At 29.6% G+C, this 72,089-nt stretch overlaps 1 protein-coding gene and 1 non-coding gene across 2 annotated transcripts; one reads left to right on the forward strand and one right to left on the reverse strand.

The window, feature by feature from the left end:
- Positions 1–31,387: 31,387 nt before the first annotated feature.
- Positions 31,388–31,459, forward strand: TRNAC-GCA (transfer RNA cysteine (anticodon GCA)). The gene has a single exon. It is a non-coding gene; the product is annotated as a tRNA-Cys (tRNA).
- A 5,823-nt stretch (positions 31,460–37,282) lies between these two features.
- Positions 37,283–53,425, reverse strand: LOC135951727 (uncharacterized). Its single transcript, XM_065501425.1, has 3 exons — positions 53,296–53,425; positions 38,156–38,797; positions 37,283–38,084 (listed from the first exon to the last, which is right to left on the reverse strand). Exons 1-3 carry the CDS (start codon positions 53,360–53,362, stop codon positions 37,876–37,878), a joined length of 918 nt encoding a protein of 305 aa, XP_065357497.1. The 5' UTR covers positions 53,363–53,425; the 3' UTR covers positions 37,283–37,875.
- Between the last annotated feature and the right edge of the window lie 18,664 nt (positions 53,426–72,089).

The raw sequence follows: 72,089 nt of genomic DNA on the forward strand, positions 1-72,089 counted from the left end.
AAGATTATAAAGGGTAATTTTTATTTTAGGCAATTTAATAAGATATTAAAAAAATCACCTTATTTTTTAAACATTTTGTGGAAGTGATAAAAATCTTTAGATTGGTCATCTTCATGATTCAGATTTTCTTCATTATGACACTCACATTTTGAAATTTCAATTATTTTACATTTCGAAAATCCAGTGATTATATTCCCATATTACAGTTTTGTATTTTGTTGATAATTTTAGCATTTTCTCATAACATAAGTAGTAACCCACCAAATATATTACATTTGTTGAATAGTTACATCCTGTCTGAAACTGTAAATATATATTTTACGTTTGTGACTCATTATTACTTAGCAATTTGTTATTGTTTTATTAATAAAATAATAAATTTGTTATAAATTATAAAGATATTGCAATTGACATTTATATCATTCACAGAATTTCGATATGTATTCAATTAATGCCTTTGAGTGCTTTCTATTGGCAGATACTAAAATATAAAGTATCTTTTAGGTTAAATAGAACAAAAAAAACCCCAAATACATATTGCAACAACTTCCTATACGCAAAAGGAAATTAATGTAATTAAGATAAGTACGAAAAGTTTACTATAGAAAACTGATCTATTAAAAAGATAAAAAAAAATTGGACAATTAAAACGTTTTCCATAGACATCTGATTGGTGATTTTCTCAAAAAAAGTATTGATTTAAATATTTTCCAATGAACTTTTTTCAGAAAAAACAGATCGATGAAAAAGTTTTCTATAAAAAATAATTGATTTTAAGGTTTTCAGATGAAAACTGATCACGTTACAATCTTTTTAAATCTTTTTTCATAGGAAACTGATCGGTTTAAAAGTATTGTTTTACAGAAAACTGAACAATTTGACAGTTTTCTATAGAAAAATTATCGATCGATGATCGAAAACCGATCAATTTAAAAAGATTTTTATAGAAAACTGGTGGATTACAAAGTTTTATATACAAAACTGTTCGACTAGAATGTTTTCTATTGGAAACTGATCGATTAGAAAGTTTTCAATTGAAAACTAATCGTTTAGAAAGTTTTTTTTATGGAAAACTCATTGCTTAAAAAATGTTATATAGAAAACTGATCGTTTTAGAAGTTTTCTATAGAAATCTGATCGATTAGAAAGTTTTCTATAGAATACTGATCGATTAAAATATTTCTGTAGAAAACTGATCGTTTGAAAAGTTTTCCGCAGAAAACTGATCGATTAGAAACTTTTCGATACAAACTGATCCATTCCAATATTTTCCATAGCAAACTGATCGTTTGAAAAGTTTTTTATAGAAAACTGATCATTTGAAAAGTTTTCCACAGAAAACTGATCGATTAGAAAGTTTTCTACAGAAAACTGATCTTTTGAAAAGTTTTCTATAGAAAACTGTTCGTTTGAAAAGTTTTTTATAGCAAACTGATCGTTTGAATAGTTTTCCACAGAAAACTGATCGATTGGAATGTTTTCGACAGAAAACTGACCGATTAGAAAGTTTTCGATACAAACTGATCCATTCAAATATTTTCCACAGAAAACTGATCGATTGGAAAGTTTTCTACAAAAAACTGATCGTTTGAAAAGTTTTCTATAGAAAACTGATCGTTTGAAAAGCTTTTCTACAGAAAACTGATCGATTGAAAAGTTTTCGACAAAAAACTGACCGATTAGAAAGTTTTCTATAGAAAACAGATCAATTTAAAAGTTGTTGATAGAAAAACGATTGATTTGAAAGTTTTTGATAGAAAAACGATTGAAAAGTTTTCTACAAAAATCTGATCCATTGGAAAACTGATCGATTAGATAGTTTTCTATAGAATACTGATCGATTTGAAAGTTTTCGATACAAACTGATCCATTCAAATATTTTCCATAGAAAACTGAACGATCATAAAGTTTTCCATACAAAACTGATTCATTTTCTATAGAAATCTGATCATTTGAAAAGTTTTCTATAGAAAACTGATCGTTTGCAAAGTTTTTTATAGAAAACTCATCGTTTGAAAAGTTTTCTATAGAAAGCTGATCGTTTGAAAAGTTTTCCACAGAAAACTGATCGTTTGAAAAGTTTTCCACAGAAAACTGACCGATTAGAAAGTTTTCGATACAAGCTGATCCATTCAAATATTTTCCATAGAAAACTGAACGATTGAAAAGTTTTCTATAGAAAACTGATCATTTGAAAAATTTTCCATAGAAAACTGATCGTTTGAAAAGTTTTCCACAGATAATTGATCGATTGAAAAGTTTTCTACAGAAAACTGATCGTTTGAAAAGTTTTCTATAGAAAACTGATCGTTTGAAAAGTTTTCTATAGAAAAATGATCATTAGAAAATTTTTCTATAGAAAACTGAACATTTGAAATGTTTTCTATAGAAAAACGATTGATTTAAAAGTTTTTGATAGAAAAACGGTTGAAAAGTACAAAAATCTGATCCATTGGAAAACTGATCGATTAGATAGTTTTCTATAGAACTTATCCATTCAAATATTTTCCATATAAAACTGAACGATCATAAAGTTTTCCATAAAAAACTGATCCATTCAAATGTTTTCCATAAAAAAATGATCGAATATAAATGTATCCATAGAAAACTGATCGTTTGAAATGTTTTCTATAGAAAACTGATAATTTGAAAAGTTTTCTATAGAAAACTGATCGTTTGAAAAGTTTTTTATAGAAAACTCATCGTTTGAAAAGTTTTCTATAGAAAGCTGATCGTTTGAAAAGTTTTCCACAGAAAACTGATCGTTTGAAAAGTTTTCCACAGAAAACTGATCGATTGGAAAGTTTTCGACAGAAAACTGATCGTTTGAAAAGTTTTCCACAGAAAACTGATCGTTTGAAAAGTTTTCTGCAGAAAACTGATCGTTTGAAAAGTTTTCCACAGATAATTGATCGATTGGAAAGTTTTCGACAGAAAACTGACCGATTAGAAAGTTTTCGATACAAGCTGATCAATTCAAATATTTTCCATAGAAAACTGAACGATTGAAAAGTTTTCTATAGAAAACTGACCATTTGAAAAATTTTCCATAGAAAATTGATCGATTGGAAAGTTTTCTACAGAAAACTGATCGTTTGAAAAGTTTTCTATAGAAAACTGATCGTTTGAAAAGTTTTCGATAGAAAACTGATCGTTTGAAAAGTTTTCTATAGAAAACTGATCGTTTGAAAAGTTTTCTATAGAAAAATGATCGTTTGAAAAGTTCGTTTTAAAAGTTTTCTATAAAAACTGATCGTTTGAAAATTTTTCCACAAAAAACTGATCGATTGTAAAGTTTGAAAAGTTTTCTATAGAAAATTGATCGATTTAAGAGTTTTTGATAGAAAGATGATTGAAAAGTTTTCCACAAAATCTGATCCATTGAAAAACTGATCGTTTGAAAAGTTTTCCACAGAAAACTGACCTATTAGAATATTCAAATATTTGCCATAGAAAACTGAACGACTGAAAAGTTTTCTACAGAAAACTGATCGTTTCAAAAGGTTTCTATAGAAAACTGATCGTTTTAAAAGTTTTCTAAAAAAACTAATCGATTGAAAAGTTTTCCACAAAAGACTGATCGATTGTAAAGTTTTCCATAGAAATCTGATCGATTAGAAAAATGTCTGTAAAAAACTGATCGTTTTAAAAGTTTTCCATAGAAAATCATAAAGTTTTTCATAAAAACATTTCTATAGAAAATTGATCGTTTTAAAAGTTTTCTAAAACTAATTGTTTGAAAAGTTTTTTTTTATAGAAAACTGATAGAGAATGATTTAACTTTTTTGGATGAACAAAATTGTTTATTAAAGACCCTATTTTTGGTTTTTGGGTTACAGCTCGGCCATTTATGAATCGATTTGGCTGTTTTTTTTTCTGCAAAGTGCCTCCAGAATTTAATTTATTTTCATGCTAGTCGGTACCATACCCTATAGATTAATTCATCATTTGTGTACATAGGTTGTTTGGGAGTTTGATGGCACAGACGGACACCGATATGAATGAAAATTCTCTTATAAAAAGGGGAAAAAAATTCCTCTAACTGGCAAACGACAATAAGTCGATTATTTTCTTGCAATCGATATAGCCCTAGTGGCCTTACGCATTTACCCTGGCTACTTGATAAGTATCACACTTAAACGTACAAATTTAGATGGATGGGTATTATCGTAACCAAAATTATCTCATGTTATTAATTCACAACTCTTTGGTAAGTACATATGCTTTTGTTGTTGTTTTTATTAGTATAAGGTGAATGTTTTGAAATGTGAGCAGAAGTCAGGTGTTAAAAAGGTATTTAGTTAACAGTTTGTCTTGTTTTTTGCTGTTTTTGTGTGTTTGAAATGATAAGAAACATCGAGATACTAAAATATATTATTGTATTTCATTTAAGTCATATGCATAAATATTTTATGTGTTTTTTTGCTAAATGCTGCTGTTATTGTTGTTATCAAAATCTGTTAACAATATTCGAAATTCAATTATTGAATATTTAGCGATACAACAAAATATGTTTGTTTGAACGTTGCTATATTATAATTGAGAGCACAAACAATATTAAAACTGATAAGTTTTAGAATTAGAATGGAAACAAAAATGTTCGTGCTGTATCTAGCTGCTATCTGCTGTGAGTGGTAGTGGGTCGTCTGGTCATTATTTAGTATTGTTTGATTTGCCATTCAATTTATTTGCTAAAATTTATGTTTAATTGTTTGCATTGCTAGTTATGGTCATAAAATTAGAAATAAAAATAATTTTTAAAGACTGAAAAGTTAAATAACAAATGCAATTTATAGAAGTTTATATTTTTCAAATGTTTTAAAACCTGTTTATATTTCAGTTATATCTATTCTTTAAAGATGTTTGTTCGGTCTGTGATGGGCCCTAGGTGCCATATAAGGCCTAGCCCCTAAATTCGCACATTTTATTAGATACAAATTTTAATCTTTGCTGTCCGTCCGTCCGTATGTATGCCAATGACGTGAAATCGTCCACTTAATTAAGTAATTGAGAATAAATATTGTTTGTATTAAATAAATATCAAATAATATTTATTCTCATTACATATCATGCTTTATTATTGACATAGGCCAATTATTTTTTATTGAAACTAAAAGGCCGTAAATGTTTATAATACATAGTACATTAATAGTTCACTACTGATTAAAGGTGTTGGAAACAGATTTATTTCAAAACAAAAAATTTGGAAAAAATAACTGAGTTGTTTGAGACTTATTATAATGTAGTGCTGATAGAGTTTGAATCAACTGCCGATGTATTGAAACTACATGTGTAGCGTATCTGAGAGTTTCGGAAAAAGCTCTCGAGACTATAGACTCGATTAAAATTTTTTTTATTGGCGCGTCATGTTTCGTTTTGGCGATTTGCAATGACTAGTAAGATCGACCTATTCTTTATCTTCCCACTTATATATTTGTGGTTTTTTCAAGCTTTCCGAAATAAGTAAAGTTATTTTCTATGTTAATTTCAACTTTATGCCAAATTTTCTCTAATCATATAGCTGCTTTAAAATGTTTTTTTTTAAATATTTTGCAAAGGCTATTTATAGCCCGGACCTTGTTACCATAAATAGAGTAAAAATCTCAAAAATATAATTTTTGGGATTTTTTAAAAGTTACTAGGTTCTTAATAACATATGTATCTGAATTACTTAGATACACTTAAGTGATATGTAATTGACATTACGCTAGCCTATTAACTAGTATCTGCACTACAAAGAGCACAAATTAGCCAAAATATATATTGAAGTCAGCCAAGTGATCAGACATGAGCGACAATTATTATCTATAAGTGATACGTTGACTACTTGTAATACTGCTGGGAATTCATGTAAAGTGAACAAACTTTTAAACCGATGTCTTCTGATCAATATGAAATTTGCACCAAGGTTAGTCCTATTGTATAGTAATTTAGACACAATTTAAAAAGATCGGACAGTTGTTTTTTCTCATTCATGTAACTTATTGCCTACACGCAGAGAAAAAATATAATTGGGCATGGTTACTGTAACCATTTAAATAGTGTTACAAGATTTTTAACAATATTATAGTCACAGTAATTATTTACATGATTGTGGTAACCATAATATGGTTAATTTATGATTCACATGATTGTATCAACCATATAAGTGGCAACCATATTTATGATGAATATATTTATCATAATATGTTGTTCTCAGATTATGATAAGCCTTAAGCCGAGAGCAACATAATATGATAAGTCCTTCATCATATGAATGGTTGTCACAAACATATATTTGTTTACTGTAACCATATATATGGTTGATACAATCATGTGAATCGTAAGTTAACCATATTATGGTTACCACAATCATGTAAATAGTTACTGTGACTATAATATAGTTAAAAAACTTGTAACAATATTGAAATGGTTACAGTAACCATGCCCAACTATATTTTTTCTCTGCGTGTATTTTTCTTTCGAAAAAAAATATAAAATTTCCGATTTTGACCCATTCTAGCAAAGGACTTAATGACTTAGAAATCCATATATATATCAAAAATAGGCCAAAAATCGAGGTTGTCCTGCTTTTTTCCTTATATTTCAGCCATTTGTCGGCCTATTTCAAATAGCTGCGGAAAGAGAATTTCAACATACAGACGGACATGGCTATATTGATTCAGCTATCTATAACGTTCCAGAATACATATACATTTTGGGTCGCAAATGTAGAAATTATAAACGGAATGACAAACTTATATTTACTAGGGTATTCATTCGACTAATGATCGTTCGATTGATCGAATAATTATTCGAACAATTTAAAAATGGCCATTTTCGAATAACGAATAATTCGAACAATTTTATGTAGAAAAATCGAATAAAACGAATAAATGTTCATATATAAAATTATTAAATTGCTTAAAATTTTTCATAATTTCAAATTTAAATAAATAATAATGACTCACAAAAATTTTATTGTTTCTGAAATTCGACAAATAACTAAAGACAAAGGGGCTTTCGATCACTGTATATGAGTGTTCCGATAGCTCCTTCTATAAATATATAAATATTACTGCAAGAAGTTACAATTCTAAAAACCAAATCTTTCAAAATTTTTAACTTAGGACTTGAACCAATGAAAATAAAAGGTACTGAATAAAATATTTGTTATTTAGCTGGCGAAATATTAGAAGAGTCGCAATTAATAATCAAAATTTTAACTTAGATTAAGGTGGAGTTGAATGTGATTTTGAAATGGTCGTCGAAAGTGATATTGAGGATGACATTTATAATGATTACATTGAAATAGATGAAGGCCATGATCTTAAAATATACTTATATAAGTGATGTTATTAACCGCGTACGTAAGTGTTGCAAAATATTTAATAAATCGAATGACAAACACAAATATTGCAAACTAACGTTTTGTTGCAAGAAAAGCATGGGGTTCGTCTTATACATGATTTTGAACATGGTTGAACATCTTTGTCTAACATGGTAATAAACATTTTTCGTATTTGTAAATGCGTCAATCATGCACTGACTGACTTCAAAATAACCAAGTTCTTAATACGTTTATATTGTATTTGAATTCAGGATCATGTCCAACTAGCTCAAATGTTGTAAAGCATATCTCCAATACGGAAACTAAAGGGTTTGCTAGTCAATTGTTTTGTAGATTGTTCGCGAGTTAATCTGATCAGAATATTTTTGTTGAAAATTTAATAATGGACTTTGTTTTTGAATGTTTTTTACCATTATCAATACTTGAATTGTTAACTTAACGTTATTTTTTGATTTTCTTTAACAATGAAATATTAAAAAACCGAAATCAAAACTTCATTCTTTACTTTTTTAAAAAAATTAAAATTATTCGAATAATTCGATTAATTTTAAACTTGTGATCGAATTATTCGAACAAATTAAAATCTCTTATTCGAATTATTCGTTTTATTCGAACAAGAGAAAAATCGAATAATTCGAATACCCTAATATTTACCCTTGCCACTCGTGGAGAAGGGTATAAAAATGTCCTTAAATTTTTAGTTGAGAGCATTTTGACGCAAATCAGTGATTTGTTATTTACGATTTTTTTTTTTTAAATAATGTTTAGTATTTCAATGAATGCTTTACACCCGTATTCATAAAAAGAAAATTAAATTTAAGCAACGTTTTAAAGCAAAATTTTCATACAACATTTGATTTTAAAACGTTGTTGAAATTTAAAAAATTTGTGTGAATAAGGCCATAGTTTATGAATAACATAGAGACGAGATGTAATTGTCAAAAACCTATGTCTGTATTCATAATTCTTTATGAATAAGGCCTTTAATGTTGTTGATCTTCTTTTTTGTTTAACAAAACAAAATATTTTCAAGCTTTCATTTCTGTTCATTGCCGCCTAGAAAAATATAAATTAGTTTAAATTGGCTACAGCGGCAACGGTAGCCAAATAATATGAACGTGTGCATTTCAATGTTGACAGATTGCAGTCGGTAGCCTGCTGTGGTCTATGTGTTTAAAGCATAAAGGATTAATATTCCATCAATTATATGAATCTTTGAAATTATATTAACAACATTTTAAGTCTTCCTTGTTTGATCGAGTGACAACAAAAATAATCGCCACAAAAAAAAATTACTTTTTGCGATAACTATATTTTTATTGCTTTAATTATAAGCAATGGTAATAACAAATTTATAAATATCAATTTTTAATTTATGTATTTTCCTTAATTTGACACAAAATACTATATATTGCACAATATATGGCTATAAATAGTCTAGAAATATATAAATTAACTATGAGGGAGGTCGTGAAAGTCAGTTGAAATTGGATTCATTTATAACGAAAACTTTCGTTCGGCTTATTATTTGAAATCTAAATCAGCATTCTTTCGCCATTCGCCACCATCAAAAAAGATGGGGGCTATATTGATTTTGTCATTCCGGAGCTGTCTAAAATTGTCTACAATTACTCTCTGTTAATAAGGTTTGGTTGGTATTGGGCAATGTTGGTCCCCCCGGAATACTGTTTGAACAGTTATAAATTGATGTTGATTATGCGGTAATCCTGATAAAATTTTGGACAAATTTCTAATATAGGGGTTATATGGGGATCAATTATGGACCAATCCTCACAAAAGTAGGTAGCAAGATTTCGGTTCATATAGAACTTCTTTATGTCCAATTTCATATCGATATTAATTATTATAAGACAATTATGAATTTTGAAGCCATTTCCTGAGGGGAACCTTGTTTGGGCACTAGGTACAAATGTTGGCCAATTTTCGCAACACTTTACAGTACTTAGAACTAATTTGTGCAAAATTATGTCCAAATGGCGAATTGTCGCCCTTTCACTCTATTACATACGATTCATTCGATGTCGAAACTGGCCGTAATGTATAATCGTATTTAACCCTCCGTTACTCGCAACTGATCTGGTTGATACAGGCAAACATTTTTTTATTGTAAAACAAATATTTTTACTGCAATTATTTTTGTATTACTCTTTTAAATAAATTGCATTTAATATTTTTATTTATTTATTTAAATCGCCAATGAAATTACAATTTCTTACAGGCTAGCATAATTCTTAAATCTTAATTAAAATGTATTTACTATAGTATAATTTAAAAAATACAAATTTTAAATGTCATCAGTTTAATAAATGAATACTCCGTTTGATGACGTTAGGATCAGTTGAATAGTCAATAAGATGATAGAAGTTATTGAATTGAGCACTAACTCTACGCATTGGATCAAAGTTTGCATAATTTGAACGGAAATATTGGATCTTAAGTGGGATATAATTCCTTGTTGGTCGATTTGGAACTATGAATTCGATTTTACGAAGTAGGAATTCCGAATTAGTTGTTCCATTCAGTAAATTAACCATGAATGAGATATTCATATATATTCTTCTACTTTTTAGAGTAGGGAGTTTTATGAGTGCTAATCGACTTTCATATGATGGTAAATTAATGTTTGAATTCCATGGGAGTTTGCGAAGGCAAAATAAAAGAAATTGTTTTTGGACGGATTCAATTTTCCTTATATAGGTATCGTACTGCGGATCCCAGACAACACTAGCATATTCTAAAATTGGTCTCACAAGTGACGTAAACAATTGCTTTGTGACATAAGGATCATCAAACTCTTTTCCCCAGCGTTTGATGAAACCTAATACCCCTTTGGCTTTGTTAATAGTTTGTGAAATGTGAGAATTAAAACATAATTTATTATCAAGTAATACGCCAAGATCAAGGAATATCTCAACTTTATCAAGTTGATGATCATTGATCGAGTATCTACAGATTACTGGACTTCGTCTGTAGAATGTCATTTGTTTACATTTTTTCAAATTCAGATTCATTAAATTCTTATTATACCATTGGTTAAAATTATCCAGATCAGCTTGAAGTAAGGAACATTGGTTAGATTGATTTAAGCTAAGGAAGAGCTTAACGTCATCGGCATACATTAACATTTTGGAATTCTTAATACAGGATGGTAGATCATTAATGAATATTAGAAATAATACTGGACCCAAATGACTACCTTGAGGAACACCAGATATAACTGGAATATTTTTTGATTTATAGTCTCTGAACAATACACATTGATGTCTGGTTTTCAAATATGTGGAAATCCATTTGAGAAATACAGGTGAAAGTCCAAGTTTGTCTAATTTATACAGAAGAAGATCATGATTCACTTTATCGAATGCCTTACTGAAATCCGTATAGATAGTGTCAGTTTGTAAGCCGGAATAAAAAGATGTTATCACTGAAGTTGTAAATTCCAATAAATTAGTGGTAGCTGAACAACCTTTTCTAAATCCGTGCTGGAATGGAGATAGAAATGATGCAACTTGATGTGAATGAATGTTGAATGTTTCAGTTACTATTTTCTCAAAAAGTTTGGGAATAACACTCAATTTAGCTATACCTCTATAATTAGAAATATTGGATCTGCATCCGGATTTTAACAAAGGAATAAGTAATATATGATTTTTCCAGAAATCAGGAAAATAACCATTGGAAAGTGATGCGTTAAATAAGTATGTTAAGGGCAATACAAACGGATATAAACACTTCATAAGAACACAACTCGGGACACCATCGGGACCATATTTATCTGAAAATTTCCGTATAGCTGTCATAACAGTTTATTGTTTTTATATTTTCGAAATAAAAAGTGAAGAGATTATTTTTGAAACGCGCCTTTTTTTATTGATATCATTTTGATACATTTCGACTAGTCTCGATTGTATATGTATATTTTTGTAATAGTCCATTATAATTGTTGTCTTATTCAGACGGTCTTTTTTAGAGCTTTCAAAATGCAGGTCCACTTTTTTTATATTTTCTCTGCTTTCTTTAGAGCTATTTTGATAAGATTTATTGGAGACAGTAAATTGCCCCAATCAGCAACTTTTTTATTTGCTGGTTATCTACCGAACTAAGTTTTATTTATTTTAATACAAAATTTGTTGATTCCCCGCATATATTAAGATAGATTCGATTTATAGAGTTAATGTTTTTTTTATTGGTGCTAAAAAGGTTCTATATCAAATTTCTACATAATTTTGCACGGAAATGTTATAGACAAATTGAAATATGAAAGGAAACAATTAAACTATTTAAGCTGCAGGTTGAGGTACTTGTAAAATGAAAATAAACCAAATTAGTGGGAAAAATGATTACAATGGATTTGGTCGTGTGACACTAGCAATGCACAGTGGAGCCATTTGAGTTTTTTCGTTGCAAAAATCATAACTTTTGAACCAAATGAAGATAATCAAAAAAATTTGAAAGTAAATTTTAATTAGGCTTAAGTTCATTTTTATTATAATTTATTTGTAATAATTCAAAGAATATCACTGAATACTAAAATTTTTAGACAATTGGCAAATTGGCATTTTCTACCCTGCCAATTGTCTAAAAATTTTAGTATTCAGTGATATTCTTTGAATTATTACAAATAAATTATAATAAAAATGAACTTAAGCCTAATTAAAATTTACTTTCAAATTATATATAAAAAAAAAGTTCGAATAATTACCAAAAATCTATAAATAAAAAAAAAAAAAAATAATCCAAAAAATTTAAAAGGCATATGATAGATAATTGATCAGCCTATGCAATGAGTGTTTGGGAAGGGTTCTACGCTTTTTAGGTGCCTACTTATGGGTTAGCAAAGTTGAAATTTGTGGAAAAATCAATTTTATGGGAAGTAAAATAAAATATTTTTTAAAATTTTGGATTTTTTATATTTCTTTGTATGATTGTATGAATTGTTCCAGAAAAGATTTAAAATTTATTTTTTTTTATTTTAGCAACGAATTTTGTATACCCTTTACCTAAGTGTAGGCGCGGATTCAAGTCAACCATTTGGGGGGGAAAATTAAAATTTGTTCTACATTTTTCTTTTTATTCCTTTTTCGGTTTTGGTGGTAAATTTCCTATTTCACCCCTTCTGGATCCGCCTTAGTGAATCTATTCATTTTTTTATGAGAGTTCAAATCGAAATGTATAAAATAGAAACTTTTAATATTTATTTGGTGGTGTAACAATATACAACAAAACAAATTTAAATTATCTAGTACTGGAAAGAAGTATAGCTGGTGTAATTTTTAACTGCAATATTTATAGAAAGTGCAGCGAAAATTTAAAAAATTGGTGTTTTAAAATGTTCATTGTTCTAAAGATACGATTGTAAGTAGATTAATTGAAATTGTAACCTGATTGATATTGAAAATGATTTAGCTACCTGTTAAGGAAGTTAATAAACTAATTATAGAATTATGATTAATTGTCTTGTATTAACCTTCGCTTTACCAAAGGTTTTTTATGTACGTGGTTTACCAATACCCACCCGGGTGATACTGCACTTCTATACATATATCCGACGAACAAAATTTTAAAAAATCGAAAAAACCTTATAAAAAGTTTAAAATGTTTTTATTAAATAATATAGAACTCTAAAATTTGTTCATTGAGTCTAAATTTTATTTAAATCGAAACAAAATGAAAAAAATTATTAAGTTAACAAAAACCGAGTGGTCACCCGGGTGGGTATTGGTAAAGCGAAGGTTAATGGCAAATAAAAACCAAGTTGCTAAATTTCTTTATATTTTTTCAAATTTCGATGTGTAATTTTTTATTATAATAAAGTATTAATCGATTTATTTTTAAGTCTTTGATATTGTGTCTTTGACTTTATTTATTAAACAAAATAACGGTATATGCACAGAGAATACAGATTCGTGATAGCAACCGAATTTGTTGCCAATCGAATGATTCGGTTGTACACATAGAATTTTTCGATTCTATCAAGAGAAAGCCAGTTGACAAAGAAGAATTTCGATTAAAGCAACCAAACTTTTGTTACCCCTTTTAAAATTCTATAGCCACAACTGTAAAACTCGGTCACTAAGGTAGAATCATTCGATTGGCAACAAATTCGGTTGCTATCACGAATCTGTTTTCTCTGTGTGTGATATATTGCTTTTAAAATCTTTCAAATTAATTCTAATGTTTTATCTCTTTAACGAAATCTCTCGGAAATTAGTCTTAACTCATAATGTAATTTCAAACCTCTTATCAAATCTTTGAGAATATTTGAGAAAAAGCTCTCCAAATTGTTGAGAAAGCCATTATTTTCAAATAATATGAAACCATTCTCAAACGTTTTAATAGAAATGCTTTGATTTCAAATCTTTTTAAAAAACAAGTAAGAGAGTTATTTTCGTTTAAATTTTTTCAGGTAAACAAAATTTAAAAATATTTTATGGCAAAACTTTTTTTTTAATTTTTTTTTTCAAAATTTATTTTCAACAAGTTTTTTTTTAATTAAAAAACAAAAAATTTAATTTACAAATTTCTGAAATAAAATTGTGAAAAAAAATGTTGGTAAAAAAAAAATCAAGCTAAAAAATATTTTTACCGATTTTGACCCATTGTATGCCAGACTTACTTTGGCCTTATATACGTCATTGTAAAGATCATTGAAATATCTATTATTTGATATTCATATTGTCTATATTATTGACTTAGTAATCCAGATGTAGATTAAAAATAGGTCAAAAATCGAGGTTGTTTGATTATCTAGATTGTAAATAGTAGGGTATTCGACTAATGATCGTTCGATTAATCGAATAATTTCTTACGAATAATTATTCGAACAGTTTAAAAATGGCCATTTTCGAATAACGAATAATTCGAACAATTTTATTTAGAATAATCGAATAAAACGAATAAATGTTTATATATATTTAAATTTATTAAATTGCTTAAAATTTTTCGTAATTTCAAATTTAAATAAGTAATAATGACTCACAAAAATTGTATTGTTTCTGAAATTCGACAAATAACTAAAGACAAAGGGACTTTCGATCACTGTAGATGAGTGTTCCGATAGCTCCTTCTATAAATATATAAATATTACTGCAAGAAGTTACAATTCTAAAAACAAATCTTTCAAAATTTTTAACTTAGGACTTGAACCAATGAAAATAAAAGGTACGGAATAAAATAATTGTTATTTAGCTGGCGAAATATTAGAAGAATCGCTATTTATAATCAAAATTTTAACTTGGAAATGCGTCAATCATGCAAAGCCTGACTTCAAATCAAACTTTCGACAGATTCCCTTTATTGTGTAATTCCCCAAGACCACTTAATTAAGCAAAGATTCGGCAACGTTGATAGAGCTTGATGCATAATACAATTTGTTATAAATAATTTAGAAATAGTGAATAATTAATTTACTAAAGAATTAGTTACTCAACACCCGAATTAATGAACAACATAAAAAAGTTCTTAATACGTTTATATTGTATTTGAATTAAGGCTCAAATTGTTTAAAGCATATCTCCAATACGGAAACTAAAGGGTTTGCTAGTCAATTGTTTTGTAGATTGTTCGGGAGTTAATCTGATCAGAATATTTATGTTGAAAATTTAATGATGGACTTTGTTTTCGAATGTTTTGTTTAACATTATCAATACTTGAATTGTTAACTTTAACATTAGTTTTTGTTTTTCTTTAACAATAAAATATGAAAAAACCGAAATCAAAACTTCATTCTTTACTTTTTTTAAAAAATTTAAATTATTCGAATAATTCGATTAATTTTAAACGTGTGATCGAATTATTCGAACAAGTTAAAATCTCTTATTTGAATTATTCGTTTTTATTCGAACAAGAGAAAAATCGAATAATTCGAATACCCTAGTAAATATCAACCGATCCGGGAGAATACCCGATATATTGATATGTGTAAGTTTTTTTGGAGGCTACGATTAGCACTGAAAAATCGGTGTATACTTTACGAGAAAGTGAGTCTATCTGACTCTACTCGTCGACATGCTACTCAATTGGGAATCTCCAGAAAATCGCTGCGGCGTATTCTAAAGTTGATCTTAGAATGTTTCTATAAATTCAATTTGCTCAAGAATTACTGCCTAGGGATGTATCACAGTGGCTACAATATGCCAATAGAGTAGAAAATTATAACTTTTTGAACAATTATTTAAACTTTATGTCAACATTTAAACTTTATGTCAACAGCAGAACTGCTTTACGCATGTCAACAGCAACACACCTGGGTATGTGCATACGTTTTGTATGGTGAATGGAATGCCGTTAGCATAAAAATGCTAATATCTAACTCGTTTGTTTGAATATCTGTATTTTTTTTTTATTTTCTTAGAAATAGACAAAAGGTTCAAAAATTTTATGATAACCAGTTTTACCCTTACATTTAGTCATTGTTTTTTAAAAAAAGTGTTTGTGTAGGTATGTCAAAAAATGCTTTTTATTGAGTTTTTGGAAAGATACAATTTTTTTAAATTAAAATTAATTTGTTATTTATTTTTAATGAAATTTTACAGTTATATAGATAGACCTTTCTATTAGATATAGAAAAATAAAAAAAAGTTTTGAAAAACCCCAAAAATGCGATTTTTTTGCTATAATATCCACACTAGGAGCGGGGATATCGACACCCATTACAAAATAATTAAGAACATATTTGGCCATCTAAAATATGTTACCTTATTTTGATATCAACTACGCCATTTGAGAATTTTTTGCCCAAAAGTTAAATTCTACATCAAAAATAGGCGTTATTTGAATGGACCTGGTCCCCTCCGTATCAATAATTTTTAAATTTATTTTCATTCAAATTATTTAGTGTATAGTTAGCTTTTCAAAAAGTATAAATTCCGAAAACATAGATAACTTAAAAATAAAAAAGTACTTTTTTCTCCAAAAACTAGCGAAAAATCGCCTTTTTAAATTCAAATCCATATAACTTTGGAGTCAGTCACGATTTTTAAATAACTCTTTTTTAGTTTGACATATACATTTGTTGTTAGTCCAAAATCAGGATATATTTGGTCCCGCTGTTATCAAAAATGTGGAGTATGGTGGGTAAAAACGTTGTAAAAATACTATACTTCTCAATTTTATCATTATATTTGCATGCGTTTTACTATGGATACCCAGGTATGCATGCTGTTGTGGCGACATGTCGTAAGGTTGCAACTTTGTAAATGGGATTCATCTTCAAGATCCTAACCAAACTTGGGATAATTGCGGAAAACTGTTTTGGCTAGGATATAAGACATTTCAAGTCGATCCGAATAATCAATTCAGAGATACAGCATTTTGAAAATGCAAAACATACCCAGGTTTGTAGCCGTTGACATTCAGATGCATGGTTTGGTGAAAAATTATGGAAGATAGATTTAATTGTCCATATTCACAATAATCCTGACATATTATTCCAGCAAGATGGAGCAACAGATCATAACGTCATACCGATCAAATAATTTAAAAAATTTAGATTTTACGAAAAACATTTACGATTCCGTAGAACTAATTATTGCCGCAACAATGTCTGTAGATCTGTGTCATTTCTTTTAATTTGTTATAGCGCATACAAATATATAATTTTGTAAATTAATTAAGTAATCAAAGTATTTTAATAAAAGAAGATATTGTTTTATATTCTGAAATATACGAATTTTATCTTATAATAAAAATCGCTGCAATGGATGATTGTTAGACAACAATTACTCATGCTTACATCACTATTTTCAAATCGAAGTGGAAAACAAAATGCGTTTTTATAAAGGGTTTTCCAAAATTAATCAAGATTTTAATTCAATAGAAATAACAGTGTTGTTCTTAAGATTATTATTATTATTTAATTGAATCATAACGTATAGACATGCGAAAAATATAGTTCTACATGTTTACCATGACTGATTTTCAAAGTAAATTTGGACAATTTGGTAGCGTAGTTCAAGCGTCAATATATACATGATGATAAATGTCAAAAGATAGGCGCAGTATGACAGTTCGTTTGAAAGTTAAACCCTTTCGTAATCCTTTCGCATATAAATTCCTTGGGTTTTTTTTTTAAATAAATTTTCTTACGTATTCGCCTACAGATGATTTGATGGCGGATATTATTATTAGTTTTATGAGAACAGCCCATAGATTTTATTTTTTTTTTTTATTTATTTAATAATTCAATAGATTACAAGCCTTTAAGGCCAATACATCTAGATTTGTGTTTAAATGAAGGCCTACTGGGAACAAAGAATTTTTTCTACAACAAAAACTTCTCTCTCTTCTCACATACAAGTAATATGTGAATTCAAAAAGTATTTTTGAAAAACCTTTCATAAATTTGGGGATACCCTCTTCCATACTACCTACGAGTACTGTAAAATACCATTAAATAAAAACTGCACAAAAACCCCCAGCTATATGAATTACGTTTAAATTATTTTATCTGAGAATTAAAATTTCAACAAGTTTTCTTAGAAGTATCACAAAGAAAAAGACAATTTAAAGTCGGTGGACTATAAGAATATAGACTTGGTCAATTATTATCTATAAATTTAAAGGTTTTGATGTATTTCTTTTTTTATAAAAACAACAATAGCAATTCAAATTCCTATGTATACACTCTTGCCCCTAATAGCAGTTAATAAATATTTATAACCTACATCACCATACTGGGGAGTGTATATTGAGTTTGTGCTGATGTTTGTAACGCCCACCTTAAACTATATCGAACTAATCAGAATCACTTTTTCCGTCAAGCGTTTTTTTTCAGTGAAAGGATAAAGCCTATTGAGATTGGTTGTAATCAGTCCATTATTTCACCTAGCTCCCATACAAATGTCCTCCAGAAATAGGTCTTTATCGGTTGAACATTTCACTACAAATAATTGTTATATATACAGAAGTCATGCCTTGTAATATTAAGACGGTCGGCCCATAATTAGTCTTAGCTCACATATATCGGTCAATATATATTGTTACGAAATTGTACTTGAATTCAAATATAACGATTTTAAGGGCTGATTTAAAAGTAGCCTAATGCTTTCAAATAACAGTGCAGTAATAGCAAACTGTAACATATCTGTGGGCATTATTAAATAAAAGTTTTCAGTTGATTTGATCGTAAGTTGGCAACGCTGTATTCGAATTCGAATATTCAGTTAAAGAACATTGTAGAAAGTACACCACAGATGGCGTATGTATTAGTAAGATCTAGAATATTCGAATTTTGACAGTTAAAGAACAATCTAGAGTGCAGATGGCAGTGTTATAAATAGTGGCAGAGGTTGCAGTCGTGAGTGAGTTTATCAGAGACACTATTCGAATAAACATCAACTTTAAATCTTCATTATTTCTAAAATAATGTCATTAACCGCTATTTAAAATCGCTGTTTTTCTCATATACTTGGTGTACGGAATAATATTGTCGTGCTTGACCCACTATACCGTCTTATTTGTTTATTTTGATTTCAGTCTTTAGAATGGCCAACAAAGTGTTTGTCAATCAACAATGGTTAAATTGATAAGAAAATTTCATTCATATCGAATTTGAGGTTTTTGTTGTTTTCAAATGCATTGAGTTTTGATTATGAAATTTAACAATAAAACGCTGTACATATATAATTGATTTTAAAAGAGGTCCCACAAAGTTGCTAATGAGTCATAGCAATTACCATAAATATAACGTAGTTATTCTTAAAATCATGGAGATACATAGGCACGCTTAGATCCAGATTCCTTTGATTATAATGAAAACAGTTGTTTGAGACCGCAAACTTTTAGGTGGACATCTACAAGATTTGTGGGACACATAGGTGGTGGAAGTTTTTTCAGATGAATATGACAGCGATTTTGAAGTGTTAACGAGGCCTTCACTCTTTTCACATGATGCCTTAAGTAACTTGATTAGGGACCTTAACTTTTCTAGATTCAAGGTTAGGTTACTTGGATTGCTCGCAATTTAGCGAGTTCTCTCGGAGGCCTTGTGGACTATTATTATTGATACATCTCTGAGACAGTGCAGATCATGAAAAAGAGCTCTACCAAGATATGCTCTTGTTAGGCCGGACAATTACATAGAAAGTGTGGTACTGATTCTTCTTCTCCTCATCTAGCTATAACATGGGTAACCCATACGTTCTGACATGTGTTCAATCATACAGTGCTCAGTAATTATACATGTAAGAAGCCTAATCAAATTTCTTCCAAGAGACAAAAGATTCCTGATTCTATTCTTCGTCAGAGACAGGGCCAGAGCATTCTTGATATTCTACAAGTGATGATATTTGATCACCTAAGTTCCGTCTCTCTCAACGCACATTCATCTATAAAAAGGGATTGTGAATACCCTTTGCTCAAGAGTTACGTCCACAGACGTCCCATTGGTTGCACATTCATCAGTTATTTCATGCTCCCATGACCTAGAACCAAAATTCGACGTTATATTGCCATAGCTGTGTCAGTGAATGAATACAATTGAGAAGACACTTCGACCTCATTACGTTGGAGTTAAGTGCCTTGATTAATGCAAGGCTGTCCAAGTAGATATGTATAGTCGAATTTTGGAGATTAAGTTATCGAATTCTTCTCGCGGCTGTATCGATGGCATAGTCAATCGAAGAGATATCAAAATGTCCAGTTCATCGGAGGAAATTACCGAGCCCGTGTCTGTTTCTCACTTTGAGCCATCAGTGTAGATTGAGATCACGTCGTCCCGATCTGCCCTTATCGGGTTCTTCACACGACTGTATCGATGGCATAGATCTGTGCCTGGAAAACCGTGCAGCTATCGGTCAATCGAAGAGATATCAAAAGGTGCAGTTCATCGGAGAAAATTTCCGAGCCCGTGCCTGTTTCTGTCTTTGAGCCATCAGTATAGATTGAGATCACGTCGTCCCCATCATCCTTTGTCGGATCATTCCTTTTCGGGACTCAAAAAAAGAAATATTTTAACTCAAGCCACCAAGCCGATGAATGGAGATTGTTTAAGGTTAGCTCCAAGCGAAGTTTAAAGTGTGTTTTAGTAGTTATTGATAATAAGCATGCAGCTGTGCCATTCTACGGAATTAAAGGAAGAGTATCCAAATGTAGATCTTGTTTAAAAAAAACTTAAGGGTTATCTGTGTCGAATTAAAAATGGATGATTTCTTGTTAGGTCAACAAAGTGGGTATACAAAATTTCCATGTTTCAACTGCAGAGAGCAAAACATGAATTTTGGATAAAGAAAGACTGGCCTCTGAGAGAAAACAGGCCGATTGGAAAACAAAATGTTATAAACCCGCCTTAAGCCTCTAATACACGGTTGTCATATTCTTACAAAGATGTCATAAAATTATCAATAAATGGTTAGCATAAGTTCTCATGGTTGTGTTAACCATTTTTAGAGCATTTTTCTGACAACCGTGTAGACGTAACTTGAGGTTTATAGATATAATATAATTTTGCCTGGAGTACATATCAATTTGGGACTTATGAAGCTGTATATGAAGGCATTAGATAAAATCCATAAAGTCCATATTTCAAGAAAGTTTCCAGGTTTTAGTATAAATACATTTTGACGATGAAAGACAACGATTCAATCAATGATTTAAAAGTAGCGACTTGGAAATTTATTGCTGTTGTGAAAAATATCTTAGGTAATCAGAAGGTTGAAAATTAGAAGAATTAGTAATATAACTATTAATTAGTTTTAAAAATCTTACATGTAATATGACCATAGTAATTTGAACAAGTTTCCGGAAAGTCTTGAATCGTATAGCGAAGAACAAGGACAACGTTTGCATCAAGATTTAAAAGTGATTTTTTTAAATGTTCAAACGGTAACCGCTGAGAACTTTCGTAATGACCTGAAATACTACCAAAAAAATGTTTAATTTGTTCTAAGAAGGGCAACCAGTGCCGACTTTCGATTTAGTTTTGAGGTGCATTTACAAGGGGAAAAAATGCATTTTTTTCAGTTTTTTTTTTAAATTTAGCTATTAAATAATTGCATTTGCAAATTTAATTTAAAAGAATCGAAATGTGTACCACATTGTCGTTCTAATGAGATATAATAGACAAAAATTGGTTAAAAACTGTTAAAGTTATTAAAAAATCGCCAGGCCATTAACGTGTCTCAGGCCACTAGAACAAGAAATGAAGGAACAAAATTAACATATTTTGAGAAATATTAAAACAAAAGTTTATTCTTACTTAAAATATATCCATATTTACTTGTATATGAGTTTTTATCTTCATATGATACAGTTAACCTATTCGCAGGTATAACCAAAAAAAATATTTTTTTAACGCCAGTTTCAAAACTCCAATTTCAAATTTTTAAAAATTTTGTTAAACAAATTTCAGAATTCTTTGATCATCTCATGGGGATTTATTTGGAACATAATAAGGAATAAAAATGTGAAAAAAGTATGTCAATACCTCCTATAGTTTTACCGTACCTGCGATATAAATTTTGCGATTTTCGAGAAAAACTAATTTTTTGGTTATATTTTGGGGAATGAGCCCAATTTCCTTAATGTTATTAATTTTATATAAAATCTGTTCAGAATATTATAGTCCAAGTAATTTTAAGTATAGTCTGAAAGTTTTCCTAAAATTGGAAAACGTTAACCCTTAAATCGTGAAGGTCAAAGGTCAAATTTTTCAATATTTGGAATTTTTAATGGAAAGATATCGAAATCTATATATATAGAGTAGAGTAACGTTACTGACTGACTGATTCATCATCGCACAGCCCAAAGGGATAAAGCTAGAATCACTAAATTTTAACTGTGGGTTCCTTCCTGCCCAAAACGATCCGATAAGAAGGGATTTTTTGAAATTCGAACGTTTAGGGGGTAAAAAGGGTAAAAACGGGTAAATTCGGTAACCTTATATCTTCAAAACTAATAAAGATACAAAAAACTTAAAATAGCATGTTACTCCATTTAAAAAATAAGCTCTCAGGTGTTTCGTAATTTTTGGAAATTCGAAACGTTTAGGGGAGAAAACGGGTAAAACCTGTAATTTGGTACTTTTTTTGCACCCTATGTATCTTTTAAACCAATAAACATAGAAACAAATTTTAAATCGTATTCTTTAACTAACAAAAAATAAAAAATATAAGTTTGGTACTTTTTGGAAATTCAAACCCTTAAGGGATAAAAATTGTGTTTATTTTTGGTACTTTTTCATAAAATATGTTTTTCTATAATTTGACATAGACATATGAATATTTTATTATGAGCTCCCACCACGATACAGAAATTTATTTGAATTAAATTTTACCAAAACAATGGGTATAAAAAAGGTACCAAAAAGGGGATAAAATCGGGAAAATATATTTTATTGAAATTATTAAGCCAATTTTGATAATTTTTTAATCTTGGTTCCTGGATTCGTACAAAAATTAACTAACAGGATGTTATTTGGAACTCGAGTGCCAAGGTGTATATTAGGTGTATTTGGTACTTTTTTTAAAACGTATTTTTTCTTGGGCACAATAACACAGATTTTAATATTTTGAGACATGTCTGTAGCAAAAACAATTTTGGCATAATGGAATATTTTTAAAGTTCGAACTTGATTGTTTCAAGGAAGAAAAGGGAAATTGGTACTTTTCTCCTAATGGTACTTTTTTTAATATTTTAAATTATTTCACTTATCGACATTAAAGTTAGCTGATATGTATCTGAGTGAAGTTTGTGTTAGGAATAGGTACCAAAATGTGAGAACTGAACTATAGGTACTTTTTTATTCATCTAATGGTAGAAACATGAAATTAAGCACATATGATCCTAAGTCAGTGAGAATTGTAGGAGGTGACTTTTTGGAACTTTTTCTTTATTCAAATGGTACTTTTTGTAATTTCTTCACCAATGAACCTAGAAACATGAAGTAAAGCTTATATGGACCGGAGTGAGTGGGAATCCACAAGTGCCTGATTTTTGGTACTTTTTATAAATTGTAGCGGTACTTTTTGAATTTTCTGTAATAATGGACATAAAAATATGAAATTAATCGTATATGTTCTAAAGGGAGTGAGAATTCTAGGGGGAGACTTTTTGGTACTTTTTCTTTATTCTAATGGTACTTTTTTGAATTTTCTATAACAATGAACATGATATTAAGCATATATGGTCCTAAGTGAGTGAGAATTCTAGGGATAGACTTTTTGGTACTTTTTCTTTTCTTCAACAATTAACCTAAAACCATTAAATTAAGCTTATGTATATGGGAGTGAGTGAGACACCACAAGTGGGGCTTTTTGGTACTTTTTATATATTCGAATGGTCCTTTTTGAATTTTCTGTAATAATGGACGTAGAAATATGAAATTAGGTGTCTATGGTCCCAAGTGAGTGAAAATTCAGAGCCATACTTCTTGGTACTTTTTCTTTGTTCTCTTATGTACTTTTGTGAATTTACAATAATAATGGACCTAGCGTTTCCAAAAAACCAAAGAATTTCAAAACCGCGGTTTCGTTTTTTTTTGGGTTTTGTGATTAGTTGATAATATAGGAAAGGCTATACAAATTTAAATATTTTATAATAATAAACCTAAAAATTTAAAATTAGGCACACATGATTCTGAATGAATTTGAATTCACAAAAGGTGACTTTAGTGGTAACTTTCTTTTGCATTTTCTATAATAATAGACCCAGAAATATGAAATTAGACATTCACAAAGGGAGACTTAATAGTACTATTTCACTCTTCTAATTTGGGTGGCGAAGCGCACCGGGTCAGCTAGTATTATATATTTTTGATAAAACTTAATACAAATATAAAATGAAGTCTAGTATTTACAATAACAGTACAATAATGGAAATTAACCCTTAAGAGCACTTGGGGTCCAAATGACCCTGAACTTTTAAAATCACGAAATACACAGTCATTTTGAATCAGGTTATCGAATATACTTAAAATCAGTTTTAGTTCTGTCGGCACCAAAATCACTGTCGATCTGTTTTATATTTTTTACAGTTCTACTAATATGACAAATTTGTTTTATGGCACTTTTATTATATCGATTTTCTTTGTTGCCGATTTATTGCTAATTACAAGCAATTACTTTACAATCACATGCTAGAATGATAGATTTTAGTAAACAATTATTGTTTTTGATTTTCAAACTCATAAATTTCTAATATAATTAAGATTATAGTTTATGCCCATAGTAACTAAAAACCCATTAGGATTTAAAGCATTAAATGCAAGATTTTATAAGTCAATAAATTCCAAAAAGGACAAATTACCAAACATAATTTATTTATAGCAATAACTTGATCCCACAAAAACTTAAAGTTTGAATATTTTCAGTTCAGATTCCTTAGGTGTAACTTCCCTTTTTTATATTTCTTTTATTATTGCAAAGTTATTTGTCATTTATAAACATATGTATAAAAATGTAGCACGAGTTATAGTACATTGTATTAGAACTATACAAACAATCAGTATCAGTATTTTATCTAGCAAGGTGTGGGATCCAATCAAGGAAATACATAATAAAAATTAATATTTATTGTTTTTCTTTTTTCAGTTTTTATCAGCAAATAATATTTGATCCTCAAAATCAACCCAGTACAGACAGACATACATATGTATGTTATTCTTCCAAGAAATAGATTTGGAAATTTTATTTTTCAATTTATCTTTAAACAAACAATTAAGTATATTTTTATTGCATCAAATTCAAGGTTGGTTCAATGATATTGACTCCAGCTGGAGTTATAGAAACAATATGCAGTGAGTGACAATAAAATGGAAACTATATTTCGTTATTATAGTTTTCAAAAACATGAAGGTTGTTTTTTATAGAGGCAGAGAACTTTAAATTGAAATAAAACAGAGACAAGCGATAATATCCATTCAATTAGTATTATTAATTAGATAATTTGGAGGCGACTAGCGCGTACATGGCGTGACTTGGAGGTCCAATTTTCTCACACCCTTCACAGTAATATTTAGGCTATATTTTGGAAATAACGCGTCAAATATTGGTTACCCATAAAGCGCACCAAACAGTGAGTTTTCCTGGATGTAATGGTGTTTCGCCAATAGCTTGTGGATTATCATCCCTGCAAATGCGGCAATTCCGTCTACTGAAAGCCATTTAACCAAAAGTGTGCTTTATAAATGAGCAAAATTTTCAAATGAAATTGTGGGTCAATAGGGATATATCGGCCCATTCATCAAATGTACGGAGCGAACGATGATTGTGAGACTTCAATTCGTATACGATTTGAGTCTTGTAATTTTCCATAAAGTGAATGAAGTACGATGACGAATTGACACATTTGGATCATCATCAATATCAATCTCTGGTTCTGAGCGTATTGTACTGCATCTCTGAAGAAAGTTATTGCGAAAACCATCCATAGTTTCTCGAATTAATCGCTCTGATGGACGATTATGAGCACCAACATTTTGAAATGAAATTATGGGTCATTAGCGTTGTTTCCTTCTGCTTATTCACCAAATGTAAGGCGCGAACGATGATAGTGAGACTTCAATTCTTGTACAAGTTGAGTCTTGTAAGCACGAAAACCAAGATCATTTCGCTAAATTTTCCATAAAGTGGATGAAGTACGATGACGAATTGACATATTTGCATCAACATCAATCGCGCATTATACGACATCTCTCGGGAAAGCTATTGCGAAAAGGATTCATAGTTTCTCGAATTAATCGCTCTGATAGACGATTATGAGAACAATAAAATACACGTAATGAGCGTTGAGTTTGTCGAAATGAACCATGATTTTCCAAATAAATTTGCAAACGTTGTTTTCTCAAAACAACCAAGAAATGTGATTATAATTCTTAGCATTGGTAAAACAATGGAAACTTTAAAACTTTAACCAACTTAAGACTAAAACAAAATTAATATGTGAGAAAACAATATAAAATGCACAATGTTTTTTGACAATAAATAAAAACCAACAAGTAAGAGTGCTATATTCGGCTGTGCCGAATCTTATATACCCTTCACCAAATTATACTTCAAAATAAAAATTTTAAATATTTTTAGGTAAACAAAATTTATTATTTTTCCAAAGTTGTTTTTTTAAATTTTTTGGAAAAAAAATTTCTAATTGATATTTTAAATTTTTTTTTTTAAATTTTAAATTATTGTTTTTTAATTTTTTTTTTTTTTTTTTTAAATTTAAATTTTTTTTTTTGTTTTTTCAAAATTTCGGGTTCAAAATTTTGTTTTCAGATTTTGACCCATTGTAGGTCCAACTTACTATGGTCTTATATACGTCGTTGCAAATGTCTTGGAAATATCTATCATTAGATATCCATATTGTCTATGTTAATGTCTTAGTAATCCAGATATAGGTCAAAAATAGGTCAAAAATCGTGGTTGTCCTGGTTTTTTCCTCATACCTCAGCCATTTGTGGACCGATTTTACTGATTTTAAATAGCAAACTTCTCGAAAGCATGTCTGATAGAATTATTGAAGATTTGGATCCCGAAGATATCTGGGGTCTTCAGAAAATTGATTTCAACAGACAGACAGACGGACATGGCTTAATCGACTCCGCTATCTATAAGGATCCAGAATATATATACTTTATAGGGTCGGAAATGAAAAATGTGGAAATTACAAACGGAATGACAAACTTATATATACCCTTCTCACGAAGGTAAAGGGTATAAAAATGCTGGATGGAAGCAAATATTAGCAGCTTCAAAGATCATAAACTAATTTCGTGAGACAGATAGTGTAAAAACTCAGCACATGATAGGAAGATCTCGTAAAACTTCTCCAAGACAAGACAAGAACATTCTCAAAAAAGAATTCCCGGCAGATTATCAATAATATAAAACTGGAAATTAGTTCTCGAACTGTTAGCAGCAGATCAAATCAAAGGGGCTTGGTTGATATCGCCCCTCGAAAAAGTCTCTTTCTTTAAAAAGCAGTGATGGAAGAACATTTGAAAGACGACACTGGAACCCAAGTGCACAGTAAAACTTATGGTGTGGGGCTGTTTTTCAGGGCATGTTATGGGTTCAATTCTCAAAATAAAATATATTATGACTGTAATGGAAATTCCATTTCCAGGAAATTATGGAATACATATTAATTTTTAACAGAATTTTTAACAAGGAATTTTTTTATATTACACTTAGGGTTTTTATCTCGGGAATTCCCGGTACAAATATCTTGGGAATTTTGCCAATTTTTCACAACCCGATTCCCGGGATTTTTAGTTGGGAATCCCGGGAATTAAAAATTGACGAAAATACATAGAAAACAAGTTAAAACTTTTTTTTTCACCAAAAAACAGTAAAAAGTTTTTTACAGTTTTTTGCTTATATCTTGGCAAAAATAGACCGCTTATTATTATTATTATTATTATTATTTATTTCGGGTTTTTCGTATGAAAATTTAAAAAGTGAATTCATTATTTATAGAAATTATTTGTTATTGAATCATTCTAATTTCTTCTTCAAATCCATATCTAGTACAAAAAGGCTTAAGAGAATTTTTTCAATTAATTTTGTAAATGATTTGATTTAACAAAAATTTAATCATTCAAAGTTGGAATAAATTCTGTTAATTATTTAATTAATTACTGATTAAGATTAATTACTGATTAGTGAATTAAGCTCAAATTTTATTAATTAATTCGAAGCTCTGATATTTAATAATTATAACACTAAGTTTTTATATGAAATTTGGCTATAATATTCCTACAGTATTTACAGTATCATTATATATTTCGGTAATAGCCGAGTACCAGGGAATGTAGAAAAAAATTTTCCGATTCCCGGGAATCAAAAAAGGTCGGGAAATTAAAAACCCTAATTACACTGTATGTAAGTTTTAGAGTCATGGAAATATAACAATATACGGACACCAGTATGTGATGAAAGACCAAAAATAAAGACCCGTGTCTCCCAGTTTTGCCCAAAGTCATGCATTTGTTTTATGGGCCACCAAAGATTTGGGGCCTCGGTGTCATTTTTGCTAAAAAGTGATCATATCTTGCAAACAGTTCGGAATTTTGATTTAATCTCTGAGGCAAAGTGGTAGCCCTTGTCATAAAGAACACCACTACGTGATAAAAGACCATAAAAAAATACCCCTGTCTCCCAGTTTTGTCCAAACTCATGCACATTTTTATGGGCCCCAAAAGATTTGTCCTTTTTGCAAAAAAAGTGATAATTTCCCCAGGCTCATATCTTGCAAACCGTTCGGAATTTTGATTTACTCTCTGAGGCAAGGTTGTAGCTCTTGTCATAAGGAAGAAAAATTGTGAACACTTAAAATCAAAAAACTTCGTCTTCAAGATAAAAATCACAAAAAATTCGAAATCGATTTTTTTAAAAGTTTTTTGCGATTTTGATCTTGAAGATGAAAGTTTTTGCATTTTGTATGTTCACAATTCTTTATGACAAGAGCTACAACTTTGCCTCAGAGAGTAAATCAAAATTCCGAACGGTTTGCAAGATATGAGCCTGAGAAAATGATAATTTTTTTGCAAAAATGACACCAAGATCCCAAATCTTTGGGGGCCCATAAAAAAGTGCATTACTTTGGCCAAAACTGGGAGACACGGCTCTTTTTTTTTGTCCGTTATCACAAAGTGGTTCCTTATATGGTTATTTTTTTCGTGTTGCACTGTGTTAGCAACTTGGTTTGTTTCAATATGATATCAAAACATATTTTATGAAAAAATTTCCCAAAAATAAATAAAAAACTTGTAACGTGCAGTTACAAAAGTCAATACATCAACATAATATAATTAATACTAATACAATATGTATTAGTATATTATTATCAATAATTCCTAAACAGTTTATATGAATTCTAATTTGTTGTCAATAATTACCAAACAGTATATGTGAATTCTAATATAAGACATCTAAGAAAACAGGAACAAGGGAAGCTAGAATTGAAGTTCCGATCTACTTATACTTTGCGCCCGGGTAACAAAGCATAATTAGACGAGATCTAAATTCTTACTTCGTATTAATACCGTAGTTAAAATCCGTAGTTAGCCGATCGAGAGCCGAAGCATTTATCTCGTCGGATCGTATTCATTATCTAGTCATAGCCAATAAGTTGTAGTTAGCCGATGAGAGCTGAAGAATTTATCTCCTCGGATTGCATCCATAAGCTGTATTTACAATTAATTGGTCGTTAGCCGACCTAGAGCCGAAGCATTTATCTCGTCGGATTGTACTCATTAACTAGTATAGTCAATAAGTTGTAGTTAGCCGACGAGAGCTGAAGAATTTGTCTCCTCGGATTACATCCATAGACAGTATTCACAAATACTTAGTCATTATCCGACCGAGAGCCGAAGTATTTATCTCGTCGGATTCTCTATTAGAAGTTTCACCCATTAACAAACATATTCCAAAGATCCAAGACAGCTCTGTGGTAAAGATTTCAAAGGAAGCAGACCTTTGAAGAACCTGGACAGACTAAGCATACCCCGGCTGGAAACAAAAACTGCATCACAAACTAAGGGTTCGAATTTCAAAAAGTACCAAATTTTTATTTAGTATTTTTGAGATGTAAGAATACGATTTAAAATTTATTTCTATTGTTTTATCCTGTACAAGGTGGCGCAAAAGTAATCCTCCTATCAGAAAATTATATAAATTTTGTAATTGACCCCTAATGTCAGTTCTGTTTTGACATTTGTGTAGTAAACACATGCGAAATACACTGCTCCAGAACGCGGAATATTGCTGACTATTTATTTGACCAATAAGGATGATGATTTTTCATCAAAAATAATCATGAGTGATGAGGCCCATTTCCATCTTAGCGGGTACGTAAATGAGCAAAATTTACGCTTTTGGGGCACTGAAAATCTGCGTGTAACCCACGAAGAGCCATTACACCCGCTCAAAGTCACTGTATGGTGTGCTGTTTTCGCTGGAGGAGTCATCGGACCTTTTTCTTCGAAGACGTCGCGGGCTAAACGGTTACTGTGAATGGTGAGCGCTACAGAGCAATGATCAACGAATTCAAGAAGAATCAAAGTTTTTCATTTTTTTTTAATTACAGCCAAAAAACATCGGAAGTTTACTTTTGCGCCACCTTGTATATAGCTTTTACCCGTTGCCTGCCCCAAAAATGTTATCTTAGAATGAATATAATTTTTATTTTAGTTGGGAACTTTTTTTTGGAGGCCACCCTAATTATAAATACTTTCCTTTTCTCTCATTTTCACAACCTTGAAATTTGTTTATATTTTTAGCCCAATATTTATGAATTTGTTTATTCTCAATGACTGTTTAGCGTAAAGGCTTGTCGAAAGTGATAAAAATTGTATAAATATTTATAACCCAATCAATAAACAATGCATTGTTTTCAATGTTATAATAACCAACTTCTATCAAAGTACAGTTTTTGTAAGAGCGCCCTTTGCCAACAACATTTTACACAATTGTCTTATCAAAAATAGACACAGCACAAAAAAAAAACATAAATAAATAACATAAAATTGTCAACAAAACTAATATAGTGTGTTGCAATACTAATAATTGTAGTTGTTAACAAAACAAAACAAAAAACCTAACTAACATTTAAACGCTGGCTGTTTATTCTCTAACAGACTTCTTATCAATTTAACTGAAAATCTATCAACACCAACTATAGCCTGAAAATGTGTTCAATAAAATTCAATCCATAAAGTATGCTTTATTATTTATTCTGCTTTTTATCATATTTTCTTTAACAAATGCCAGTAATATGCAGACATTTTTTGCAAAAACAATTATAAACTGAAATAGGGCGTATGAATATGGTTCATTTTCCAAGTCGTTGGGCATAATACTCATACGTCAGTGGTTCATTTGTCTGCCTTGGTCTGTACATGTGTTTGGATGCGTATGATTGATTTTTCTCCCCTCGAATGAATGAATGAATGGATGTTTGTGCATGATTTTCATATTCATACATATTTGGTGGTTGTTCTTTGTTGTAATAATTCTCTGTACGAATGTTAGTTATTATTGTGTGTTTGGGTGATGTCATGCACACATAAATTTGTATTGAATTTTTTGCTGGGTTCTTATAAGTGGGGATATAGCTCAGTGGTAGAGCATTCGACTGCAGATCGAGAGGTCCCCGGTTCAAACCCGGGTGTCCCCTTTGAAAGTTTTTTTTTTTATTTTTTTATTTAATTTTCTATATTAAATGAGTTTATTAGAAAATCCATAACAGTCTCATACACATTGAAAATTTCCATTTGACATGATATGAAATATGTTTATACTTTCTACCCAACATGTTTAATAAATACAAGCAACTATTTCAGATCTAGTTCAGTTCTAGTTCAGTTCTAGTTCAGTTCTAGTTCAGTTCTAGTTCAGTTCTAGTTCAGTTCTAGTTCAGTTCTAGTTCAGTTCTAGTTCAGTTCTAGTTCAGTTCTAGTTCAGTTCTAGTTCAGTTCTAGTTCAGTTCTAGTTCAGTTCTAGTTCAGTTCTAGTTCAGTTCTAGTTCAGTTCTAGTTCAGTTCTAGTTCAGTTCTAGTTCAGTTCTAGTTCAGTTCTAGTTCAGTTCTAGTTCAGTTCTAGTTCAGTTCTAGTTCAGTTCTAGTTCAGTTCTAGTTCAGTTCTAGTTCAGTTCTAGTTCAGTTCTAGTTCAGTTCTAGTTCAGTTCTAGTTCAGTTCTAGTTCAGTTCTAGTTCAGTTCTAGTTCAGTTCTAGTTCAGTTCTAGTTCAGTTCTAGTTCAGTTCTAGTTCAGTTCTAGTTCAGTTCTAGTTCAGTTCTAGTTCAGTTCTAGTTCAGTTCTAGTTCAGTTCTAGTTCAGTTCTAGTTCAGTTCTAGTTCAGTTCTAGTTCAGTTCTAGTTCAGTTCTAGTTCAGTTCTAGTTCAGTTCTAGTTCAGTTCTAGTTCAGTTCTAGTTCAGTTCTAGTTCAGTTCTAGTTCAGTTCTAGTTCAGTTCTAGTTCAGTTCTAGTTCAGTTCTAGTTCAGTTCTAGTTCAGTTCTAGTTCAGTTCTAGTTCAGTTCTAGTTCAGTTCTAGTTCAGTTCTAGTTCAGTTCTAGTTCAGTTCTAGTTCAGTTCTAGTTCAGTTCTAGTTCAGTTCTAGTTCAGTTCTAGTTCAGTTCTAGTTCAGTTCTAGTTCAGTTCTAGTTCAGTTCTAGTTCAGTTCTAGTTCAGTTCTAGTTCAGTTCTAGTTCAGTTCTAGTTCAGTTCTAGTTCAGTTCTAGTTCTAGTTCAGTTCTAGTTCAGTTCTAGTTCAGTTCTAGTTCAGTTCTAGTTCAGTTCTAGTTCAGTTCTAGTTCAGTTCTAGTTCAGTTCTAGTTCAGTTCTAGTTCAGTTCTAGTTCAGTTCTAGTTCAGTTCTAGTTCAGTTCTAGTTCAGTTCTAGTTCAGTTCTAGTTCAGTTCTAGTTCAGTTCTAGTTCAGTTCTAGTTCAGTTCTAGTTCAGTTCTAGTTCAGTTCTAGTTCAGTTCTAGTTCAGTTCTAGTTCAGTTCTAGTTCAGTTCTAGTTCAGTTCTAGTTCAGTTCTAGTTCAGTTCTAGTTCAGTTCTAGTTCAGTTCTAGTTCAGTTCTAGTTCAGTTCTAGTTCAGTTCTAGTTCAGTTCTAGTTCAGTTCTAGTTCAGTTCTAGTTCAGTTCTAGTTCAGTTCTAGTTCAGTTCTAGTTCAGTTCTAGTTCAGTTCTAGTTCAGTTCTAGTTCAGTTCTAGTTCAGTTCTAGTTCAGTTCTAGTTCAGTTCTAGTTCAGTTCTAGTTCAGTTCTAGTTCAGTTCTAGTTCAGTTCTAGTTCAGTTCTAGTTCAGTTCTAGTTCAGTTCTAGTTCAGTTCTAGTTCAGTTCTAGTTCAGTTCTAGTTCAGTTCTAGTTCAGTTCTAGTTCAGTTCTAGTTCAGTTCTAGTTCAGTTCTAGTTCAGTTCTAGTTCAGTTCTAGTTCAGTTCTAGTTCAGTTCTAGTTCAGTTCTAGTTCAGTTCTAGTTCAGTTCTAGTTCAGTTCTAGTTCAGTTCTAGTTCAGTTCTAGTTCAGTTCTAGTTCAGTTCTAGTTCAGTTCTAGTTCAGTTCTAGTTCAGTTCTAGTTCAGTTCTAGTTCAGTTCTAGTTCAGTTCTAGTTCAGTTCTAGTTCAGTTCTAGTTCAGTTCTAGTTCAGTTCTAGTTCAGTTCTAGTTCAGTTCTAGTTCAGTTCTAGTTCAGTTCTAGTTCAGTTCTAGTTCAGTTCTAGTTCAGTTCTAGTTCAGTTCTAGTTCAGTTCTAGTTCAGTTCTAGTTCAGTTCTAGTTCAGTTCTAGTTCAGTTCTAGTTCAGTTCTAGTTCAGTTCTAGTTCAGTTCTAGTTCAGTTCTAGTTCAGTTCTAGTTCAGTTCTAGTTCAGTTCTAGTTCAGTTCTAGTTCAGTTCTAGTTCAGTTCTAGTTCAGTTCTAGTTCAGTTCTAGTTCAGTTCTAGTTCAGTTCTAGTTCAGTTCTAGTTCAGTTCTAGTTCAGTTCTAGTTCAGTTCTAGTTCAGTTCTAGTTCAGTTCTAGTTCAGTTCTAGTTCAGTTCTAGTTCAGTTCTAGTTCAGTTCTAGTTCAGTTCTAGTTCAGTTCTAGTTCAGTTCTAGTTCAGTTCTAGTTCAGTTCTAGTTCAGTTCTAGTTCAGTTCTAGTTCAGTTCTAGTTCAGTTCTAGTTCAGTTCTAGTTCAGTTCTAGTTCAGTTCTAGTTCAGTTCTAGTTCAGTTCTAGTTCAGTTCTAGTTCAGTTCTAGTTCAGTTCTAGTTCAGTTCTAGTTCAGTTCTAGTTCAGTTCTAGTTCAGTTCTAGTTCAGTTCTAGTTCAGTTCTAGTTCAGTTCTAGTTCAGTTCTAGTTCAGTTCTAGTTCAGTTCTAGTTCAGTTCTAGTTCAGTTCTAGTTCAGTTCTAGTTCAGTTCTAGTTCAGTTCTAGTTCAGTTCTAGTTCAGTTCTAGTTCAGTTCTAGTTCAGTTCTAGTTCAGTTCTAGTTCAGTTCTAGTTCAGTTCTAGTTCAGTTCTAGTTCAGTTCTAGTTCAGTTCTAGTTCAGTTCTAGTTCAGTTCTAGTTCAGTTCTAGTTCAGTTCTAGTTCAGTTCTAGTTCAGTTCTAGTTCAGTTCTAGTTCAGTTCTAGTTCAGTTCTAGTTCAGTTCTAGTTCAGTTCTAGTTCAGTTCTATAAAAATATGTACTAAGTATATAAAAATAAAGACTTACATGCTGCACAGCCAATAATTGTATTCGATATCCATAATCCCAATAACAATAAGATGTGAAAATGCATTTTTCTTAAATAACAGCCACGCCTACTGCTGGGATGTTGTATTTTGTATATGTGAGGTAAATCCATCATTGATTATTTAAATAAATACTAAATTATATAAAAACAAAGTATTCTGGTGTTACGTTTCCATACACTTTTCTTTAGCACTTTTTAACAATTATAATTAAAATATGTTTCCTAATAAATATTAGAAATTTGCACTGCAAATAAAATTATAAAACTTTGAATTCTTAGAGAAATTTTAAATATTTAAAATTTTTTTTCTTTAAATCAATCCGAAATTTATTTAAATCAGTCTTATCCGTACGAGTTCCTTTTCAAAAATACTTTCACTCGCTTAAAGCTTATAAGCATAAAGTTTATTTAATGAAAACCATGAATGTGTGTTTTTCCATGCTTATGGCTTGAGCTTTTTTTGTTCAGTTTTAAAGATAAATAATTAAATTAATAATAAATAATTTGTGATTCTTGTGTTGTGTTGCTGAAGTTGTTGTCGATTTAAAATATAATTCTTTGAAATCAGTTTTGGTTTTGTAAACAATTTTAAATTTAAACTCTTTCTCTGTGTTTTCTCGCCTGTGTTTTATTCATTTACTTGGCATACAATTTTATATATTTATCTGTAACGAAAATTAATAATTTTTGTTGTTTTTTAATAAAATTTATTATGTTTTTTTTCAAAGATAAACTCTTTAAGAGTTTAATTACTTTAGGTTTGTTTATTAAGGCTAGATTAACCTCAGTTTAAACTAGACTAGACTTAATGGCGCTTTCTGTTAAGTAGTTTATGTGATAAAATGCAATGAAAAGTTCATAGAAAATTAACTGGATTTTATTGCAGTAAAGGCAAATTATGCAAACTTTTGTTAATAGTTTATAAAAGTATATGAAGCATAATTTTTAATGCCTCAAACAAATTTTGCAAAAATGATAAATATTCAAAAAATGCTATCCTTAAAACTCTTAAAATTTTAAAGGAATCATTATCTATACATTTTATGTGGAATGTTCCAGTTCTGTTCTAGTTCTGTTCTAGTTCTGTTCTAGTTCTGTTCTAGTTCTGTTCTAGTTCTGTTCTAGTTCTGTTCTAGTTCTGTTCTAGTTCTGTTCTAGTTCTGTTCTAGTTCTGTTCTAGTTCTGTTCTAGTTCTGTTCTAGTTCTGTTCTAGTTCTGTTCTAGTTCTGTTCTAGTTCTGTTCTAGTTCTGTTCTAGTTCTGTTCTAGTTCTGTTCTAGTTCTGTTCTAGTTCTGTTCTAGTTCTGTTCTAGTTCTGTTCTAGTTCTGTTCTAGTTCTGTTCTAGTTCTGTTCTAGTTCTGTTCTAGTTCTGTTCTAGTTCTGTTCTAGTTCTGTTCTAGTTCTGTTCTAGTTCTGTTCTAGTTCTGTTCTAGTTCTGTTCTAGTTCTGTTCTAGTTCTGTTCTAGTTCTGTTCTAGTTCTGTTCTAGTTCTGTTCTAGTTCTGTTCTAGTTCTGTTCTAGTTCTGTTCTAGTTCTGTTCTAGTTCTGTTCTAGTTCTGTTCTAGTTCTGTTCTAGTTCTGTTCTAGTTCTGTTCTAGTTCTGTTCTAGTTCTGTTCTAGTTCTGTTCTAGTTCTGTTCTAGTTCTGTTCTAGTTCTGTTCTAGTTCTGTTCTAGTTCTGTTCTAGTTCTGTTCTAGTTCTGTTCTAGTTCTGTTCTAGTTCTGTTCTAGTTCTGTTCTAGTTCTGTTCTAGTTCTGTTCTAGTTCTGTTCTAGTTCTGTTCTAGTTCTGTTCTAGTTCTGTTCTAGTTCTGTTCTAGTTCTGTTCTAGTTCTGTTCTAGTTCTGTTCTAGTTCTGTTCTAGTTCTGTTCTAGTTCTGTTCTAGTTCTGTTCTAGTTCTGTTCTAGTTCTGTTCTAGTTCTGTTCTAGTTCTGTTCTAGTTCTGTTCTAGTTCTGTTCTAGTTCTGTTCTAGTTCTGTTCTAGTTCTGTTCTAGTTCTGTTCTAGTTCTGTTCTAGTTCTGTTCTAGTTCTGTTCTAGTTCTGTTCTAGTTCTGTTCTAGTTCTGTTCTAGTTCTGTTCTAGTTCTGTTCTAGTTCTGTTCTAGTTCTGTTCTAGTTCTGTTCTAGTTCTGTTCTAGTTCTGTTCTAGTTCTGTTCTAGTTCTGTTCTAGTTCTGTTCTAGTTCTGTTCTAGTTCTGTTCTAGTTCTGTTCTAGTTCTGTTCTAGTTCTGTTCTAGTTCTGTTCTAGTTCTGTTCTAGTTCTGTTCTAGTTCTGTTCTAGTTCTGTTCTAGTTCTGTTCTAGTTCTGTTCTAGTTCTAGTTCTAGTTCTAGTTCTAGTTCTGTTCTAGTTCTGTTCTAGTTCTGTTCTAGTTCTGTTCTAGTTCTGTTCTAGTTCTGTTCTAGTTCTGTTCTAGTTCTGTTCTAGTTCTGTTCTAGTTCTAGTTCAGGTTCTAGTTCAGGTTCTAGTTCAGGTTCTAGTTCAGGTTCTAGTTCAGGTTCTAGTTCAGGTTCTAGTTCAGGTTCTAGTTCAGGTTTAAGTTCTTATTCGGGTTCATGTTGAGGTTCTGGTTCAGGTTCTAGTTCAGGTTCTAGTTCAGGTTCTAGTTCAGGTTCTAGTTCAGGTTCTAGTTCAGGTTCTAGTTCAGGTTCTAGTTCAGGTTCTAGTTCAGGTTCAGGTTCTAGTTCATGTTCTTATTAAGGTTCTAATTCAGGTTCTAGTTCATGTTCTTATTAAGGTTCTAATTCAGGTTCTAGTTCAGTTCTAGTTCAGTTCTAGTTCAGTTGTAAGAAGTTCCCAGGATATAACATCACTCATTACAATGATTTTTTAGTAATATTTATATTTTTAAAAATTTTTATTTTTACATATTTCAAAATATACAATAAATGTTATACTTAGATTAACGATACACTTATAAAATACAACTAAATGTAATAATATAGTAAATTATAATTAAAAAAAAACAATTTTTAAGTAAAAAATAAAATAATTCGAATAGTTTTGTTTGTAGAAAGGCTTCATACAATAATTATCGTTTCTTTTTTTGTTTGAATGAAAAATGGGAGGATTTTTTTTAACAAATAACAATGAATACTCTAATTTTTTTTGGAAGGACATAACATTTTTGGTTTAAGGATCAAACAGGTTTGTAAAAATATACAATTTTTATACAAATTTGTCTTGGAAGTAAAAGCCAAAAAAACAAGTTGGTATTTACAGTATTTTTGCTTAAAGTCTGTTTTAGAAATAATAAAATACTTTGTTTTAAAGCTTTGAGATTAAAAGCCCTTTAAGTACGTTTGGAAAACATCATGATAGTTTTCCTGCAATCCTGCCTAGTAAGTAAAACGAAAGTTGTCCTCTTCTCTCTTGTTTACTTCCGATGAATAAATACTGCCACCACAGCCACAAATAGGGCTGTAATTGATACATTTAGGGCGGAACTACCGTTGCACTTGGTGCGAGAGCAGGGATAACATTTGTTAATTTGTTCATTAGGATGCTGGGCCTCCCATTGGCCGCACACGGATTCCATGGTTTGAACACGAGAACAACCACGATTGACCACCATGGTGCCATTTGCTGAAAGAGAAATAAAATTTATTTTAAAAATATTCTATAAACAACTCTTCTTAATTATTTATTTAACTAACCTGTTGTGGCATGAATCTTGTAGCAATGATAGGTTACATCACTGACCGATCTCAGTTGACGTACTCTAAACTCTGCTGAGGGTTTGTAGGCTTTTGTGGTGCTATGTTCAACTTCAACACTTTCAACATCAAATTTATCCACATGTTGTTCATGAGCTAAAGTTTGGTTGTTTAAGGTGTCTACATCATCCAATGGTTTGACAGTGCCAGGATTGGGTGGTGTTGGCACAGCTGTGGTAGTCATGGGTGGTCCTACTGTAGGTGGTGATGGTGGTTGTGCCTCTGTGGTAGTTGTTGTGCCGTGGCTAGTTTCTTCCATAGTGGAATTTTCAGTTGTCATTTCTGTGGTAGTTTCTGTTACCGTTTCGGTGGTTACTTCTGTAGTGGTCTCTGTAGTTTTAGCTTCAGTTGTTGCTTCGGTAGTAATAGTTGAAGGTGTGGGTGTAGTATCTTCTTTCGTTGATGAATCATTATCTTCTGTTACACCGGCGCTGGTTTTTGGTAGTTCTGTTGTCGTTTGTACGGATGAATCTGTTGCTCCGCCAGTATTGAAAAAGTCTTCATTACATTCGAATTGTGCTGTTTCAGCGGTTGTTGTGGCACAATTCTCGCACACATAACACATCAATTGACCCTGACATACTAAAAGGTGAAGAAAACAAGTAAAAAAGTGACATTAATACTTTGGATTTAATTATAAATGGTAAAGAATAGAACTAGAACAGAACTAGAACAGAACTAGAACAGAACTAGAACAGAACTAGAACAGAACTAGAACAGAACTAGAACAGAACTAGAACAGAACTAGAACAGAACTAGAACAGAACTAGAACAGAACTAGAACAGAACTAGAACAGAACTAGAACAGAACTAGAACAGAACTAGAACAGAACTAGAACAGAACTAGAACAGAACTAGAACAGAACTAGAACAGAACTAGAACAGAACTAGAACAGAACTAGAACAGAACTAGAACAGAACTAGAACAGAACTAGAACAGAACTAGAACAGAACTAGAACAGAACTAGAACAGAACTAGAACAGAACTAGAACAGAACTAGAACAGAACTAGAACAGAACTAGAACAGAACTAGAACAGAACTAGAACAGAACTAGAACAGAACTAGAACAGAACTAGAACAGAACTAGAACAGAACTAGAACAGAACTAGAAGAGAACTAGAACAGAACTAGAACAGAACTAGAACAGAACTAGAACAGAACTAGATCAGAACTAGAACAGAACTGGAACTAGAACAGAACCAATATAATGCCATACAATATTTATGATATCAAAAAAAAAACATTTCGTTTAACTTCATGTGATAATGTATTTGATTAAATAATTTGAATGAAATCGCCATTCATATGATAAACTTTAATCTAATACGATTATATTTTTATCACAAATATTTACCCAATTTTGAATATTTTTATATATTTATCCACTAATCATTATTTATTGAAGCATTATTATTTATTTTTGTTCGAAAACGTGAACATCACTCAAATTGCAATTGTCTCCGTCTTTGCATCGAATTTTTTTAAATAAAATATAAATAATTGCAGTAATTTTTAATTATTGTAAAAATTTACCGGTTTTTTGTGCGCAATCAGCAGCACGTTTGAAAATACAATATTTTATAAAAATAATTCATAAAAACCATATTAATCTTTAAAAGAAAATAACATTTCTTTAAGTTAGTAGATGTACATGTGCATATTCGAACGGGTATTAACTGGTTTTATTATTTTATTTAAAATTTAGCTTACAACCTCTGTCGGTTTGTTTAAGCTGCTAATAATTTAATAATGTAACTAAATCTTTTACGTGGTGCAATGGGAAATGAGAATAATTTGATCATACTGTGATCTACTGACATCCTGTTGTTACTTCTTAATTGAAGATCGAAAATAACCGTTCAGATCCGTATGGAAAATTAATTTTATATTTTAGTTCAGTAGGTTTTTCAGTCAACATCATACAAGTTACAATTTTTTTAGCAATAAGACTCTATTATTAAACGAATGTAGACTAAAACAGATGCCAGAGAATAAATTTGTTATATTATCACGGAACTAGTTCGCCCACTGAATCATCTAAGGGCCACTCATTATCAATGTTTTTTATAAATCCTAAAACATCGATACAAACAACTTTAGTGTTAATGGGTTAAAACGTCCACTTTAAATGACGTTGTATTTTAATAACTTTGGTTTTTTCACATTTTTTTTTTGTGTAAATCCTGTAACATGTTAATTATTATTTCTAACTACAATATTTTGAATATTAATTATTAATATTTTACGAGTACATTTTATTATTCGAACTAAGAGTTAGTGACTGAGTATATCTACAGATTAGCATTTTTTTTATACCCGTATACTCGTATTTATTTAATATTATGTGGGATTTTTTCCTGTTATTTTTTGTTTTATAACTTTTTGCTTTTGTTGTTTACTTCAATATTAGCTAGTTAAATAATAAAAAAAAAACAAATTAAATTAATAAGTAACACTTAAAAAGATACATTCATAAAAGACAGTTAATTATCAAAAGTCAAATAAATATAAAATGAATATTAAACAAATTTGCTTTAATAAGTAGTAGATGCAATTCAAGTCTCATGATTTATTTCAAACAAGAAAAAAAGTCCCATTTAAATGCTAAACAAAGAAAATCCCACACGAAAGTTAACTTAATGAATAATACATTTTATTGTATTCTAATTTAATTAAATATTTATTTAATCATTTATTGTTAAGAGTGCGTAGAATCTTTACTGCTATTATGCCAGTAAACGCACTAAACAAGTTGCTGTGATTATCATAATCGTAAAATAATTAAGAGTCTTATCAGTATTATTTTGCTACTGAATATTACAATCGCTGTTACTTTTAGATCTACTTATAAAAGTTATTAACTTTTATTTGTGTAAACAGAACTCTTTAACTATACAAAGTTCAACAACATTGACAAAATATTATAGTGGGCGGTTGTCAGGCTAAAATTTGTTAACACTCTATCATCAATCTACTGAAATAGAACATGAACTAGAACATGAACTAGAACTGAACTAGAACTGAACTAGAACTGAACTAGAACTGAACTAGAACTGAACTAGAACTGAACTAGAACTGAACTAGAACTGAACTAGAACTGAACTAGAACTGAACTAGAACTGAACTAGAACTGAACTAGAACTGAACTAGAACTGAACTAGAACTGAACTAGAACTGAACTAGAACTGAACTAGAACTGAACTAGAACTGAACTAGAACTGAACTAGAACTGAACTAGAACTGAACTAGAACTGAACTAGAACTGAACAAGAACTGAACTAGAACTGAACTAGAACTGAACTAGAACTGAACTAGAACTGAACTAGAACTGAACTAGAACTGAACTAGAACTGAACTAGAACTGAACTAGAACTGAACTAGAACTGAACTAGAACTGAACTAGAACTGAACTAGAACTGAACTAGAACTGAACTAGAACTGAACTAGAACTGAACTAGAACTGAACTAGAACTGAACTAGAACTGAACTAGAACTGAACTAGAACTGAACTAGAACTGAACTAGAACTGAACTAGAACTGAACTAGAACTGAACTAGAACTGAACTAGAACTGAACTAGAACTGAACTAGAACTGAACTAGAACTGAACTAGAACTGAACTAGAACTGAACTAGAACTGAACTAGAACTGAACTAGAACTGAACTAGAACTGAACTAGAACTGAACTAGAACTGAACTAGAACTGAACTAGAACTGAACTAGAACTGAACTAGAACTGAACTAGAACTGAACTAGAACTGAACTAGAACTGAACTAGAACTGAACTAGAACTGAACTAGAACTGAACTAGAACTGAACTAGAACTGAACTAGAACTGAACTAGAACTGAACTAGAACTGAACTAGAACTGAACTAGAACTGAACTAGAACTGAACTAGAACTGAACTAGAACTGAACTAGAACTGAACTAGAACTGAACTAGAACTGAACTAGAACTGAACTAGAACTGAACTAGAACTGAACTAGAACTGAACTAGAACTGAACTAGAACTGAACTAGAACTGAACTAGAACTGAACTAGAACTGAACTAGAACTGAACTAGAACTGAACTAGAACTGAACTAGAACTGAACTAGAACTGAACTAGAACTGAACTAGAACTGAACTAGAACTGAACTAGAACTGAACTAGAACTGAACTAGAACTGAACTAGAACTGAACTAGAACTGAACTAGAACTGAACTAGAACTGAACTAGAACTGAACTAGAACTGAACTAGAACTGAACTAGAACTGAACTAGAACTGAACTAGAACTGAACTAGAACTGAACTAGAACTGAACTAGAACTGAACTAGAACTGAACTAGAACTGAACTAGAACTGAACTAGAACTGAACTAGAACTGAACTAGAACTGAGCTAGAACTGAACTAGAACTGAACTAGAACTGAACTAGAACTGAACTAGAACTGAACTATAAAATAGAAGCTGAACTAAAACCTGAAGTAGAACCTAAAATCGGTGCCGCTGTAGCACCATAGGTTATGGTGAATATATTTCATCGGTTTCAATGTGTGAGAGATTGTATGGGCGGTTCAAAAGTGGTTATTTTGGAGGCATTATTCCATGGGGAATGTTTTCAAAAGAGCAGGGAATTTGGGTACCATACGAATTTAAGCTCAAAAGACGATTTTGCATGTCTGTAATGCTGCTTTAATACTATAAAAGAAAATAATTTTTGCACCGAATCATTACTTGCGATGAAAAATAGATCCATTACGAAACCCGAAGCGTAAAAGATCGTATGTGAAGCCCGGCTAACCAGCCGAATAGACACTAAAACCCAATATCCATGGCGCTAAGGTAATGATCTGTATTTGATGGAACCACAAGGGTCCTATCTAGTATGTGCTGCTGAAATCTGGCCAGACCATTACAGGAAAACTTTATCGTTTGAAACGAGCATTGGCCGAAAAACGCATAGAATATGAGACCAGAAATGAATCCATAATATTCCATCATGACAACATTAGCAGAAAGTGGTTGGGAAGTTTTACCTCACCCGTTTTATAGTCCAGGCCTTGCCCCGACCGAATACTGTTTTGTTTCGATCCATGCAGAACGCTCAGACACGCTTCAGGGGCCATATTACCGCACTAGATATCGAGTAAAATTTATCGTAATTTTCTCATTTGGGAATATGGCATTCGATATCGAGAAAGAAATTTAGTACATTTTATCATAATTTCGATATCGAAATTATTTTTCGTTACGACAGCTCATTCGATCACGAATGCGGTAATTTGGCCCCAGAACAGAGTATCCGAAAATGGCTTGATTCATTCTTGGCCTCAATAGATGTGCAGTTCTTTGGGCTCGGAATCCATATCTGTAGTTTTTCAAATATTTGATTATTTTTCTACAGATCTTTGGTCATAGTAAGGTATCTTAATATTTTACTTAACTGCACTTTTAAAAGCAATGTCGTAACCTCATGTGGACTTTATCATGGGGTGACATGAATGATTTTCACATTTTTGTTTAGGCAAAAAATGAAGATTAATGTTTTTTTACTTAGCACATGAGTGATAAAAGTCCCTACAAGTTTTGATATTTTGATTGATTTGATTTTATTCATTTATAATTTATTTTGTTTGATAATAGTTTATTTTAATATTTGGATGTGTCTGAAGCTAAAAGGCCCAACTCTACAAAATAAAAATTAGATTTAATTAGTGATGTTTGAAAAATTGATTTTCAAAATTTATGAAAAAGATAAAACGGAACAAAGGTAATATAATAGAATAAAAAAAAATTTTCAAAGAGTTTACAACTAAATAGATAGTAATATAACAAAATTGAGAAATTTTCGAAAAGTGGAGTTAGGCCTTTTAGCTTTTGACACATGCATTTGTTATTAAAACAAAAAATTAATTGTGTTAAAAGGTAAAAACAGTTTGCCTTAGAATTTTTGTAATTAAAACAAGCTGACCTGGGATCCATAATCTATATAATGATTATGAATTTTCGACTTACCCTATTATCATCTTATAAAATTAAATTAAACTTGTGACTTCTTTTTATTTTCAAGTGTTAAATAATTTTCTTTGTAGATTTTTCGTTTTATTTGTTTATTATATTCTATCCATGATATTTTATTTTTTTTTGTTTCAATTCAAGGCCATTTATTTTTTGTCAGTCATGTACTTTTTTTTGTTGTCAAAGTTACATATTCAACTTCTATTTTTGAGTTTTATTTTTCACAATCACATTCAAATTGAGAACGTGTTGTATTTATGACGGTTTACACAAGTAAAAGAAAAATTAAATTATACAAGTCAACAAAAAGTTTTTTTTTTGGTTTTTATATTAAAGGTGTTAATTTACAAACCAATGAATACTTCTTTTTTTTAAAAAAAAACTTAGTTAACATATTATTTCATGGGGATTGCTCTATATTTAGCTGTTTAAATAATTTCATACAATATTTTTTTGGCATACAAATTTTGGTTGGTCATGTGAAATTTAAGAATATTTAAATAAAGTTTTATTTAAATATAAATTTAAAAGTATTATACATTTTTTTGGAAAATGGGGTGCAAAAGGCCCCCACAAAATTTGCTCTTTAATGGGTTAATAATTCTTAGTCAGCATTTATGCCGCCATAAATTGCCTAATACAATTATTACCATATAAAGTATTTAAAATTAAATCTATAGCCATTTTTTTCCTCTATTAAATGGTGAAATGAATTAATGAAATTTAATAACTCTTTCTGTTCTATTTGCTTAAAACGAAATCAAAATTCAATGTCAAATTTAATACAGCATTTAAATCAAAAACATGTTTTACAATAATTTCTATACTAAACAAATAAGCAACAAAAATATAAAACAAATTAGAATATAGAATACATAGAATACAAAATTAATATTTAAATTTGTATAAACAAAAAGAATAAAACAACACTTTCAAAAAACTGGTTTGGCTGTTAGGTCTTAAACCTGGCCAAAAATGCAATTCTAAAACCGCTTAAAAGTGGTAAAACCCACTTTTGAGTCAAGAAATAAGAAATATAAAACACATATGTGAACACAAATACAGCTCACATTGTGCTGTATTTGTTTTAAATATTCAGCGTGAACTAAGAAAAAAAATAAGTATAATTAATTAATTAATAATTTATGGTTTTAACTAACTTTTTGTCTGATGTAAAGCAACAAAAATGACGCATTTGTACTGTGAACTTTGCTGGTTTTTCTAAAAAACGTATCAAAAATTCTCTTTAGTTTATTATACCCTTCATCTTCGTGAAAAGGGTATATATAAGTTTGTCATTCCGTTTGTAATTTCTACATTTATCATTTCCAACCCTATAAAGTATATATATTGTGGATCCTTATAGATAGCGGAGTCGATTAAGCCATGTCCGTCTGTCTGTTGAAATCAATTTTCTGAAGACCCCAAATATCTTTGGGATCCAAATCATCAATAATTCTGTCAGACATGCTTTCGAGAAGTTTGCTATTTAAAATCAGCAAAATCGGTCCACAAATGGCTAAGATATGAGGAAAAAACCAGGACAACCTCGATTTTTGACCTTTTTTTGACCTATATCTGGAATCATTGTAACTTATATCTGGATTACAAAGTCATATATATAGACAATATGGATATCTAATGATAGATATTTCAAAGACTTTCTGGATCCTTATAGATAGCGGAGTCGACTAAGCCATGTCCGTCTGTCTATCTGTCCGTCTGTTGAAATCAATTTTCTGAAGACCCCAGATATCTTCGGGATCCAAATCTTCAATAATTCTGTCAGACATGCTTTCGAAAAATTTGTAATGCAAAATCAGCAAAATCGGTCCACAAATGGCTGAGATATGAGGAAAAAACCAGGACAACCTCGATTTTTGACCTATTTTTGACCTATATCTGGAATCATTATGAATTATGAATCATTAATATAGACAATATGGATATCTAATGATAGATATTTCAAAGACCTTTGCAATCCATCCATAAAACCATAGTAAGTTGGACCTACAATGGTTCAAAATCGGAAAAATATTTTTTAACCCAATTTTTTTTTCACCAAAAGATTTTTTTCGCTAAATATTAATAAAAACAATTGAAAAATCAAAAAAAAAAAATTTAAATTTAAAAAAAATTTAATTTAAAAAATTTTAAAAAAACAATTTGAAAAATTTTTTTTCCAAAAAATTAGAAAACTGCAAAAAAAAAAAATAAATTATGTTTACCTAAAAATATTTAAAATTTTTATTTTGAAGTATAATTTGGTGAAGGGTATATAAGATTCGGCAAAGCCGAGTATAGCTCTCTTACTTGTTTTTTTTTATAAAAATATTGCTTACTTAATGTTTGTATTTAAAATGACACCTAATAATGCTCTACTAATTAAAGTGATTAAATTTCATTAAATTTAAAAGAATGTCGACGAATGTGCTTTAAATAATATTAGATAATAAATAAATAAAATGTATTTTTAAATATAAATACATAGGAATTTTTAAAAGTAAAACGTTTACTTCATGCCAAAAATATTTATTTAAAACCCTATAGTACTAATTTAAATAATAAAGTTGCAAAGATCATAGGTTTGAGGAAGCTAAATTTAGTTATTATTTCAATATTATGATTTTTGAAAAAGAAATTTTGAAATATTGCACATTTTCAGTACCAAACAAACCTTATCAACAGAGAGTGTTGGTGAAAAATCTCAGCCAGCTAGCTGAAATTTACAACAGACAGACAGACGGACGGACATAGCTAGATCATCTTAGAATCTCATAAGTACCCAGAATGTATATAGTTTTGAGGGTCTGCGATGAATATTTCAATGTGTTATAAACAGAATAACAAAATCAATATACCCTCCCTATTTTGATGGTGGGTATAAAAAGTCGACCTTGAACACGTTTTTCACATATTTTGAGTATTATACTTATATTACTCATTTCCCAACAATAACAATATTCATTCTTTTTTTATAAAATGATCTATAAATCACAAATAGTTAACAGTGTTGTGTCTTTTTTTTTGGTAAAAAAAAACGTATTTAATTTTTAAAACTTCCTGTTTTAGTTAAATTACTTTCTTAAATACACAGAAACCAAAGTAAAACGGAAATTTATTTAAATTTGAGTAAGTAAATGTATTCAAATAAAAAATTATACAAATTAAATCAGTACAAAATTAGATTGTCAAATTGAATATTAAACGTAAACTTAAACGGTTTATGATTAGAATGTTCAACAAATCTATGCATTATTTATCAATATTTTTAAGCACTTTTATGTATACTTCAGAGCTCTAAAAATTTAAATTCGTCATATTTAATCGCTTTTTAAAACCAAGCGAATTAACAATTTCAGACTATTCCACTACTTGCTCAACGATTTATAAGCTAATTTTGTGTAATTTTTTAATTTATTTATTAATTTATTTACTTAAATAACAAAAAATCTCTTTTACAATTTTTTTCAATTTGGCCTTAAAAGTTCTGCTAATATTTTCTATTATAGAAAATATATTTATACATTTTATTGCTTCAAAACTCAACCACAATTTGTGTCAGCTTATTTATTTATTTGCCAATAAAATCTTAAAGTTTATTTTTATAATCAACAAAATATAAGATAATGTCACTATTATCGAGATTATTCAAGATTTTTTTTATTTATTTTCAAAACAAAAATTACTTTAATTGATTTGTAGCCTTAACTATCGCTAATGAATTTATGAGCCACCTAATTCATTAAAAAAAAAACTAAGAAAATGATTCAAATGTGAATTTAATCCTAGGGGGTGTAAAGAAATTATTAAAAAGTAGAGGAAATTTTTGCATTTAAAGCGAACTATAAAGAAAATAACTCAAATTTAAATAATTGTAATGGATTTTGACCTGTATTTAGATAAGAAGTTTATAAAATTCAAATTTAAAGCGGATAGATTTTTCTAAAGTGCAATACAAAATAAACGTTTGAAGTGACTACACTATAGGTTACTTAGAGACACTAAAGTGACAAAGGTTATATGGGATGTCAGAATAATTAAGCAAAAATAAAATAAACTTTATGAGAATGATATCAACACAATTTGTTTAAAACTAGTTTGTACGAATTACTCACAAAAAAGTACAGTACAAAATAAAAGTTTAAAGTGACTACACTTTAGATTACTTAGAGACAATTAAGTGACAATTTTCTCCATGCTAGGATGTATAAAGTAACCAATTGACTTCTCTCTGCTCTACAAAGTGCACATACGTATCAAATGACCCAAATTATCTAAATTGGAGTCAGCCATGTGATCAGACATTAGTGACAATTGCTGTCTATAAGGGATATATTGACACATCCAAATAAATTCAGCATAAATGGGTTAAAAACTCCACACAGATATTAAGATAATTAAAATTTGTTTAAAATTGTAGCATTTATATTTTGTATATTCTAATATTTAAATGCGGATGTTAATATTTTTAGCAGGTGTTTTATAATTGTAACTGTTTCAATTATATTTGACTACAAAAGATTAGAAAGGAATATTATTTAGAACATTCACATTTATTAATTTAATTATTTCATATAAGTAATAGACTTATAAACTTTGTTAATTAATATACATAGATTGCTATAAATCTTTTTTTAATAAAAATTTACAGCTTTCTAAAGTATTATAAATAATTTTGTAGGCTGTAAACAATTTCCTCTATATATTTTATATATCTTAAAATTATTATTATTATTATTACACTGCCTACTTAACTAAATAATTTCCTTTTTAATCTTAATATTACTAATATTATAAATTATAATTTATAAAAAAAAGCAACGTTCCGTTTAATGTCCAATTTGTAATTTATATGAATTTTGTTTAGAATTTATAGCTGAAAATTTGACCACAACCATGATAATAACAAATACTGATAATTAATATAATTTACTTCCAATAAATAGACAGTAAAAGTTCTTGAAAAGGTGCAAAATTCAAACAAAACTATAAAACTTTATTCTATTTTCTTATACTAACTAAAAATAATAGAAGAAATAGTGGGGTAAACAGTGATTGATAAGATACCCTATAATATTGCCTTAAACTCCCAAAATCTGACACTTCGCATTTTAAAATACTTGTAATTGACCAGATTTGAGTGGTTTTATTTAGACTAATTAAAATTTTTAGAATATTTTTTTAGTAAATGATGATTTCCAACATAATTATGAACTTTTTTGGCGCCAAAACATATAATGGTATTAAAAATAAATTTCATATAAGTACCTTTCAATTAAAATTACAAATTTTTTATATACGATATAACAATATCGCGATATAATAATATCGCTCATTTGCTGCAACAACGTCATAAGTCAAAATCCGGGTGTTTTGAACTGAGTGATACAAAATGCCCGTTCTTTAGTCTTCCATATAGTATTATCAGTTTTTAAAAAAAGTCAATTATTTTTTGTATGAGAGTGTTTTTTTCGTTGTAAACGTCAAAATTAAAATTCATTTTTTCTCGTATATTTGACAAGTAAAATTTTGGGTTAAATACAGATTAGAAAGATATTAATATCTACTATTTAAATCAGGTTTTATTTCTGAAACCCCATGATTTGTTACAAATTTATTTAAGAAATAGTAAAATGTCATAAAACATTCAAAGCCGTTTTTCTCGAAACAACTTGTTTTGAATTTGAGGTTGTTGCAGCAAATGAGCGATATATTATTTTCATATCTTTGTACAAATTTGAAATTGTATTTTGAAAGTATTTGTTGCCTATTATTATACCAAGAAGAACTCGTACAATTCTATTATAATGTCTTTAATATAGTCTTCATTTTAACAGAAAGAAAATTTATATAAAACTTAAGAGAAATTGGTTTTATTAACAATCATTAGCAGGTCATTTTTGTCATCAAAAATGTTCATAATGCCAATATATGATCAAATATTATCAACAATGACTTTTATATGGAATTTATATCCAACATTATTTGAAAATTGTGATTTTTTTTGAATTTAGGGCAAATAACTAGGATGAATTTTTTCTATTTTAACTCTTTCAGCTACGCTTTTTTGTGTATAAGTTTAAAATCAAAACAATTGCATTTTTACTTTAATCAAGGTTAGTTTATTATAAAAAGTAAGAAAAAAATAAATCAAAACAAGAAAAAACCATCCCATTCCAAGGTTTTTTTGTGGAGTGAAGTGGTTAGTTTACTAACCACCGTGGCGGTTTGCATTAAAAATAACTATGATAGAAATTTTTGTTTCGTATACATTTTTTGGAAATCTAATAGTTTTGACAAAATTTTCTGACCAAACAACCGAAAGTAACACTGAATTCGATGAACAATAAACACTGTGTGCTTTTTTATTGAAATATTGTAAACAGATTTTTACAATATTTTCAAATTAATATATTTATCTAACCAGCAGAGCACCCTGACGGAATATTTTGAACAAATTAATAAACGATGACTTCAAAAAATATCATTGTTTAGCAAAATGGCAATAGATGAAAATAAACTATGTTTTAAAGACCATAGAAAATGTGGTTAGTAAAGTAACCACCGAAGATTTTGATTTTGACAGCTACTCCGAAATTTATTTGTTACTTAACTGCTTATCAGATTCTCAAAAATAGGCTTTGAAGAACAGATTATGTGAAAATATACAAACTTGGACGAATATTTATTTAGATCTAAATAAGGTTATAGTAAACGTGAACAGAAAAAGCATTTCTGAGTTCCTGATGTAATAATCTCTAAAATTTATGAAATTCACTTCAATATCTTAAATTGTTATGAAAAAGTTTTGAATAAATTTTAAATAAAACCTTTATTAAAAGTACTTTTAAGTTTTTTTTTTCAACTCTGTACTATTTTTTCATATTTTTAGCCTTTATTTTGAAACATTTCTACTATATAAATTTATTCAAAGTATTGGCCATTGTTAGCTATGATCTTTTCCCATCTTTCTGGCTACGTTTGGATTCCGAGCCAAAAGAACTGCTCATATTTTGAGGTCAAGAACGATTCAAGCCAATATCGGATACTCTGTTCTGAAGTGAAGGGTATCCCAGAGGGAGAGTGTTCTGCTTTGGTTGAAACAAATAGTAGTCGGACGGGGCAGTGTCTGGACTATAACACCAACTTTATAGTCCAGACAGTGGCCCGTTCGACAGGCAAAACTTCCCAAACACTTCATTGTAAATAGTTTTTAAAAGGTATTGCAACATGTGGCCTAGCATTGTCATGATGGAATATTACGGTTTCTATGATCGCTTCTAACGAATCAGTTGCGTTCGGTACGGGTTCTCTGTGATGGGTTTTGTTCCCATCAAATACATAGCAGTTGCTTAGTGACATGGATATTTGGCTTTGGTGTCGTTTCGTCTGATTGGCCGGGCTTGTTTGTTGTAATAAATACTTTTTTCATCGTAAGTAATGATTTCATTTCGGACATAAAAAATTCTCTTTCAAGGTCTCTCGGTTTCAATTCGTATGGTACCCAATTTCTAGCTGAATTCTGCTGCTCGCAAACGTTTTAAATGATTTTGGCAATCTCTTGTTGAGTTTTGAGAACAATCGTCATGGTTGGGCTTGACGATCTAAATCTCCACTTCTAATGCCCGTAATTTCTACAAATAGATATCTGTCAGTGCTTAGTTACTTATGGAGTAAAAATATTTAGTAATTTTGATCCATAGATATGCATTTGATATTAATGTCAAGTTACCTTTTAGGTAAATCTATCAGCTGGGTATTTCACACCATAGATATCTATTTGTTGAAATTATAGGCATAAACCGCACAAATCATCTCTCGTACATTGAAACTGACTGAACACATTCACCATAAGCTTCGCTAGGTACGCAATCGGTTTGCTTCATCGGAACTTTTTTCAAATTAAAGAAGTAAAGCAGAACTTCCCGCATATGACGCTTTGTTGGCACAAATTTCGACATTTTCGGAGCAATAAAAACTTTGCTGTTTACACTATAATGTGCAATAGCTAAGTGTGAATAAATGTCAGATATGTACCCTTCAAAATGACATATAAGTTATTAAATACAAAAACCGGGATCAAAAGATATGTCATCTATAGTAAACTTCGCAGTTTTATACCCAATATTAAAAATCAGTTAAATAAACCCATAAGTAGCAGAGATAAATATAAAAGCAAAGAACCTGAAACTACTGGAATTTTTTCCCCGAATTCCCAAATAACACTCAAATGAATTTGAAATTTAAAACAGTAAATAGTCTGTTTTGGAGATATCATCCAAATCGATCTATAATTCGCCCAGATATAAGCTAGACGCGATTTTTCAATTCTAATGAAATTATTCATATCGAGTTCAAAATTTTTCCTCTAATAAAATTAATAGTTGTAGTTCCTACTTTCGACTCCTACTTTTGAGAGGGCGTGTATTTAAATTTGCAAATATTTTTGCATATATCGTGGATACTAGTTCTACATATCCAACGAATACCGACAATGTGCCAGTTTCGGGAAAAAATACTTTTAAGCCTGACTTTTTGAAGAAAAATTTAATATCTCGAAAAAATATCTAGAAAAATGCAGAGTATAGCCAAGCTTTAATATAATATTGCATGCACAGAAAAAACTATATTTCAATTCAAACATTTAACACATATTGAATTTTAAATACAAAAATTATTGAATAGATAATTTTCGTAATTGAAAACACAAAAAATAACAAAAATGTGTTTTCAATTACGAAAATTATCTATTCAATAATTTTTGTATTTAAAATTCAACCAATAACGAAAATTGTATATTCAATTGTCAAAATTATCAAATTCAATACAAAATATCAGAAAATTTTGTTTTTGAGCACATGAATACTTGATTCAATTATGAAATAATTGAAACCAGTTCAATATGTGACAATTATTTGAATTGAAACGGTTTAAGAAATAGTTTTTTCTGTGTGTGCTCAAATTCCGAAGTTATTACCGATTTTTCACACCAAAAATAGGGATCACAAAAACACAATTTTTCAATATTTTTTTTTTAAATTTAAGCATAAAAAAAATTAAAGTTTTTCCAAATTTACCTCTAGCTATGCTTAATATCAAAAACAGGCACCATAATTTAGTTGAAATACGATTTTTAAACTCCATTTTAACTAGCAGCTGTATGTTTTTTTATTGTTTTTTAATATTTAAATTTTTTTTTATTAAAAAAAAAATTTTTTTTTAATTTTTTTTATAAATTTTCAACACAAAATTTTTAATAATTTAGTTTTTGCACCAAACTCAAAACCGCTTTAAATCCACTTAATCCGTTTCGTATTTTTCCGTATTATTCTTTTAAATATTTAAATTCAACTAATTTATTGTGTTCAATAGCATTTACGTTCTACAACTGTCGTTTGCGAATTTAAAAAATCAACTGAAAATCTTTTATATTAAATTGTACTTTTTATACAACGCTACAAAAACGATATTAAAATGTTCATATAAAACAAAATGATCGTAAATGTTGGCTGATTTGATTTGTATGTATTTTTTTTTTTCATTTGTTTCATTTAAAACGCTGAATAAGCAACGGAGTTCAAACATAAAGAACTTATTTACCTGTAGAACTTAAAGCAAAAACAACTACAGCCAATATCAATATTAATATCGTTAAAAAAGTATTAACAAAACACACAGAAACTGAAAAAAAACAAACGTTAACGTCCAAGTTTTATTTGTTTTACTTCTTGTTGTTGTTTTGTTGTTGCTTTTTTAAACGCTAATGAACTCTCAATTTGCAATTGATCTGATCATTTTCAATTTGGCCGCTTGTTTGGCTGGTTCGGTTAAATGATCTTCTTAGTGGTTGATTTACCCTAAAAACCGAAGAAAAAAACTCATTTATACAATTTAAGATGAGAGTGGTTTGTGAATTTGTTTTGTTACCATTTTATTTCAATTAAAAGAACAAAACTTATTATAATAAACTCACCGGTAGTTTAATTCATAAATATTTATTCTCTCAATAGTTAATATTGGTTTAAAAGTTATGCTCTTTTTAGCGGTTTCACATAAAACTATGAATGATCATTATTAATATTTGAGTTTTTTTTTAATAAAAAGAGTAATTAATTGCTTCATATTGATATGTATTTTGTGAGTGAGAGTTTGTTATGAGAGAAGCAACTCAATATTTTGTTTTGATTTGTTTGCTTGCAAAATTTTGACGTCACTGTTGATCGTTGGTTGTCATGTTTTTATATTGTTAAGTAAAAATTCTGTTTGAGTCATTTGTAGAGCAATATCATTTACCCATATTAAATGAGTACAGGGTGTGATAACGAATTTATGTTAAGCATATGTAAATAGTTTGGTTTACTTTATGTTAGCATAAAACAGATTAATGCCCGTAATTTCAATAAATAGATATCTACGGTATAAAATGCCCAGCAGATAAATTTACCTAAAAGGTAACATGACACATTCATTTGAAATCAATATCTACGGGTGAAAATTACCAAATATTTTTACTACATAAATAAATAAGCACTGAAATTTTTTCTTTCGAAATTGTCTCAATGTCGATCCAAATTTTTTAGCTGGGATATACCTGCTGAGAAGACTTTTGAAATATCATTGTACAGGATGGGCCAACTGACTGGCTGATTTGAAATGCTTATAACTTTTTTATTTTTACAGTTTTTTATTTTATTTTGATACCCTACAACACCATTATATGATTGTGCTGATGTTTCTAAATCCCAAAAATATTAGTTAACACCCTCCATAAAGTATACCGATCGACTCAGAATAATTCTGAGAAGGTATTTCGATTGAATTTGACACATAACATTTGTTCGTCCCACGGAAAATTTAACAAAAATAAATTGCATAGAGAAATAAGTCACACAACCTAATTTCATGGCGATCAGTTCATAATTGCTCATAGCTCCCATATCCCACCAACAAAAATTATTGAAATTTGACCGATATTTTTAGGTGATCAAAATTAATTAAAATATTAAAAAAAATTGTGAATTTTTTTTTTAATTTTTTTTATTGCACATTCTTTTTTTAATTAGTGAAATAAATTTTATGACAAAAAAACATATTTTGGTGAAATAAAATTCGGTTTAAAAAATATTTTTCTTGATTTTGACCCATTGGAGTTCCGACTTACTATGGCGTTATATACGTCGTTGAAAAGTATCTTGGAAATATCTATCAATAGATATAGATATATACACGCAGAGAAAAAATATAGTTGGGCATGGTTACTGTAACCATTTCAATATTGTTACAAGTTTTTTAACTATATTATAGTCACAGTAACCATTTACATGATTGTGGTAACCATAATATGGTTAACTTACGATTCACATGATTGTCTCAACCATATATATGGTTACAGTAAACAAGAATATGTTTGTGACAACCATTTATATGATGAAGGACTTATCATATTATGGTGCTCTCGGCTTAAGGCTTATCATAATCTGAGAACAACATATTATGATAAAAGTATTCATCATAAATATGGTTGCCACAAACATATATATGTTTACTGTAACCATATATATGGTTGAGACAATCATGTGAATCGTAAGTTAACCATATTATGGTTACCACAATCATGTAAATGGTTACTGTGACTATAATATAGTTAAAAAACTTGTAACACTATATAAATGGTTACAGTAACCATGCCCAATTATATTTTTTCTCTGCGTGTAGATATTGATATATTAATGACTTAGTAATTCAGATGTAGATTAAAAATAGGTCAAAATTCGAGGTTTTCCAGGTTTATTTCTTATATCCAGCCATTTGTGGATCGTAGGTATATAAAATACAAGGCCTGACTTATTCATTCACTCACTCACTCATGACTGATGAGTCAGTGAATCAGTGAGTGAGTGAATGAGTTAGGCCTTGTATTTTAAAATATATAGATTTTTTAAAAAAGGTCAAAAAAGTCGATCGTACGTATACTTTAGTAACTGTGTGTATATACCTACTTTGTGGGTTCGCAAATGAAAAATGTTTAAATTATAAACGGAATGACAAACTTATACTTATATACTTTTGCCACTCATGCTGAAGGGTATAAAAATGTTAAAATATATACAGAAAATATCCGATATATCAGAAAAAATATTTGCACTCGAAAGTAGGCCTCGCCAATAAATAATTTATATTTTATTGTACTTTTATATTAGAACCGAAACACGAACTTATGATTCGGCACTTTATTGGGATGATTCTTTCAACATAGACAATTCATTAATCTGTAAAGGAACTCGAATAATCATGAATGTTTCTGATATCTGCAAAATAATTCCTGGAAGAAAACATCGAACTCTATCAAATGTCTATCAGTGTTATCTTAAAATAACAAGGTCCATGTTTAAATAAGTAGAAATGTTGCTGAAGGATAATACCTGAATTCAAAATAAAGTCAAACGTTGTTTAGCTCGACATAATTGATTCTAATTTAAGTCCCCAGTACGATCATTTCGGCGTAAAAGGCAGTGACTTCTAGTAGATGTAACACATCTTCGTTAATATTATATGGATCATGTTTATGCTTAAAAAGAGCGACATTGTTCGATAAAAAAATTAGTTGCAGGTATTTTGGGTTTCTGAAGAGTAAATTTTTCCATGGCATTTTCAAACATTATAGCATGTAAAGATAGAGTGTTTAATATTAGATGGTGGAATCGTCAAATCTTCATCATTTGTGGACGATTTGGGCATTTGTTTTGCGTTTTCCATTAGATATCTCTTCAGAAGTAGTGATGCTTTCCTAACACATATACATATTTTTATACCCACCATCAAGATGGAGGGAATATTGATTTTGTCATTCCATTTATAATACATCAAGGTATTTGTCTCAGACCCACAATTGCCTTTATATTCTGGGTCCTCTTAAGTTTCTAAGACGATCTAGCTATGTCCGTACGTCTGTCGGTCTGTAGAAAACACGATACACAGTGGTTCAGAAACGTATTTTTTTTGGCAATAATTCGGTATCTCCGGAACTATTAGAGATATTATTACGAAATTTCACATAGTTGGTGCTGAGATGTTTTTGAGTGCATTTACAGTTGTTCAGCTTCCTAGGGGTATTGGGGGCCTGTACGTGGCCGCTCAAATTTGGATACCTCGGGTCTCAAATTTTTTTAAAAATCGCCAAAAATCCATTTATAATCCGAATGAGCTGAAATTTAAAATATAAATAGTCCTTGAGAAGATCTACTAAAAATATGCTTACACGTGTAGGTTATCTCCATTAGCTGAAGAGATCTTTAGGTTTATTGATTTATTTTTTTTAATTTTGCTTGATCTTTTTTTGGTTTTTTAGATATGGCGGGCCAACGGAGGGTCGAAATTTTTTTTTACAAACTTAGCTTTATTGCTGATAAAATTCTAAATCAGATAAAATCTTGCTAACAGTTATGTCGTCCCTATAAAATGTTACATGCATCCAAATTTGGAACATGTAAAATGGGCCGTATTTTTTAAGTTTTTTCCAAAAAAAGTCCCTACATTTTTTCTTTTGTAGGCAGAAATTTTCTTCGGAACTATATAAAATTTATATATGATCCAAAAAGAGAACCTAATGTAGAAGCGTGTAAAGTAAAACTATGCTCAATTAAGCGGCCCTAGTCGCCCCAAACCCTATCCAAACTTGGCCAATTTAAAAAAAATTTTTTTGGTTTGAGTAAAAAAATTTAAAAAGGCACAGCAAATCACAATCAATTAGTTGTAAGGTATTTTGTTTCTGTATCATACCATTTTCTTCTTTATTTTTCAATACTATTTTCGTAAGCTTTAACAAAAATTTATTTATTTAAAAACCAAATAAGGAAGGAAGGAACTCAAATTTTTAAAGACATTGCCTTAGGTTGAACCATTTCTAGGAGCTGCTAAGCCCTATAATGAACTTAATAAACAAAAAACCCAAACAGTATTTAAATACTGATCAAAAGTCAATAAACTGGAAAAAAACATTTGTATCAACATGCATTTTTGCCAGCGCTTTTCTCTAAAAAAGCAATAAACTCTGTTAAATTGAATGAAACCTTCTTGTTCAAGTTCAAACAAATACTTACAATGTGTGCGCTTTTGATAAAATACTCACATGAAAAACATGAACAGGGTACAAATTACCCAGAAACCAAACTAATTTGTCATTTAATTCAATTTAATTTAGTTTTTTTTTGTGTCGGGAAATTGTAGCACTTTTTTACGTGATTATTATGCAAAATTAGAGAAAAATACAAGTTAAATATGCGAAAAAAATACAAGTTAAATATGCGCCAAAACAAATTAAGAATAAATACTGACTGTTGTAAGTTTGCCTTATAAGCCTTAATTTTTACTAACTTACAAACATACAAAAATAATCAAATTAAGTATTTCCACCTCAGTTGTTAGCATGAAAATAATTTGTTTTTATTCTCGCATATAAATTGTTTTTTTATTAGTTTTTTTTTCTAATTAAACCTAAATAAAGTGTAACAAGTTCGAATAAGTCTAGAGTTAAATAAAAAAAACTTATACATTAAACCTTTTTGTATAGTGAAGTGAATAGTTAGTTGTAAACAAGCAGAGGGACAGACAGTTCGTTCTGCCAACCTTAGCCATGTTTCAAGGAAATCTGGTATGTATGAATAGAAAATAAATTTATTAAAAAACTTGTTAGAATTGTGAGGAAAATTTTAAATTTTATTTTGTTGTTAAACAGTTTAATTAGTACCTCAAGCAGAAAAAACAAATAAAATATTCGTAATATTTTGTTTTTAAACAAAAATCACACTTGGTCTGGTAAGTTTTTACTTTTTGATAGAGTTGCCAAGATAAGTGTCAATGTTTAGTATCAAGGGGAAAATAAATTCCTCAGCTTCTAATTAATCTGAATATAATTTTGTTTAAATTTTATCAGCTTTCAAATTCAATTTAATACTAGGGAGGAAACAAAAATTTTCGACAGGCATCGCACCTTATCCGTTCCAAATTTGTAGAAACTTGGTACATAGTTTCTTTATGGCCATTTAGAGTGACATAAGACAAAACTAACTAGAAATTTCCAATTAAATTTATCACATTAACCCTCTAAACCGCAAAAAGTAATTATATTTTTTTTTTAATTTAACGGTGACTTTAGTCGCAGATTTATTAACATTTCCCTCGAAGGTCGATATGTATTCTGACTTTTAGTTTTTGTTCTGTCAGCTGTTTTGTGAGTGATGTTTTTTTTTACTAACTTTTAGTTGCCCGATCTATTCGAAATAATTTTTTTTTCTAACGAAGGTGAAGGGTATAAAAATGAAATGATCCATGTATGTAATGGCATCACGTGAGAACGTCTGGAGCGATTGGGCTGATTTTTATACCCTTCACCTTCGTGAGAAGTGTATATATAGGTTTGTCATTCCGTTTGTAATTTCTACATTTTTCATTTCCGACCCTATAAAGTATATGTATATATTTTGGATCCTTATAGATAGCGGAGTTGATTAAGCCATGTCCATCTGTCTGTCTGTTGAAATCAATTTTCTGAAGACCACAGATATCTTCGGGATCGAAATCTTCAATAATTCCATCAGACATGCTTTCGAGAAGTTTGCTATTTAAAATCAGCAAAATCCGTCCATAAATAACGGAGATATGAGCAAAAAACCGGGACAACCTCGATTTTTGACCTATTTTTATCTATATCTGTATTACTAAGTCATTAATATAGACAATATATATGGATATCTAATGATAGATATTTCAAGGTCCATTGCAACGATGTAGATAAGGCTATAGTAAGTTGGACCTACAATGGGTCAAAATCGGAAAAAATATTTTTTAACCCGAATTTTTTTTCATAAAAAATTTTTTTTTGTCATACATTTTTTTTCCAAAAACTTTTTAAAAATTAGGAAAAAAAAAATTTTAAAAATTTGGAAAAAAAAAATTTTAAAACAATTAAAAAAAATTAAATTTTGTTTAAATAAAAATATTTAAAAAAATTTATTTTAAAGTATAATTTGGTGAAGGGTATATAAGATTCGGCACAGCCGAATATAGCTTTCTTACTTGTTTTTTATTCGATTCGAAATGGTTTGTAAAGAAAAAAAAATTAAAAAATTCCGAGTAAAATTCGCAATTTTTTTTTTGAGTCCAGTCAACTGTAATAAAAAAAGCTCCCTAAAGTATGCAGTACAAATTTTGATATTTTATTTGCAAATAAATAAGAATAGGCAGGTGTGGGTTGGAGAAACTTGAAGAACTAATATTAGTTCATGCTACCGGGCGGGTCAACTAGTGAATTTATAAATATTAAACAATTAACAAAAAGTGTGTTGAGAAAGCAAAAACTAAAGGGTACCTCAGGGCACTGTGTCGGGTTGCGGCTAAATTTATCGGCGTGTTATATTTCATAGTTTTTTACTTTTTTGTTATATTATTTGTTATATAAAAACAAGTAAGAGAGCTATATTCGGCTGTGCCGAATCTTATATACCCTTCACCAAATTATACTTCAAAATAAAAATTTCAAATATTTTTAGGTAAACAAAATTTATTTTTTTCCAAAGTTGTTTTTTTCATTTTTTGGAAAAAAAAATTTTTCGAATTGTTATTTTAAATTTATATTTTTTTAAATTTGATATTTTTTTTTTAAATTTGAAAAAAAAAATTTTTTGTTATTTAAAAAAAAATTCGGATTACAAAATTTTTTTTTTCGATTTTGACCAATTGTAGTTCCAACTTACGTTGGTCTTTGAAATATCTATCATTAGATATCCATATTGTCTAGTAATCCAGATATGGGTCCAAAATAGGTCTAAAATCGAGGTTGTCCTGGTTTTTGCCTCATATCTCAGCCATTAGTGGACCGATTTTGCTGATTTTAAATAGGAAATTGGATCCCGAAGATATCTTAGGTCTTCAGAAAATTGATTTCAACAAACAGACAGACAGACGGACATGGCTTAATCTACTCCACTCTCTATAAGGATCCAGAATATATATACTTTATAGGGTCGGAAAATTATATTGTGGAAATTACAAACGGAATGACTTATATATACCCTTCCCACGAAGGTGAAGGGTATAAAAAATGATAGGAATGCTAGAAAGATACGGCATACGGATTAAATTATCCGACTTGACTCATGATCAGTTGGTACTCCATAAGACGATCCACAGCCATCAATTTCAAAAGTTGGCGAAAAAGCAAAACATTCAGTTGTCTGGCCCAATCTGGTTAGGCAAAAAAGATGGTGCAAACTGTGCAAAAAGTCGCAAATACAGTGTGTTTGCTCAAAATGAGATTTTCATTTATGCTGCTCAAATGCCTTGAGGCACTCTTCACCTTTTTGCAGCTGGTTCCTAAACTTAATTTGCAAATTAGTTTCTGATAACTGTTCTGAATTTATTGGGTTATAATTACTATAAAAAATTATTCGGCAAATGTGAAAAAATTTTCACTGCTCATAGCTTGGCAGCTCTAATTTTCATATCTAAATTTTGTATTCACATGTTTGTTTTTTTCTTTTGAAATGATAAATTATTTTGTTTTTGTCGATTTTTTGTTTTTTTTTTGTTATTTATTTTTATCAAGTTTTACCCTTTTTTTTGTGTATGTATATTAATTTAAACGTTTTTTTTTATATTAAATTTATTTACACAATTACAAACATAAAAGAATTGAATAAAAAATGTTTAAAATACGGCGCGTGATTTATTTATTCATTTTTGGGATTTCTGTCATTAAATTTAATTGTCATTTAATTTTGAGTTGTTGGCTTAAAGGTATTTAAACAATAAAATACAGAAAATTAAAAATTGTCATTTAATTGTTTGTAATAATTTTTATTTGCCAGTAGTTGTTAAATGTAAAGAGTTATTATGATAAATAAAAAGCCTAAAAATTAGGGAGTAAAGTGTAGAATTTGCTTGAAGAATTTTATGATTTTTATGAATTTTTACAGTAGTTTCATTAAGCTTTATAAGAATTTTAAAAAAATATAACAATTAAAGATCATTTTTTGAATATCTTAAGAGTTTTGTATTGTAAAACAGTACTAAACAACTTTAATATAGCCGTTTTATTGGAGTCCAAATTTAAAAACCGAATGCTTTTAATATTGAAATTAATAAAAAAGTAAGTCTAGTACATATCGATGGCTTAATATAAAAAAGGCATAACTCGATTTTTTGTTACTTTACAGGAGAAGGAAAAAACTTAACAAAATCCATACAATTTTAGATACAAAAAAAGTTTTAATGCAATTTTTAATAAGAAGAAACATCACATTTTATTTCTCATTTAAAATAAGTTTTTTTTATTTTAATGAAGTTATTTATATAACCCTTTTTTCATTGAAATTTTTGAAAAAAAAAAATTAGTTACGCCTTTTTTATATTAAGCCATCGATATGTTGAATTTTAAATGACATAATATCAAACAGAAAATTTGGACCCAGTTCTTTGATTTTTTTTTTTGAAACATTTTCAGAAAGTTCGTTTCAGATCTATACATTTTTTACTTTAAATCTGTTTAAAGTCTTGAGTAGTCATATTTTATTTTCCATTTAAATAAAAAACTATTTTTTGTAAACACATTTATCCTCCTTTTCCCCCCACCAAATTCCATTCAATTTCCTTATTTAAACACCAAAGTCCACAACTACTACCGGTGAATTACTTCAAAGATAAAATAAAACTGGGTGTGTGTTACGACTTCACGCCGTCTTTAATTACTGTCAACATTAAAATAACAACCTAAAGATTAATTAAGAATTTATGCTAGAATTAATTGTTAAAAATTTTAACAAATTTAAAGTTTTTGACGTCATAATAGGGTGACACCTTTTCACTGGAATTTATATATGGATATAAAGTAGGTGAAAATTTCTAGAGAATTTCCAAAGATAACCTTGAATTAAATTTGCCAAAAACAAGGTTGGGCATTCGCAATAAAAATGATTATAAATAAGTTTATTCCAATACATAGTCCAATAGTACCAACTATTATTATATGAAAAACATTGGAGCAAAATCCAAATCTTTTGAAAATAAATCGATCAATTGTTGCAGAGTTGTCTGACTGACATGAAATACAATATTAACTCCACAGACATCTAATCTATATATAAAAAAATTAAATTGTCCATGTATGTATGTAATGGCATCACGTGAGAACGACTGGAGCGATTTGGCTGATTTTTTTTATTCGATTCAAAATTTTCAGGAGATGGTTTGTAAGGAAAAAAAATTCAAAAATTCCGGGTAAAACTCGGAAATTCTTTTTTTGTGAGTCCAGTCAACTGTAATAAAAAAGCTCCCTAAAGTATGCAGTACAAATTTAGATATTTTATTTGCAAATAAATAAGAACATGCATGTTTATGTGGGTTGGAAAAACTTGAAGAACTAACATTAGTAAATGATACCGGGCGAAACCGGGGCGGTCAACTAGTCACTAATAAAAATCGTATTAAGGGGTAAAAGAAAACATTTTGAATTTATTTTTAAATTATCTAAATACAAACGATCACGATTTTAGGTAAAGTTTCACTATCCAACAAATTGAGACTTTTTGACTGGAACACAATAGCGAGCCTATAATTCTGAGAGGGCATATTGAGTAGATCGTTTTTGTAGAATAAACTTATAGTCCAGCTGGTCTGAATTTTTTTTTACAGTGGGTCAAAGTTTTCATATTTTGATCGAAGGGAGTATTATACTAACTGAAAAAAATGTTGTAAGTTAATGTCTAAGAGAATTCTTAGTGTCAGAGTTATATTGTGGAATTTTATGGGGATCATTTTTGTGGAAGATCTTAACCCTCTATCTCCTCTCCTTAGGGGTAAATTTGACCATTTTCTCACATTTTTTTAAAAAAATCTCCAAAAATCCAAGTATGATCCGAATGAGCAGAAATTTATAATATAACTTGTCCTTAAGGAGATCCACAAAAAAAACATGCATATATATGTAAGTTATCTCTTTTAGTTCAAGAGATATTAGGTATACTTATTTTTATACCCTTCACTTTCGTGAGAAGGGTATATATAAGTTTGTCATTCCGTTTGTAATTTCTACATTTTTCATTTCCGACCCTATAAAGTATATATATTCTGGATCCTTATAGATAGCGGAGTCGATTAAGCCATGTCCGTCTGTCTGTCTGTCTGTCTGTCTGTCTGTCTGTCTGTCTGTCTGTCTGTCTGTCTGTCTGTCTGTCTGTCTGTCTGTCTGTCTGTCTGTCCGTCTGTCTGTCTGTCTGTCTGTCTGTCTGTTGAAATCAGTTTTCTGAAGACCCCAGATATCTTCGGGGTCCAAATCTTCAATAATTCTGTCAGACATGCTTTCGAGAATTTTGCTATTTAAAATCAGCAAAATCGGTCCACAAATGGCTGAGATATGAGGAAAAAACAAAGACAACCTCGATTTTTGACCTATTATTTTAACTATATCTGGATTACTAGGACATTAATATAGACAATATGGATATCTAATGATAGATATTTCAAAGACATTTGCAACGACGTATATAAGACCATAGTAAGTTGGACCTACAATGGGTCAAAATCGGGAAAAAAAATTTTGAACCCGAATTTTTTTTTTTTTAAAAAAAATTGAAAAAACAAAAAAAAAATTTTAAAATTTAAAAAAAAAAATTTTTAAATTTAAAAAAAAAAAATTTTAAATTTAAAAAAAAAAATTTAAATAACAATCGAAAAATTTGTTTTTCCAAAAAATTCAAAAAACAACTGGAAAAAATAAATTTTGTTTACCTAAAAATATTTAAAATTTTGAAGTATAATTTGGTGAAGGGTATATAAGATTCGGCACAGCCGAATATAGCACTCTTACTTGTTTTAATTCTGCTCGATCTTTTTCGGTTTTTTAGATATGTCGGGCCTAAGGAGGTTTTTTAAAATATCATCTATATTTGCGATAAAATTTCGAATATAATAAAAGCAACTTGCTGACAGTTATCTCGTCACTATAAAAATCCTAATTTGGAACATTTAAAAATGGCCGTATTTTTACGTATTTTCCCAAAAAGATCCCAATATTTTTTCTTTTGTAGAAAAAAATTTTCTTCGGAACTCCGAAAAGAGAACCTAATGAAAAAGCGTGAAAAGTAAAACCTGGCTCACTTGAGCGGACCTAGTCGCACGCAGACCAAAGTTTGTCAATTTAAAAAAAACAAGTAAGAGAGCTATATTCGGCTGTGCCGAATCTTATATACCCTTCACCAAATTATACTTTAAAATAAATTTTTTTAAATATTTTTAGGTAAACAAAATTTTATTTTTTTTTAAATTGTTTTTCAAAATTTTTTTTTATTTTTTTTTTGTAAAAAAAATTTATGACAAAAAAAATTTTTTGATGAAAAAAAAATTCGGGTTAAAAAATATTTTTCCCGATTTTGACCCATTGTAGCTCCAACTTACTACAGCCTTATCTACATCGTTGCAATGGACTTTGAAATATCTATCATTAGATATCCATATTGTCTATATTAATGACTTAGTAATCCATATATAGATAAAAAATAGGTCAAAAATCGAGGTTGTCCCGGTTTTTTGCTCATATCTCCGTTATTTATGGACCGATTTTGCTGATCTCGAAAGCATGTCTGACAGAATTATTGAAGATTTGAATCCCGAAGATATCTGGGGTCTTCAGAAAATTGATTTCAACAGACAGACGGACAGACAGACAGACGGACATGGCTTAATCGACTCCGCTATCTATAAGGATCCAGAATATATATACTTTATAGGGTCGGAAATGTAGAAATGACAAACGGAATGACAAACTTATATATACCCTTCTCACGAAGGTGAAGGGTATAAAAATTAGGTTTGAGTAAAAAATTCTAAAAAGGCAAATCATCGATCCTCGAAAAAACTTAATTTTTTGTATAGCTCTATATCTTATTTAAATACGTAAAAAATTATTTAATTTTACTTAAATATCAATATTCAAGTCCTAAGGTTTTCACCAATATCAAATTATTATATAAAAAGCTTATACTTACTCTTCAGATGTTCCAAAAACCTTGCCCCCTTTGAAAAATTTTAACGTTTTTTCATATTGAGTTGAAATTTATTTCTCTTAATTTTAAAGAGAGTCGGAGTATAATTACACAGATCAACAGCAAAAAAGGCTTCATTAACAACTATATAGATTTGATGTATCATGGTTACCTAAGTACAAAAATGGTAAAATTTTTGAATTCTATGGATAGATTTTTTTTAATGTTTTTCTCTTCTAAAATTGTGAATTTTTTTTAGATGTTTCTCCGCATAATTTATGATAACTCAAAATGGGTTAGTCCGATATTATTGAAGTAAACTTAGAAAAGTTTAAAGTTATATAACCTTTAATCTGTTTATATATTGCGTTTTAATGTGCTCATTCGTTTCGGAGTTATAATAACAAATTGATTGATATATTTTTTATGTGAAAATAGCTAATTTTTGTGGTAAAAAAATCATCAGAACTTGTTCAGGTTTATTACTTTGTCGCAAATCTACATATAATAGCAACAAAATGAGATATCAATCATAAAAATCGATTGATTCTTTTCGAATTTATTCAAAATTAAGTGCATTCCTTCATTTTCACAGAATTTTAGTTTTTTATTTGATATACATAAAATTAAGTACTTAATGTTCTTCATTTGAATGATTAAATTTTAAAAATATTTTTCCCATACCATGTATAAATTTTCACATGTATATTGCGTTTCAATCGGCCCAGTAGTTTCGGAGTTATAATAACAAATTGAAGCAAAAAATATATTTGTTATGTGAAAATATCAAACTTTTTTATTTTAAAAAAATCATTAAAAATCGAAAACGACATAAATTGTTGAGATTTATTGCTTTATCGCAAAGCCACATGTAATAGAAACAAAATGAGATATCGTGGATAAAAATCGATTGATTCTTTTCGAATTTATTCACAATTAAGTGAATTCGCTCATTTTCACAAAATTTTACTTTTTTTTTGATATACATAAAATTTAGTAGTTTTGTACTTCTTACGATTGACTAAATTTTGAAAACAATTTCCCCAAGCTATTTACAAATCTTCACATATATACTGCGATTTAATCGGCTCAGTAGTTTCGGAGTTATAATAACAAATTGAAGCAAAAATTATATTTTTTATGTGAAAATATTTATAACTTTTATGTTTTAAGAAAATCATGAAAAATCGAAAACGACAGAAATTATTCAGATTTATTGCTTTATCGCAAAGCTACAAGTAATGGGAACAAAATGAGATATCGATCATAGAAATCGATGGATTATTTTCGAATTTATTCACAATTAAGTGAATCTGCTCATTTTCTTAAAATTTTACTTTTTTGTTTGATATACATAAAATTGAGTAGTTTTGTACTTCTTTCGATTGATTGAATTTTGAAAATATTTTCCCCATGATATTTACAAATTTTCACATATATACTGCGATTTAATCGGCTCAGTAGTTTCGGAGTTATATTAAGAAATTGAAGCAAAAATTATATTTTTTATGTGAAAATATCAAACTTTTTTGTTTTAAAAAAATCATGAAAAATCGAAAACGACAGAAATTGTTCAGATTTATTGCTTTATAGCAAAGCTACAAGTAATAGGAACAAAATGAGATATCGCGGATAAAAATCGATTGATTCTTTTCGAATTTATTCAGAATTAAGTGAATTCGCTCATTTTCACAAAATTTAACTTTTTTGTTTGATATACATAAAATTCAGTAGTTTTGTACTTCTTTCGATTGATTGAATTTTGAAAATATTTTCCCCATGCTATTTACAAATTTTCACATATATTGCGAATTAAACGGCTCAGTAGTTTGGGAGTTATAATAACAAATTGAAGCAAAAAATATATTTTTGTAGTAAAAAAAATCAAATTTTTTTTGTTTTAAAAAAATCATGAAAAATCGAAAACGGCAGAAATTATTTAGATTTAATGCTTTATCGCAAATACTTATTTAATACGAACAAAATGAGGTATCAACCATAAAAATCGATGAATTATTTTCGAATTTATTTACAATTAAGTGAATTCGCTTATTTTCAGAAAATTGTATGTGCGTACAAGCGTGTACTTTGAGTGTATATTTTATATGTGTTTTGTTTTTGTTACAATAAGCCCTACTGGATTCGCGCCTACCCTTGCCACTCAATGTGAAGGTTATAAAAACAGCATATTAGTAAAATATTGTGAAATTAAAGAATTCAAAAATATATGTATAATTGGTCAATATTATATCATAATGTCCTAATATTTCACGAATCGGCGGCTCGGCTTAACCGACTCTTGGGCGTTCGTCACAGGTCTCTGCTGGTTGGTTACAATAACAAAACAAGTATGTAAGTATGGTCGGTCAGCCCGACCATATAATACCCTACACTAACTAAAAAAGCAAAAACATTTTTCTTTTAAAATTTCAATAATTTATATTTTTGAGTGATTTTCGGAAGTGGTCCTTATATGGGGGCTATGGACCGATCACCATGAAATTAGGTCTTGTGATTTATGTTTATATGAAATTTTGTGAGTATACCAACATTTTTAATCGATTTATGTACGTTAAAGTTATTTTCGGAAGCGGGTCTATATGGGAGCTATGACTAATTATGGACAGATCATAACAAAATTTGGTGACATAAATTTCGTATATATAAAACTTATTTGGAGCGCAATTTGTGGAGATACATTTATAAATTAAACATTTATGACCGATAAAATCCAATTTCGGAAGGACATTTGTATGGGGGCTAGGTGAAATAATGGACCGATTTCAACCAGTTTCAATAGGCTTGGTCCTTGGGCCGTAAAAATAATATGTACCAAATTTGATCGAAATATCTTCAAAATTGCGACCTGTACTCTATGCACAAGGTTTACATGGACAGCCAGCCAACCAGACGGACGGACGGACATCGTTTAATCGACTCAGAAAGTGATTCTAATACTTTAATTCGGAATACTTTAAGGTGGGTGTTAGACTAATATTTTTGGGCGTTACCAACATCTGCACAAACGCATTATACCCTCCCCACTATGGTGGTGTAGGGTATAATAAACATAGCATAAACAGTAGTATTATTTTAGGAAATTTGTTGCTTGCTATTTTTAAATCATCGTGAAATATTAGGACATTATGACAATATGACATGATAGGAGACCTTGTGAATTGATGAAATTTCTACTGTGTAAATTTCCAAGTTATTTAAACTAAAAAGTAGCATAAACTGTGACATGCCCTTATATTTGTACTCATAACTGCTACATAATAGTTATTTGTATCACTTAAAAGTACATTATTCCATTTGATATTTACATTATTTATGTTATTTTATATGTACGAATATTATTTTTCATTTTCTAAAGATATAAAGTCATTTATTATGTTTGTTTGACAACTGGCGAAGAATTTTTTGCTCATGTGCTTTCTTTTTGCTTTGTTCTAAAATATTCTAAACTATTTTATTTTGAAATTAAAACAAATTAATTATATTTATGACAAGTAATTCAATGAGATTTTTTTCTAGAACTTTGAACGCAATTATAGTAACATTATGTAAATGTGATGTAAAGAATTTAAGTATTAAGGGATTATTGAAATCTTGTGAAAGTTCCTGGTATTAGAAATTATAAACATTGTTATGAATATATTCATATGATTCAGAAAATAATTTCAAGAAAACTGAGTTTAGTTTACTACTCATTTTTTAAATATTTTAGAATTCAAAACTATTTTGTTTATAACCAAATTTTAAGCTTAATTAATTAACTAAAATCGTTAGGTTATTTAAACAAATGTAGCTAAATAAACAGTTATTGCAAATAATTAAATAAATAACGAATTGAAAATAATTCTTGTTTTAAGGAAGTAACATTTGTTTGAAAATGCAATTGATTTGTTTTTATCACTTTGACAAAAATAAATAAATATACAATATAAATATTTATTTAAGTTAAATGTTGTTAGTGTAGTGATGGGTTTTGCTGTTTTTTTTTTTAATTTTTTGGTAAAATAAAATTAAACAAGTTTTTGTTTGGCTGTTGTTTACAGACATACAGACTGAGAAATCATTATAAATACAAACCAAATTTAGTACGTGTATGACGTTGTTGGTTGATTTCGGTTATATGTGCTGCATACAAACTAATTGGGGAAGTTTTCTGTTTCAATTTGAGTTTTGGTTTTTTTTTTATTCTGTCTCATTTGGGGAAATAATTAAGTTTCCTGCAACAAAACAAAAATTTGTGAAAAAAAATCCCATAAAATGTGTAAATTACACAACTAAAAACGTCTTTGTTTTTAACAAAAACATGACTAAACAACAGATGTGTTTTTTTTTTTCTCTCACAGTTATTTTTATCACTGACTGCTGAAATTTCCTTAAAAGTTTTGTTTTGAGGTGATTCTTCCTGTAATTTTACGTTCTGTTCTGTTTAAATATTCTAATATATTTAATATATGTGAAAAAAAACTTATGCAATAATATGGTGATTTATTTTAAATTGAGTTGCTGTGTCTGTTTTTAATTCAATAAAACCTATTAAGCATTTAGTTGTTTGTTTGTTATAGCAAATGATTTTATCACTCATGTGTTAACTTTTCCATAAATTCAAATCAAGCACATGATGGCCATCGATGATTAAAGTGTGATTAGATTCTAAGCCATTTCATGCTAATGCATCTATTTACAATTGTAGAGCATTATTATCACGTTAAGTGAGGAATGGAAAATTTTTAGTTAGATTTTAGTAAAAGGAAAACTTTAATCACACTTTAAGTATAAAAAAATTGTTTTAATGAAATTTTTCGTTAATTACGGCCCACTGTGCCATGTTATTTTTTTTTAAATTCTAACGTTTTTGACTCATAATTTTAAAGATTAAGATATTATCTTAGAAACGTCTTTTATATAGATTTTTTTTCAGGTCAAAGGTCATGTATTTATAATTCAAAATTAAATTATTTTAATTCTAAAAACCCTAGTTATATTACAAAACATTGTGAACCAGCGAAAAAAATTCGTCTTAATAAACAAAGTGTATATTCTAGGCCTGGTTAATGACTTCGATACCCAATTAATGTATAAAATAAAATATTCATATGGATCTCACGTTTACATGTGGAACAAGTAAGAAAGTATGGTCGGTCAAGCCCGACCATATAATACCCTACACTAAGTAAAAGAGCAAAAACCTTTTTCTTTTAAAATTTCAATAATTTTTATTTTTGAGTGATTTTCGGAAGTGGGCTTTATATGGAGTCTATGACCAATTATGGACCGATCACCATGAAATTAGGTCGTGTGATTTATGTCTATATTAAAGTTAACTATGTTGAATTTTGTGTGTATACCAACATTTTTAAGCGATTTATGCACGTTAAAGTGATTTTCGGAAGCGGGCATATATGGGAGCTATAACTAATTATGGACCGATCGTAACAAAATTTGGTGACATGAATTTTGTGTATATAAAACTTATAAAAAGGTGGGTGTCAGACTAATATTTTTGGGCGTTACAAACATCTGCACAAACGCATTATACCCTCCCCACTATGGTGGTGTAAGGTATAAAAATGTGCCAATACATGTCACAACACACATGCAATACATACCGTGTGAAGAATCCTAAAGCGGTAATTATGCTCTTCGCCATGAGTGGCAAGGGTATTTGCGACCCCACAAAGTATATATAGTCTGTATCGTTCTAGATAGCGAAGTCGATATAGCCATGTCAGTCTGTCTGTCCGTCTGTATGTTGAAATCAACTTTCCGTAGCCCCTAAATAATAATGATTCATACATCAATAAGTCGGGAATTCTTCCGAA

This window comes from Calliphora vicina, chromosome 2 (genome assembly GCF_958450345.1).
Source record: "Calliphora vicina chromosome 2, idCalVici1.1, whole genome shotgun sequence".
In the NCBI taxonomy this organism is placed as follows: Eukaryota; Metazoa; Arthropoda; class Insecta; order Diptera; family Calliphoridae; genus Calliphora; species Calliphora vicina.

What these genes read in the sequence shown, in the direction of transcription:
- LOC135951727 (XM_065501425.1), bottom strand. Translation starts at nt 53,362, where the DNA reads ATGGAGTTTAAAAATCGTATTTCAACTAAATTATGGTGCCTGTTTTTG. An exon ending in GATATTAAGCATAGCTAGAG is followed by an intron (nt 38,798 to 53,295) that starts GTAAATTTGGAA and finishes TTCACCTTTTAG; the next exon opens with TATGTCAGGGTCAATTGATG. An exon ending in CAAGATTCATGCCACAACAG is followed by an intron (nt 38,085 to 38,155) that starts GTTAGTTAAATA and finishes TTTCTCTTTCAG; the next exon opens with CAAATGGCACCATGGTGGTC.